At 44.7% G+C, this 72,089-nt stretch overlaps 2 protein-coding genes across 2 annotated transcripts; one reads left to right on the top strand and one right to left on the bottom strand.

Moving 5' to 3' along the window:
* Window positions 1-24,932: 24,932 nt before the first annotated feature.
* SOX21 (SRY-box transcription factor 21) lies at window positions 24,933-28,708 on the bottom strand. Its single transcript, XM_083501361.1, has one exon. It carries the CDS (start codon window positions 27,467-27,469, stop codon window positions 26,612-26,614), a length of 858 nt encoding a protein of 285 aa, XP_083357487.1. The 5' UTR covers window positions 27,470-28,708; the 3' UTR covers window positions 24,933-26,611.
* Window positions 28,709-28,773: 65 nt separating this feature from the next.
* LOC310706030 (uncharacterized protein) lies at window positions 28,774-31,880 on the top strand (the record flags this gene model as incomplete). The annotated part of the gene is made up of 2 exons (XM_083501349.1): window positions 28,774-29,358; window positions 31,492-31,880. 2 exons carry the CDS (start codon window positions 28,774-28,776, stop codon window positions 31,855-31,857), a joined length of 951 nt encoding a protein of 316 aa, XP_083357475.1. The 3' UTR covers window positions 31,858-31,880.
* Window positions 31,881-72,089: the final 40,209 nt, after the last annotated feature.

The following is a 72,089-nucleotide window of genomic DNA, read 5'->3' as shown; positions in this document are numbered from 1 at the left end:
AACCATTTTGTGTGTGGGAGAAAATTAAATTGAATTTCTGGAAGTAACTGTTAAGTTTGTGGGTGTTTCCCCCCCCCCTCCCCTCTTCCCAGCGGTCATTAGCCAACTCCAAGCAAGCGCATCTTAAGAGCTCTCAATCGCAGCTTTTGTAAGCAAACAGCAAACTGTCTTTCACTCTCTCCAGTACAATCTGTCTCTGGCCAAAGTCCTTTCGTCTTTTTAATTGCATTAACGTAACCTTTGAAGTACCTGCTTTTCCTCCAGTACCTGTTCCCCAGAGCTAGCTGAGCTAGCAAGCACCAGAGCAGAGGAAACCAGAAGCATCTTCCTGGTTTTAGTTTGGAGACTGGCAGCACCTTGCTTTTGCATCTCCCATCGCTTTGATATCTGTAAGCAAAGGCCGGAGAGAAGAGTTAGACTCTCACTGTTAGGAGGTGGGGATGTGATTTATTACAAGGAGGGTGAATACGTCATAATGTCATTATTTTCTATTTCACCAGGTGAAAGGATGCCAGATCTGGAAGGCACTGTTCACCTAAACGGAGGCGATTAAAGGAGCATCAGTTTCAAAATAAAAGGGAACTCGTGGGCAACCCTCCCCATCTCTTTTTAAAAAGCATGCTTCTGTTTCAAGAATCTTTTAAATCTGAAGAGCTCTCTTTCCCATAGCTGGGGCCTATGCAACAACAATAGTTTAGTGGGAATAAGAGAAATCCACAGTGGTTTGATCTACTTTTATAAATCTGGAATATTCCCTTTGAATTCGAGAGATACCGTAGCGGTTATTTTCAGGGTCCAAACAAATAAGACAGAAAGGCCCCAAGTGGCATTAGGAAAATAGGTGGGGAGAGGCAAAAGGGGGGGGGGGGAGAAACTTCAAGTGAATCTTTGGGGGGGAACCCCAAGGCATTAGGAAAAAATATGTGTTTTCCTGCCAAAGAAGGTTGTCAAATTCTTTTCTTTCTTTTTGTTGTTGTTTTTTAAATAGAAAGGCACACTAAAAGGAAAATTCTTCACAGAATCTTAAAGAACTTCTTGACACAACAGCTGCAAAATCTATTTTCTAAACAAAGATTTATACATATTTATATGAGCTTAATCCCGATTTTTTTTTTTAATAAATCATTCTCAGAACTGCAGAGGTAAACTATATGTAAATACCTCAAGTAATAGGCTTGTAGTGCAAATCACATCATTTTATCTTCAATTTTGCATTCGTTTTTCTGGCTTAAAGGTGCATCAGAGATATGCATTTTAGCATATTCAGAACACGGGGCGTGAAATTAAATGTTTGACAGAGTGAGAAAAATATACAGACTTTGGAGATGCCTTAAAAATAGTAATTTATGCAGATCTAGAGAAGTGAAATCATTTGCAATGAAGTGACCCTCTCTCCAGGAATTTTTTGCTCACTGTTCTTCTCTAATCTCCTGCTGTATCTTCATTTTTCATTGAACTAGCCAGTTTGCTGCGAAGCAGTCTTGTAGATAAGGGAAGTGCTAAAAGAAGAAGAAAGAAGACGCTCACTGGGTCCGTTTCCATTGCACTTTTACCCAAGGCAATGGGCAGAATTTAACGGATTCCTTCCAACATATGTTTTTGCCAGATAAGTAAACAGTGTGTGTCGGAAATGAAAAAGCATTTGCAATTTAATGACATTACAGCTCTCAGCTTAGGCTGGCGTGCTGCGAGGCGAAAAGCAGAAAGAGAGAGGAGAGTAGAAAGAGAAAAAGAACAAAGTTCATCTTCCCTTTTGTGCATTTTTATCAAGGAAAATATTACTTCTTTTTCCCCCTCTTGTTCTCTTTTCTTTTTCTCTCTGCCTTTTTTCCCTTTTTTTTTTGTCTCACTCATTTCCATTTGCTTCTCCCTACCCCCCCCATAACTTCACCGTCCCCTGTTCATTTTTACCTCATACTGCCCCCCACCCATCACCCCCTAACCCCCACCCACCCACTTCAAATTGTGGGGACTTTGCTCATCTGTTGGGGGCACTTGCTTTTCTTTTCAAAAAATAATAAAATAAACGAAAAACTGAAGGAAAGCTCCTTATCCAATGATGCCTATATACATCTATCTGTCGTATCCCCTTCCCTTGGTCCTGTTGTGGGTACCTCAGAGACCCCACCAACCCTCCAGCAGCAGCAATGGAGGAAGAAGAAAGGCCCCATTTGTGCCCCCCCTTTTTTTCCCCTCAGCTCTGTCTGCTGCTGAGGAGGGAGAGGAAGGTGCGTGCATGGAACAAAATGGCGGGAAAAAGAGAGAGTCCCCTCAGCCCTTTGGGAAACTTGAACCCGCTTGGCCCTTGCAACCCTGGCTGAGGAAAAGGGGAGAAAGGCGGGGTAAACGCGTCCCCTTGCAAAAGACAGGAAACGTCCTGATTTTCCTGATTAGGAAGACCAAAGCTTTAATAAGGAATTGGGAAAAATTATAATTCATCTGAAAAAAACCATTGCAAACAGCTAAAATTGTTAGTAGGGTTGGAATAACACTTGTAGTTTAATGGGTCTCCTTCATGGATCACTGTCTTGCCGTGGTGGAGAGGAAACATCCTGATTTTCCTCATCAGGAAGACCAAAATTTTAATAAAGAATTTGGAAAATTTATAAATTATCTGAAAAAAAACCATTGCAAACAGCTAAAATCGTTAGTAGGGTTGGAATTACACTTGTAGTTTAATGGGTCTCCTTCATGGATCACTGCCTTGCTGTGGCAAAGGGGCTTGAATAACTCAGAGAAGCTATGAGCTATGCCGTGCAGGGCCACCCAAGATGGACAGGTCATAGTGGAGAGTTTTGACCAAACGTGATCCACCTGGAGCAGGAACCGGCAAGCCACTCCAGTATCCCTGCCAAGAAAACTCCATGGAGAAAGACAACAGGCATATAAAAGTTATGACACTGGAAGATGAGCCCCTCAGGTCGGAAGGCGTCCAACATGCTACTGAGGAAGAGCGGAGGACAAGTACAAGTAGATCCAGAGCTGATGAAGCGGCTGGGCCAAAGCCGAAAGGACGCTCAGTTGCGGATATGCCTGGAAGTGAAAGGAAAGTCCAGTGCTGTAAAGAAAAATATTGCATAGGAACCTGGAATGTAAGACGAGATGGTTGGGCAGTGTTCTCAAAGCTACCAGCATGAATCTGACCAAACTGCGGGAGGCAGTGGAAGACAGGAGTGCCTGGTGTGCTCTGGTCTATGGGGTCACGAAGAGTCGGACATGACTAAATGACTAAACAACAACTATAACAACAACAGTTTAATGGTGAATTTTGGATATAATGGAGATGTAAAATCACCCTGAGACCCCGGGTATAGGGCGGTATATAAATTCCAAGAAGAAGAAGAAGAAGAAGAAGAAGAAGAAGAAGAAGAAGAAGAAGAAGAAGAAGCAGCAGCAGCAGCAGCAGCAGCTTTGGGTTATTATAAAAGATGCAGGCGGAAATGACTAATAATGGGACCCACAAAGGGGAGGAGGAAAGTCCAGGAGATTCTTTGGAATCTTGTTTTCATGTTGCATGTTGGACGTGTGATTGTAAAAACTTTCAACTGAAAAACCAAATAAATAAATTTTCCAAAGGGAAAAAAAGAGAGGGAACTTCATAGCAGGGGAGTTTTGGCGGGAAAACTCTTTTCTCCAGAGTAGGCGAGGTGGCTTTTCATGGGAAGATGGCCCCTCGCTTCGCAAAGGAACGCCGCCATATTGACTCCGGAGGGAGAAAAAGAGAACCCTGTCTCAATCGATCGACACTGCTGTGCGGGAAAAGGGTGTCTTGTGAGTGTGTGAGAGAGAAACTTGAAGAAGTGGCCACTTACTATGTGTGGCTTAAGCCTGTTTGCATTTGAGAGGAAGGGCCAAGGGATGCCTCACAAAACTGTAGAGTTGGAAGGGCCCCCAAGGATTTCCCAAATTTGGGTCTCCAGCGGTTTCTGGACTATACTTCCCACCATCCCCGGCAACTGATCCTGCTAGCTAGGGATGATGGGAGTCATAGTCCGGCAATAGCTGGAGACCTGATGTTGGAAAACCCTGACGTATTTTATTTCATTTCATTTCATTTCATTTCATTTTAATACTGCCCTATACGTGGAGGTCGCAGGGCGGTTCACAGAACAAAATCAAAATATAAAACTGCAAGATATATATAATCAAAATAAAAACAGCAACCCAATAACACACACACTCCAAAAAGAACCACATTTTAAAAGGGCATAGTCCATGTAGTCCAATGCCTTGCAATGCAGGAACCTTTTGCCCAAGGTGGGGCTCGAACCCACGGCCCTGAGGTTAAAAGAGTCTCACGCTCTGCCAACCGGGCATTGTCTGGGTACAGGGAGAGATGGGAGAGCATGGGGGCATTGGCGTGAGGCATGATGGGGTGTGAGGGTGCTTCAGTGTAACGTGGGGAGCGTCTTTGAGGAAATGGAAGAAGTGGGTGGGCCACGTATTAGGCCTTGTGGGGATGCGTTTGTATCTACGGACAGAGTGAGTGGTATTTCTAGGCAAATCTCCCCGAGAAGGGTTCGAATCCCCGCTTGGCAGCGCAGCTCGCTGGGTGATGTTTAGCCCTGCATTTGCTCTCCCCCTAGCCTCCCTCACAGGGTGGTTGTATAAGCAGAAGTGAATGTGCCACCTTGAGCTCCTTAGTGGGGAAGGAGTGTAAAAAAGGAAATAAAATGGTAAATAAGTGTGGGGTGGGTGCTGATGGTGGTTGTTCTGGGATGATAAAGTGTGCTCTAATCCGAATGCGGGAAAAGTCTAGAAATGTGCATCTCAAGGGAGCTGCGGTCATATTCTGTGAGGGTGGATACAAAGTGTGAACGCCATGTTGGGAGGATGCTTGGGCAGATGTGGTTCTGAGGACAATGAAAGAAGATGAGAGCATTTGAATAGGGAAATTGCCATTTACTATGTCATTTGTATCCCACCCTTCCTACCAAAGGAGCCCAGGCCATGAACCAAGAGCATCCATGTTTGGTGCGAACTGTGTTGTTCACATTTGTGTTTGGGGCGAAGGGGCATTGATGTGTCTGGAGGAAGCAATAGGGCTTCCGTAGGGTGCATATGCAAGCTCATCTTGACCACATGCATATTTGTACTGCCAAGGAAACAAATACTTATAACTGTGCAACCCCAGGATTGTGTGGATATGAGTTATCTTGAGAAAGAATATGAAGGATAGGGTATTTTTTTATTATTATGAAGATTTACACAAGCACATTCATGCAAGGTCTGACTATGTTTATGTCTGTATTTCCTGAAAGATGAAAGATTAATTATGGTATATATTAGATGCAACAGCAATTTATTCATTTACGTGTACTTATGGGTTAGTAGAGCTACCTAAATGGGAACTATCTATCTATCAGCTATCTATCTATCTATCTATCTATCTATCTATCTATCTCTCTATCTCTCTATCTCTCTATCTCTCTATCTCTCTATCTCTCTATCTCTCATCTATCTATCTCTCTATCTCTCTATCTATCATCTATCTATCATCTATCTATCATCTATCTATCATCTATCATCTATCATCTATCTCTATCTATCTCTATCATCTATCATCTATCTATATCTATCTCTATCATCTATCTATCTACACACACTCCTTCTCTCTTGTGCAAGTTAATATTCCTGAACTGGATTTCTGTTTGTGTAGCTACTTGCATGTGTAAACTTTTTTACGTAGACTAAATGTGTACATACAGGAGAATTTCCTTCATATTTGTGCCTTTGCGTTTCTGTATTTGAACATTCATGTTTTTATTAGAGTATATGGCACATATATGCATGCTGTGGTTGCACAGGCATATTTTAAAACCTTTAGCAGGACAAGAGAACATGGTGTCCTTCAAATACCATGATTCTATGCAGACCAAGTCATTTCTATAACCTTGCTTAACCCGTATAATTCCCCAGGCTCTCTGCTTTCAACTATTATGAGTAAAGCCTGGTCTGTATATTATTTTGATCACACCGTAACAGCCTCCGTAGAGTATTTTATCCAGTCTACTACCATAGCAGGGAGTACCATCTCCAGCTTAATTCTTCCCACTACTTAATTCTTCTACACAGCTCAAGTACCACAAGACTGGGCCAGATTGGCATAGACACTTCCCATGCCATAAGGAAGAACCATGTGAAAAGTTGCACTGTACTTCACAATGGCAGCAGGAGCAAGACATTATATAGATTATATTTGATGAGCCATTGCATGATGGTGGTGATGATGATGATGATGATGGCACAGCTATAGATGCAAAGCAAGGCAATTGCTTGTTCCAAAAACATACTGCCAGTGAAGCAGTGATCTGATAGTAAACACTTTTCTCCCCCCGCCCACCACCACCAAAAAAAGTGTGATAATTAAATTCACATTAAGAGGATTGTTTATTTTGGTGACAAAATCGCACAGAGGTAGGGCACAATAGGTTACAGTATTAGGTGTGGACAGCACACACTACCAATTGTGTATAATGGAATAAATCATGAAATAAGCAGAGCAAGTTAAACTGAGAAAGAGGGAGATAGGCTGTTGGAAATTTGAAGTGTGATGCCAGATATTTTTAACCCTAATCATCTTTCGGTGCCAGTATACAAAAGTCTTCCTTCAGCCTAAGGTCAGCCTGGAGGTTGAGTATAATTGAAAGTCCCTCAAGTCAGTTAGAAGCCCTATCTTATAGACACAGAGTCAAAAAGATGCTTAAAGAAAATGTTCTTGTCTAAATACTTGTGCATGTTTTACCATTAAATTACATCTTCCACATCTTCTAGATCCAGTACCTGGAAAGTAGAAAAGGAAATCAGTTTGGACATAAGGAGGTAAAGTCGCTGGAGGTGGCAATTTAATCAACCGAGGATATATTTCAATGTTGTTGTTTTTTTCTTGCCTCCTAAGCATTAGCACTTTAAATTCATTATGTCTGTTTGACAGATATATGCAGCCTTAAGGATCTAAAAATGAAATCCAAGTAGTATAGCCTGCTAGAGGACATATATTAAAGTTAAGAGATTAAAACCATTGCAAACAGAATGGAACAGCTCATTCCTTATAAGCATGAGTATTTTGCAGATGTTAAATACAGTCTGCTCTAATTGTTTTTTTAAAAAAAGCTCTGCTCAAGAGCCAAAGTTTCCTAACTTCTGATATTGATGAAGTGGATATTAGAAAGACAATATTAGCTGTCATGCAGTCTCGAGAAGAAATCGCATTACACAAGAGTCTTTCTTCTATCCATAATTTAATAAGGAGGGTGTAGCTGCTTCTTGCTACATGCTTTAAAGACTGGGGAGTCATTCCTGAATTCTCTGTATGACCAACAGCAAAAAAGGAAGAAAAGAAAAAAGCCAAATGAAAAAGTGGGTCTCTGTCTAACTGGGACAATTAAAGACTTCTGTGCCATTACAGCCATTTAGCAATGTTAATGATCTGTAATATTAATATATCATCCTCGAAAACGAGGAAGTGTCGTCCTAATTAAAATGTATTAAAGCAACCATTAGGAAGTCATCTAAAGCAGTTGTAAAAGATACCAGGGAGGATAAGGATGCTCATTACATCCCAAATCTCTCTTCCCCTTACAATTTCAGCATAGGAAGTTTTGGTTCCAGGGAACCTGCTCTTTACTTCAGCTTCAGACATGTAAAAAATGGAGCTTCCTAGCAAAGCAGGGGCATATATTTCATGGGCTTTATCAGCCGCTTTTATCAGTAGCTGTAGTTTAACACTTCCTGTACAGAAGAGCTGCATTAGGTAACAGTTTAGCATATCTCTTTAAATTCCTCAGGGTGGGGGGAAGAGGGAGAGAAAAGGTACAATCTAGTGAAATGCACATGTGTCCAGACAGACTCTCAGAAGATTAGGGTCATCTTTTCAAATCACATTTCAAACCACATTGAAATGTACCTTTTGATATATTTCTTAAACCAGCGATACTGTAATGTTTAAACATAAATCCAACTTGCCTATCATCTGATGGCCGATAATCTCTTAATTCTCCACACTGCCAGTTTGAATTCCCTGTTAAAGATGCACAGCCCAGATGAAATAGTGTCAGGCCCAGAAGAGATAACAACATGGAAAAATGTGGTATCAGGCACTGAATGAAGTAGTAAAAGTGACCTAAAAACCACATTAGATAGTGTCTCGTGTTTAATACTTAAGGCTGGCTCCTGCCCAGATCTTACAATTAAAAATAGCCAGCTTCACTGTGCTTCTCTAACTGGGTGATTGTTAGAGGGAAAACTCCTCAAAGTGAAATTACCATTGGCTGGGATGTGGCTGAACTATATAACTGTATTATCTGAAGCCCTTCACATTGTAGTTCATAGCTAATAAAATTAATAGCTTCATCCCCACACTTCTTTTTCGTAAAGTATTTACAGAAGATTTCCACCACAAAACCTCAATCATCTGACCCTTTTTTGTGCAGAACATTTTCGGGTGAGTGTGTGATTATTTCTCTGCTTGTGTGTATCCCCCAAGTTGACTCTCATCATTCTGGCCTTTTGTGAATATCTCTCCCATTTATACTGTTATTTTATTTATGAATTATTTGATGGCGGGAGGGATGATACTTCATGGCAATCTTAATGGAAAGTATGTGTTTATTTGCACTGAAATTTTTTTAAAAAACTGTGGATTCATCTTAATTTCAGGGCTAGCACCATTGTACTGCTTACTCAAGGCCTATTCACACCAATAGTGCTTGTATTACTGTCACAAGGTTTGGGTTGGGCATTACTTTATATGCTGAGGAATTAAAACAGAGCAATAATGTATGTTTGCCTGTGGCTGCAATACGAAATACACCAATTAGGAAATAAGCCCTATTGAACACAGTGTAACTTATTTCTGAGCAAACATACATAGGAGTACACTCCATAGCTCACAATTTGTACATACTATTTTAAATTAAGTTTGAAATCTAATGTCAGCTGATTTAGCACAAAGCCTCTTATAGGCACTCAGCTCAGTTAATAATGTTACTACAAAATGGCACCATGTTCCGTAATTGTGAACAACACTGTATATTTTTTGGGAAATAGATTTATTCCTTTCTCTATCCTTCAGCCTTTTTTCTGTCAGCAAATGGTGAATAGGCCCCATCCCTCCTGAAAAGCGTTGTCTGTCTTCTTTCTTTATTATAAATATAACTGCTTAATTGTGACATAATAACTGTGTTGAGTGCAAGCTACGAAGTCCCAGATTCAAATTTCACTTCAGCCATAAACTCAGTATTATGTCATATACAAGCCACTTGCACCCTCATCTTGAAATATGTATATAATATGAACCTACCTAACAGGTATGTGGTACAAAACAGCAACTGTGTGAGAGACTCCCTCTGTTTGCTGGCAGGGCTAAACTGGTTGAGGTGTCTGATATAGTCTGCAAGCTGCCCTTTGGTCACTGCCTATCACTTTAGAGGATAAAAAATGTTTAAATTAGCTCAGAAAAATTGCCCTCCTGGGTGAAAAAATTAAACAGACTGTAACAAAATGTAAATAAGATGCAAATATCATACAAAATAAGGTGCCAGTTTACAATATAAACCAGATGATAATCAAGCACTTCCAAGAAATATGCAGATTCAACAAACTGAACTAGAGTCAACTGTGATGCTGCCATTTACAATTACTTTAAACATTTCAGAAACTCCAGTTGCAATCCTGTTCACACTATCTGGAGGTTAGCTGCACTGATTATGGTAGAACTTAATTGCAGGTAAAAACAGTGTTGTGCTGTTAGATTGCAATCCCAACCATGGTTTTCTGGGATTAAGCCAAGTGCCACTGGACACATTAGGTCTTTACTTTTGAGTAAAGATTGCACTGTTAAAAGAGAAATAGAAGCTATTATAGCCAGTACTGGCTAAGCATCCTCAATATTATGGCATCTTGAAAAGGATTAAGAGGAGAATGTATGAGGATAATAGTGGATCATTGTCATTACCACAAACAAAAACATCCTAGAGGTTAAGAGCAATTTAGCAAAGAAATAAACCACCTCGGAAGACTGATACAAGATTTCAGGAAAATGTTTGCCAGACATCTGCTGTAGAAGCTTTGAGCATTGGATTACATGTTTAAGAACAGGCAGTTAACCTAGTTGGCCCATAGGGTGCATCCTTGATTCTCAACACCACATCTGTTAAATTTCAGCTCATGGCTACAGTCCTTGATATTCTGTGAATAAACTTGTCATATCAGTGAAACAAATGTTATCCTTCTATCGGCTTCTTTTACACGCAGGTCTTCTATATTGCTTAGTGCTAGATGTCAGTTTGTATGTTTGCTTTTGGGGCCTTGCTACGACAACCTGGCAAAACAGCAATTATGCAGGTAAAGTGATTCCCCATCACTTGCATGCCAGGAATAGTCTTGCCTCCTGAATTTTCATAGGAGTGTTGACAATCCTACTTTATTTAAAATTAATGCATCCCTTTTCCATAGGCCGGGGACGCGGGTGGCACTGTGGGTTAAACCACAGAGCCTAGGACTTGCCGATCAGAAGGTTGGCGGTTTGAATCCTTGCCATGGGGTGAGCTCCTGTTGCTCAGTCCCTGCTCCTGCCAACCTAGCAGTTCGAAAGCACGTCAAAGTGCAAGTAGATAAATAGGTACCACTCTGGCGGGAAGGTAAACGGCGTTTCCGTGCGCTGCTCTGGTTCGCCAGAAGTGACTTAGTCATGCTGGCCACATGACCTGGAAGCTGTACGCTGGTTCCCTCAGCCAATAAAACGAGATGAGCGCCACAACCCCAGAGTCGGTCACGACTGGACCTAACGGTCAGGGGTCCCTTTACCCTTTACCTTTCCATAGGCAATCGTGCCTCTGCTTTTAATACCGGAAAACCAAAGTTTTAACTATAGTCATTATATATTGAAGCACTGAGAACATGGTCTCTATTTGGCCCCACTTATATTAAGAGGATTCACAGAGCGCTTATTTTCATAAACAAGCTTTTTCCTCTGCAATTACAAAGGCTTTAAACTCTTTTCTGCTTCCTCTGCTACCTCCACCTCAGTTCTGAAATTATATATACGTTGTCCTAGAGAAGTCACAGCAAAGTGTCCAGTCAACAACTGTCTGAAGAGTCAGTGCTCAGGTGTGGCATCGACTTCTTGTATGTGGTGGTCAAAGAAACTACAGTAGTTGAGAGATTTCCATGAGTCTTGTAACCTGAACATAACCAGATATGGATTCAGGAACTAGATATGGATTCAGGAACTAGAATTCCCCACTTGAATTGCCAATTGAAATTCCTCTCTCCAGTCTGCTAATGAAGTGATCTGTTTGCAATCTTCAGACCCTGTGCTTGAATCCCATCTTGCTTGCCTTCGGTACGTAGTTCCATACTGAAATCTAGCTGCAATCCATAGTACAGTTCATGCTGAAAATTGCTTGGACCAATACCCTGCTACCAGAACCTAAATACATTTATGTAGATTCATTGCAAAATTGAATGTGTTATTTGATGGGGGGTGAGGGGATATAGACCTCTTGAGATATCTAGTGTTGGTTAGAGACTTGTATTGTCCAAATTGTATTGGATGCGGATAGCTTATTGTTATTTCTGGTTAATATTATGGGTACTATTACAATATATTTTGTGATGAGCTCAAGAGTTGGTGCAATTTTGGTGTGACCAAGCACAAGAAGACACACACTGCTTCAAAGTAATCCTGGAAATGTGAATATAATATTTTATCTTTGCATTTTAAAGGAGTTTTAAGAAAGGGGAATTTCTGAAAAAGAATAGAGAGTAAAGGAAGGAAAATTGACTCCACTCCTGTGTGGATTTTAAAATTCCCCCCTTTCTCTTTTCAAAATACTCAAATATAGGGATAAGTTTTATTTCAAAACTCTCAAGATTACATGAATTCTGTAGGACAAAATAAATTCATAAAGAAGGCAGTAAAATTAATTGATCCAGGTACTGCACTCAGTTTTTTAATTACCTGTTGCCTTGAAAAGCAGAAATACAGGAGATATCACTAGATATGAGGCATCTTGGAGATTGTACTCTGTGATGCTTCATCATTGGAAAAGAATATGTATGCACTTAGCTTTACAACATGCCCTCAATATTTGCTTGTTTCCAGCTATCTATTTTATGGGAATCTTGGTCTAGAAATCCACATTTAGGAACAACCTGCAGTATGTTTCTCTTGAATACATCAATTTATGTTGACAACGCTAACTGTGAGGGCTTAAATATTTGGCAAAGGGTACAGCACTTCTGCAGATCGAGGTTCCAAAGTTTGTAACTGCTCGGTTCAAAATACAAACTGGTCCCACTCTGAATTAAGTGTGATTTCCTTGAGAAGTTCTTATCTGGCTTGGAACAGTTAAAGAAGATTCTGACCACGCTTAGTCATGTTTCGGCAGATTTGCCACTCACAACTAGGTGCCTTGTAAGTACATGTACATAAGGTAATTAACATTAAACCCTTATTCTTGCTGACTGCTGTGAAACACACAGCCTGACCAAGCATCCTGTTGTTTTCCGTGGAACATATTTGAGTCGATTCTCAAAAACTGTTTCTTGAAGTGTTTTTTTTTTAAAAAAAAATAATTTTTTTACTTTTTATTTTTTTGTTATCACTGCCCCACCCCAACCGCACTTCAGAGTTAAAACCTTGCTACCGGATGTTTTTGTTTTGAGAGTGGAAGTTGAATTTATCCATGTCTATCTGCCATAACTGTAGGAAGTGTGTCTGAAGAAGTGTGCATGCACACGAAAGCTCATACCAATAACAAACTTAGTTGGTCTCTAAGGTGCTACTGGAAGGATTTTTTTTATTTTGTTTCGACTACGGCAGACCAACACGGCTACCTACCTGTAGGAATTTCTGTCTCACCCCCTAAATTCCCAAGCAACATTCTTCTCCCCACCTTTTCCCTTTTTTATAATTTTTTTTTGCACATGCATGGTTGCTTTCTGGAATACATGCAGATTCTTAGAGTGTTCCAGAGAGCAATCGTGCATGTGTAAAAAAATTTAAATGACCCGATTAAAAACCCTTACAGAATATTGTGTTTGTATCTGTGTGCATAGAGATATACATAACATTCTCCAGGTACACTTGTAAGTGCCGATCCAATTCCAAGTCAGGCTGTGGGAAGTCCACCTCTTCCTTTCTCTTGTTTTCACCCCTCCCCTCCTAAGCTGGGGTGGTTTGGGGTTGTTTTGCTACAAAGGCATACATTTGGGTTGTGAATTCTCAACCACAGGATTGCTCAGCCCATGTATTTAGATACTGCCCATCATAATATTTATCCCTGTGCAGTTCACAATGTGATTTAAAACAAAGCAATGGAATGTGCAAGCAACCATTGAGAAATATTTGTTAAAAATAACACGAACAGCACAATTCACAAACTAAAACAGCAAAACAAAAAACCCAATTCCATTGTTTTGAAGTACAAATGTCTGGAAGAATAAAAATGTTGTACCCTGGTGCCTAAAAGGTAATAAAATGAGTAGCCTCATTACAAGGGAGTTTGACAACCAGGTTGCCACAGACATTGCAGCTGGCAGGACTCAGACAAGGGTCTAATTGGCTCGAGGCTGTGAAAATCCCTACAAACTTTGGACACCCAAGCCTATATCCTTGGCATAATTTATTATTTAAGATATTTTGATCATAATAAAATAGCAATTAAAACATCGTATATTAAAAACGGCCAATTATAGACAGCATAAGAAATAACCCAGCACAGATCAAAAAGTAATTTAAAAGCTTGAGAAGATAAAATGGTCTTTTCCTGATGCCTAAATGATAACAGGTAGACCTTCCTGAGGATCATGTTCTAGGAGTAAGTTCGAACCAAGCGGTTTATCACTGTCTCAATGTGTGTAAATGTATTGTAGCATTCATAAGACCAGTTGCCACATCAAAAAAAATGTCATATTGTCGTGGTTTCATTACCACCATCACTATTTTTATTTTAAAAAAACCTAGTCCACCAACACTACTATAAAAAAAAAAATTGACAAAGGCATCTGACAAAGTTTGTATACATCCAAATGCTAACCGGAGTTCCTAATCTTTGAATTTACGTGTTGACTTTCTGCCCTTAAAAGGGACGTGATGACTGGTCATAGTTCAACTCTCATCCACTAGACTTGGGGAAAGTATGGAAGAAGAAACTAGTTGTGCACCTTGGACATGTGTGTCCCAGTTCTCTGCATGTTACTCAGAAGTAAGTCATAGTGTGTACAATGATCCCAAAGTAGACATTCATGTGATTGTATGAAGTCGTTCTCCCTGAACATTCATTTTTATTTTTATTTTTTTCTGAGAAGTAGGTTAGAAATGATAAAATAAATATGACTTTTTCAGTCCTCCGAGGAGCACTTAAACCTTAAGTCTTAACGTATAGACCAGTCATTTTAATCAGTTATGGTGACTATGAGGGGTATTCGTGGAATAAATAAGCTCAGCAGGGGATTAAGAGAATAGTTCCACAAATATGCACTGGAAAAGTTCAGGAAATACCCAACCTTTCGCAATTCTTTAGCTACTCTGAACAAAATGGTAATTAACGCTGTTTTAAGCTGTAGCTAATCTGTAGTGAGTTATGTGCAAAAAAACCAGCACAGTCCACATTGCAGGGTGGTTTGTTAATGTTCTCTATATTTTTTATTCTCCTGACAACCTAGCAGTTCGAAAGCACACAGTGCAAGTAGATAAATAGGTACCACTGTGGTGGGAAGGTAAACGGAGTTTCCGTGTGCTCTGGTTTCCATCATGGTGTTCCGTTGCGCCAGAAGCGGTTTAGTCATGTTGGCCACATGACCCAGAAAAACTGTCTGCGGAAGCAGACAAACGTCGGCTCCCTCGGCCTGTAAAGCGAGATGAACGCCACAACCCCAGAGTCGTTGACGACTGGACTTAACTGTCAGGGGTCCCTTTACCTATATTTCTTATTAATTGTATTAGTTGTCAAGACCAAACCAGAGAATGGAGTTTAACATTTGTTCTAGACAAATTAACATAGAATCTAAACATCTGATCTTGCATATACCTGGTTCAGTGAGAAAACTGCCACAATTTTCATGGGTTTACTTTGTGAGAAGCATGAAGGAATACTGGATTATGTAACCTGACAGTTACTTGGCTCTGCCCCGTCTTCTTTTCCTCCCCTCCCAAAGTTTCCCTTGCATTCCCCTTGCCTAGTAATTGATCGTCATTTCTCACATTTCATTACTGGCAGCCGAAGGAAATTTCAGTTCAAGAGAGCATGTAGGAACATTTCCAAGGGAATAGCTTGATCAAAAATCACTGGCACTCCTGAAAATTCCTTTAAGCGCTAGCACTTCTGTCTGTGGCCTCCTCTTCCCTACAATCTTCTACTGACCCTGTGTTGTTGTTGCTGAAAGATATAGAGAGCTGGGCTTTCCTGGTTGATTCTGATGTTGCAAATGTGCAAAACTGATAGGAGGGTTCAAATGCTGCCTCTGCTGTTGTTTCATTTTTTCCAAAAGCTGTTTGGTCATACCGAACAAACAGGATGGCCTGTCGTCCAATCAGCAGCCAGGTGCTAGCTCTGTCCCTTTTATCTTGTTATCGCTGGAGCCCAAAGCTCTCCCAGCAGGTGGAAACCTCTGCTGAAGGGGGTGGGAAAGAGTCAAGCCCAGTATAAAGCTTACTTTACCTATTATGCATTTGATAAACATGAGAGAAAATAGCAATGAGGGGGCTTGCTTACAGGGACTCTATACAGTCCTGGTACCAACCAAAAGCATGTGGGAACTGGAGAAAGGTGAACAAATTTTCCCGCTTCATTTCCTTTTCTTCTCACTCCTTCTCAGTTGTCTTCCCTGGCTTACAGGGGATTGCTTCCTGGGGTGAATGTACATGGGCAGGAAGGGACAAAACATTTCAGCCACATTTATCATGCATAACAAGAGACTTCTTGGAAGGAGGTGCAGAATATGCAGGCCACAATCCAATACAGAATTGCATCCACTTAGAATCCTTTGATTTCAATAGGCTTAAGGGCACCCCAGCTCTACGCTGTGTTGAGGCTATAATCTCCTTTTCAGTTGTTTACTGCATTTGGAGAGGAGAATGCAATTGTTGGTTAGTATATAGAGAATCCTATTAACATAGAAACTTCATCCAACCTTTCTAACACACAAAGCTGTCTTGCGCCACTGGTCCAATGTGCTGCCTGCTCTGTGTAGCACCTGCCCACCAGGGTCTCCTTTTAAACTGGCAATATCATGAATGGACCTCCCCATTTGGACCTCCTGCCGCCAAGCCGTGCAGCATATACCACAGAGGTGGGCAGGCTTGCCAGATCTACTTGGTGTTTTGCTAGAACCCCAAGATCTTCTACCAAACAGAGTCACATCTAAAATCAGAGTTATAGAATAGTGTGCCTCTGAGCAGATGCTAAGCCTAGGACATTCTTTTCAGTACCAGAACTGAATGGAGCTCACAGTCCTTTCAAACACACCCCACTCCTCATTACCTTTTTCATATCAGTAGTGGAATGTAGATAGAAAAAGTCGTGGTGTGATTGGCATTGTAAAATAGTTGAGAATCAGAACAGAAGCACTTGCTGATGTGCTGCAAATTACCCCGAAATCTACCAGAGATTTTCTTTTCATAATTCCTTCTATCAGCAGATTCTAACCTACCTTCTGTTCAACCACTAAGCCATCACTCCTGCAGAGTCAGATGCACTGTGATAAAAAGGTAAAGGTGACTGTTTGCTTCTAACGCTGTGTGTTTCAGAATTGGGATGGGACAGTCTTGATTAGGGGGAGTATTCCCACCCCACCCCTCATTAAACCTGATGGGTCTTAAGAGAACCTCAACATACAAGACCTGGATATGAAGATTCCACCACAGTCCAGGGAGACCAAGAAGCAGAACTAGGGATGGAGCTATGCAAAGCTGGGAACAGGCTCGATTTTTGCAAACAGGCTCCCATTAAATTCCATGGAACAGCATAAATGGACTGGAAAATGGGGCGCAGTGTTGGAAAAAAGTAAACCATGGCTTTCTGGTCACACACTGAAGAACACACACTCTTGCATTATTGTTATTTGATTATTATCATCTTTATTTCCAAGGCACCATACACATTATACCTTTAAAGCACATCCCAAACACATTCGCCCACCCCACCCCTCCAAAAGCTCTGGGCACTACAGTTTGTCAAGGGTTGCTGAGAATTGTAGCTCCCATAATTTTTGAGGGGGATATGTGCTTTGAATTTGCTTTAATTGTATAGTGTGTGCGTGCGCATCTTAAGTTTGGTCTCCTCTGGAGGATTACTGTAATGATTTTTCTACTATATAGACACCATAATGATGTACTATAATCGTTTTGAGATGTTTCTCCCTTCATGATAAGTATTAAAAGGAGAGAAAGAGATGGTAATGCAGTATGTGGAAAGCTGATGATACCAAATTCCTACATGGAGATATTGTAATAAGTTTATGATTATGGCATGGTGGCTATAGCATGTAGGAAACCTTGTGCAACCGAGAGGCCAGAACCCATTGCAGCTTCCCAACATTTGCAGAAGCAATTAGCATCCATTTTATGGGAAACAATATGCATGCAGTTTACAGGGCTCCTTGATACATACCTGCCAGTCACTTAGCATCATGATAACTTGCAGGTGTGAATGAGCCATTCCAGATACAGAGATGGAACTTTAGTTTCCCATTGCCTATAAAACAAGACAGAAATGCCAGTGTTTCTGTCAGCATCAAGGACTGCCTCATCCATGACAGGCAGCTAAACATGTGACCTGGCTCCTTTGGAAAGTCGGCTTTTGCATTTGAGGTGGTGTGAGGTGCTATCTGTACCATTATATCTGTGGTGGCCCAATTACACACTGACAGGCTGTAAATTTCACATTCATCAAATTACGAATAACGTGGGTGTGACCCAGCCCAAATTATACAGTAATCAACTGCAGAGTAATCAAGTAATATGCATGCATGTGTGAACCAGGACGTAATCTATGATCTACACATGTAAGTCTCTCTGATGCCCATACAGGGGGGTGGGAATCCATGAAGGAATTTAGGAAGTGCTTAGAGGACAGAGATCTCCTCCTGCTCCTTTGATCACACCTTTTCAAAAGGCCAGCGTTATTCCTATCACTTTCCTGACATGGCAATATTTTTTTAAAAAAAATTCCTGTATGTTATGCCATCCATAGCAATATGCACAGCATGACCCTTTGTGTGTTTACACCAGAGCAAGTTCCACTGAGTTCTACAGGACTTCTTCTCCATTCAGTGTGGCCAGGATCCCAATCACAGCCCGCCACTCCTCGCCCCTCTCCTCTGGAGTGCTCCAAGTGATTTCCATCTCTCTCTCCCACTTCTCTTTGCTGAATTCCAAGTCTTGAGCTGTAAATAGCTAATTACTTTTTTTGCTTGTAGCTGATGGGGGGGGGGGGAGAGAGGAGAAAGGGGACTGGCAATCTCTTTCCGGGAGAAGCGTTTAAAGCTGCCTTCTGTAATTTCCCATAAGAAATCTGGTTATACTGGTTGATCTCAATAGGAGAATTCTTTGCCTAGAGGCGCTGGATGAGTAATGCGCCATGTGTCTCTTACTCCTCTGCTAATATGATAATAAGCACATTCAGAAAAAGCAACGAGGTGTTTACAATGACTGCTTCATTCCTTTCACTCACCTAAGAAGTCTCAGGACTGGCGAGGTGAGCTGGGGGGTGCGGCTGGAAGGAAAGCAAATCGAGATCAGGAAGCACACTTTTTTATTTCTGAAACCAGCGAAAGCCAACTTGCATCCTCCGGGCTTCCGAGGGGTGGGGGCGGAAAGAAATTATGTACATTGCTGTGCCCACAGCTAACTCAGGCTGTTGTTAGGGATTCTTCAAAGGCTCCCTGACAACCCTGGGCTCTCCTCTTTTCCAAATGGAAAGAACGAAAGAGCCAGGCGCAAGGAGGAAACTCCGAGGAGCGAGGCGACTGTGTTTGTACGTGGCACCCTCGACGTCAATTTTCTCAAACAAGTGTCACTTTCGGTGTGCGCGCGCGTGGTAGAGGATAACCTTGTATTCAGAGGCAACCGGCAAATTCCCTGGGTCTGTGGATGCGAAAGTTTCAATGAATGGGGGGGGGGTGTTATTTCAAAGGACGAAATGAGAAGAAAAATAAAAAAGAATCCCTATGGAATTACACGTGTGTGCGTCTATGATATGACATTATACTTCACGGAGGTTTAAAGCATACAGCCGGGGGGTGGATTTAAGTGCAGAAAACGTACTCCGACCTGTGATCGTCTTTCACCGAATTAACTTACTGGGGGTGGGCTTGGGAATGGATGCCTGCTGCAATCCGATTCCACTTCGGTTTGTTTGGGATTCAGTGCGACTGAATCGGGCTAGGTTTCTACTTCACTTTCCTCCCCTCGCCCACCCTTTTTAGAGGCCACAAAGAGGGTCCCCCCCCCCGAAACGCGGCTTATACTTGGAGGAGGTTTCCTTATGTTTAGGTTCAAGGCAGGAGCGGCCCTCGCCTGCAACAGCGGTGCAAAATCGAAACAGGCTCTCGCCCGTTGAAAACGGGTCGTCCCCGCTCGCTCCAGGTAACGCGCGCATCACGCACCTGTTCGCATTAGAAAAGGTGCGCTCTTATATGCTGGAAACTAGGCGGGTTTTCAAAACGTCGGAAAGCGGCTGCGAACAGCAGGCTCTCAAGGAGACATGTCGAGAAACATTTAGCTAAACTTTACGGGGGTTATAAAGAAGGAAACTGCTCTTTTTATTTTTAACAAGAAACAAATAGTATCTGGTTCCTCAGGAGGGAGCAGAACTGGGAGGTATCACAGCATCGGAGGGAGCGGAAAGGCCCTATTCTCCAGTTCCCGACCCTCTTCCAGCAAAGACGCACCAACTCCAGAAAGCACGCCCTCCACACGCATCATCCTGACGCGGGTCAGCCATATATTGCTCAGACCACAAAGAGAGCCAAGCGAAGAACGATGCCCGAAGGACGTTTTCTCGTCATTTCTATGGACCACAGAAGGCGGCGGAAAGGCTTTTCCGCTCCTGTATGTGTGCCTACAGTTTCTAGCCGAGAGCAAGATAGATCATAGGCTGCAGTGCTTTGTCCCTCAGCACCCCACAAAAAAACTGCAGAAACTCTCTGCAAACTTTTCGGGGTTCTGCTCTAATTCTCCTTAGCTACATTTCCCGAAAAGTTCCTCACCACTTCGCATTCCCAAGCGGGGGCTTGCCATCCTTCCCACAAGACCATCCTTCCCACAAACGCGACACTTCGAAAAAACGAAATAAATAACTAGAGAACCCGAGAGCTAAGATGTGATTTGCGCGCAGGCGGCAGCAGGAACCTCCAGGGTTCGCTCGCTGAATTTCAGGACCGGGCGGAATTTGAGGTCAGTTTGCGGGAACTTAACCTGTCTGGGAAATATTAGTGATGGGTGCGTGGAGATCCGCTCCTTCGTCAAAGAGTTAGGCCTCGGGAAATGGCCACGATCAATCCAGTTATTTGATTCCCATCCCAAGACTATGCGAAGAAGCGCGGATATTGCTGCAATACCTTATAAATCCTAAATTGCAAGCGTCTCTCTCTCCCTCTCCCTCTCTCTCTCTCTCACACACACACAAAGCTGGGGGGGAAACCCATTGAATTAAAAATAAAGTGCGTGTGATATATAAATAAATATGCATAGATGTGTGTACATATTCCCAGCTAGGATGTATGTTTGTATTATGCCCCGCATATGGCCATCTATATTCAGTAATTCGCCTTGCTGTAAGCATCTGCCAGTGCAGCGTGCGCGCGTGCAAGGATATGCGTATGCATGCGTAGATGCGCATCTCTCAAACATATACGCGCGCACAGGAATATGTACCGTACTTATATGCGTGTGCATGTCTATATGCATAACCGCGTATACACACGCACGCCCATCTTCTCCCCCAATTTGCATAGCTTCATTTTTACCTTTTCTCATTCAGTCTTGCAAGAAGCATATTCTATTCAGTGCCCTCGACACACACACACACACACACACACGCAAAAAAAAAAAAAATCTATTCAAAGGGCATTTAGTTTCTTTCTTTCTTCGCCGGTAACCCTATTCATCAATTGTTCAGTCTTGTCGATGGCATTCTAATGCTAATCTAGCGTGTTAAATATCTTTTTGTTCCCCTTTCACCGTTTTGTCATTCAGTTTATCCAGTTTTGGTCACCCATTTTATTTATTTATGCGCCTGTTCCCATTCAGGGGCTCATGTATTTTTTATTATGTTGTTTCTCTGTCATGCAGTGTCAACTTAGTCTATTCAAAGGGGGCTACTTGAAGGGCCGGAGGGACAAAGCGTGTACACAATTGCACCGCTATTCAGTCTGGCCAGCTGGATCGGCTAAAAAAGAGAGAGAGAGAGAGAAGAAAAAAAGCCCGAGAAGAAGAAAAAGAAAGAAAAGAAGAGGAGAAGAAGAAGAAGCCTTGTGAAAAGAACTGCTTTACAATGGGCACAGAAGAAATGCACAATGCTAACAGTTTTCCAAATACCACTGATTGGTTTCTTCACAAAGAGGAGAAAGCCGCCGCTTTCTCTTAGCTCCACTTCAACAAACAACACCCTCACAGAACCTCCCAACCCCTGGTTTTGTTCTGGCACAAAAAAACCCCTCGACAGTCTAAACGCTCCCACTGCAGAACAAAAAAAAGAGGAGAAAGGGAAAGGGGGGGGAGAGAAAGAGAGCGTTTCTCGATTTGGTCCCTTCTCTCCCTGCCCCCATTTCCCTTGTGTGTGTGTGAGAGAGGGGGGTGGGGGGAATAAGAGGGGGGGAAAGAGGAAAAGGAGCTTGCGGAGGAGAGGGAAATTGTCCGCGAATTAATAATATCAGTCTTTGAAAAGGGAAGTGGTGACCTTTGAGGGATACCGGGAGGGAGGAGAGAAAGGGAAGGGCCGGGTGGGGGGGGTGGATAGGGGCGAGGGGGAGATTAGGAAAGTTTCTAAAGCAGTGAGTGGCCCGGGGGGGGGGAGCGACTGGTGCTCGGGGGGACAGGCGGTGTCGTCCTCATTCCGGGCAAAAGTGCTGCGCGCCGTCCCGGGTCCCCCTCCAAGAGGCCGTCGCCTCCTCCGTCCCATCTGGGGGGCTCCAGATCTCCAGGTCTGAAGTGTTGACTTCCCCAACGGTCGCGCCGGCCGCCGCTCCGTCTCTAAGCCCTGTCGTCGAAGGGACCCTGGTGGAATCTTGAGCTCTCCGGTGTTCTCTGGTGGAATGTTGGCGCTCTTGCCGTTCTCTGGTGGAATCTTCGCCTCCTCTGCATTCTTTCCAGGAATCTTCGGCCTCCGTCGGAAGTGACCTGCACGGGAGAAATCTGGGTTCCCTTCCACGGCGCGGGGCGGGAGGTACGGGAGTAAGGAAAGGGACGGGGCCATTAGGAAACAAGTTGCCCATTTTTAAAAACACATACACACCCCCATTCCATACTTTCATCAGTCTCTGTTTAACCCAGACTGCAATTAAGAGATGGTTGCTTCAAGTACTTATTCAAATACTTGGAGACCGTGGACAACGTCGTTGCAAATTAATTGCTAGGCGGTGGTGGCTGGGATCACCCCCGCCCTTGGGTGAAGAACAGGACCAGAGCTTGATCTCTGCGCCAGCCCTGGGCCAGTTCGCTTCCTCTTTTGAAAGGTTTTGCACGTTTGAACTTTGCAAGGGGAAATTCTGATCTTGCAAAAGCCACCGATCCTTGGGCAAAAAACGGTTGACTGCCAGGGTCCCTGTCCCGAGCGGAATGCGAAGAAATTAAAACTAAAACCATTTACTTAGCAGTAAGGCTGCCTTACTAATTGTTGGTGGGACCCATTTCCACGCACAATCCCGCTTATTGGGGAAAACAAACGATCCACCCTTCTGTTTATTCCTTTCTAAGACGCTTCAGGCGGCAAAGTTGGTCGAAAGTTTACCACGGTTGCATACACAAGATCACAACGTGCATTATTGCTATTCCTAGAGGATGGAGGATCCTTTAGGGCTTCGGTCAGTCCTGCCAATCGATTTACATCTCAGTAAAAGTGGACAAGATTGATTAATCTTGGGGCAGGTTGATTAATCTGGAGCAATTTCTGCCCCCTAGTTCTGCGTTCTTGTCCAAGGCGGACGAGAAACGCCATTTCCACGTGCATTGCAAAGGGGTTTCTGGGGTGGAGAGGAGGGGAAGCCACTCTTTATAAGCTCTCCGTTGGTGAACAGCCCCTCGACGGGCCTTAGGAGTTAACAAATAAGGCCCTACGGCGCCTAAGAAGAAGCCAGCGGTGCCTCCCGGGTCCTCGAGTCCAAGGAGAGTCCACAGAACAGAGAGGGGGTCAGGGAAGATTTAGGGCTGGGATTTCTAGAGAGCAGCAGGAAGTTCCATGTGAAGCAATGATGGGCTGCCACAAAAGGAGGGGGGTGGAGGATGGCGAGCCCTGAAAGGGATTTAATTAACCGTGTCAAGGCTAATTACCCCTGGACAGTCCGAGTTAGTTTTGCATAATCGCTCCTAACCATATGAATTCACTTAGGATATTGGGGGGTGGGGGGACAGCTGGAGTGGCGACAAAGGAAGATCGCTTTAATGAGCAGTGCCAGGTCAGGAAAGACATCCTTGCTCGGACGTGTTTCCCACCTTCCACGCGGAATCCCACCGACCCACACCCCGCAAAATGCACACACACATTTCATTTCGAAAAACTAAGGCTCCAGTCCTCTGCATACTCGGTTGAGATCGTTCCACTGAAGCTCTTTCCGAGTCAAAGACGCGCTTGGAAAGCAATCGCACGTGTGCACGCCGGTGCCCATTTGCTTGGGAGCAAGAGACCCGCTTGCTTTTTCCGCGGGACTTGCCTCCAAGCAACCGTGCCAAGAATGGCGCTGGAGATTTCGTCCAGCGAGGAGGGGAGTTGCAAGAAGAAATTCCTTCCTAAGCAAACGTTGGGCCCAGCCTTGGAACAGGGAGCTAACTCCTCCAAGCTAATAAAATAGATTTGGAAGCTGAAATTGATTGAAGGGGGCTTTATTCCCCCCTCCCTTTTAGGCTTGCTCAATGAGCCTTTCTCCATCCTCCTTTCTCTCCTCAACAAATTAAGAAACCGGCTCAATGGAAACCGAGTGCCACCCCAGCCCTGAGGATGGATTCTCGAAAGTAACCGGAGCAAGAAACACTTCCAAGTCCAGGTTGCCAAGAATTGCAGCTGGGCACACCGATCTGATAATGTGCTTACCTGGATGAAATTTTAAAGGGTTTTTTTTAAGGGGTGCAGCGTCAAAGTAAGTGCCCGCTGATTTTTAACAGGGCGGCATGCAAACGTTGGCCACTGAAATCAATGGTCCTTAAAAGAGGTTATTTAACCGGGGTGGCTCCCCATTCGCTCTGCTTTTAATTATTTGCTCCAGACTGAAAACAAACAGGCCCGGACGACATGTCCTGAGTGCCAGGTGACGACCTCAAGGTGCGCAATATAAGAAATATCCCAAGGATACTTTTAGCAAATTGCACAGATTTGAAGCAGAGAAACCCTTTGTAGTGGGAAGACAGAGCAGGCAAACAACTTTCTGCTCTGAAAACACTACACGGAAACCGGTTCAGGATTCCCTGTGTGTCTTATCCAACCAACAAATGAATGCTGTTTCTTTTTCTTCACCCACCCATCCCCCACATAATAGAGCTACTTGGATTTTTTTTTAAGGGGGGGGGGGAACCCTACTTTCCTATTCACGATTTCAAATGTGATAAATCAGGGTTTAGTTCTACCTTACAATGGTCTGATTTAGATTTCCTAGTCAATCTATTCAAAAGCGAAACAAAGAAAGTCTTTGGAGGATACCTTACACTTCACCTGGCCTAGGCAGGTAAGGGCAATTGAGATTAAAATCTTGTAAGTAACTCAACAAGAAATAGAGTATTTTTCTCTTTCCCCTGCTTCAGGCTTTTATTTAAACTCATTGTTCCAAAATGAACAGAGTGGTAAGTCGGATTCTAAATGTACAGATATAGCTTAGACGTCTAATTTTAAATTAGAACACACCAGCAAACTCATTTATACACGTCAAATGTTAAAACCAATACTTAAAAACTTACCCCCCCCTCCAAAAACCTTATATTACAGAAAGCGAAAAACAAAAGAAAAGGAAACTAAATACAGGTTAGCCAACTTGATTCACAAACATTAATCCAAATATACACATTACAAAAGTAAACGAAAATGGTCATGATGGAAGAGATTGCTCAGAATGACTTCCCCCGCCCTCCAAAATCATTTCCTGCAACTGAATCCTGTATGCTTTTATTTAAAAGAAGAATAAGAAGAATATTTTCTCCCTTCCCCCACCTCCCCAGTCGGGCTAAATGGCATGGAAGCACTCCAGGTTTTGCCGTGAGAAGGTGTCCGAAAGGGAGCGGATTTCAAACGCCTTCGCTGAAAACACAGCAGTTTTAGATACGCCAACATCACAGAAAGTATAGAATTATCTCTCAGACAAGAAGTCAGATTTTTATTTTTAGTTTAAACTCCGAAACCCCCCCAAAAGGGATTTCGCAGTCTGTTGCAATTCGCCTCGGTGGTGTTTTGCTGTGGTTGGCGCTGTCTATTTATGGCACACGAGCTGCTGCACAGTTTTGCTTGGAAACAAGTCCCATGGATTGCAACGAGACCCATTACCAAGGTACTGTGTGCTTAGGATCGCAGCCAATATATATATATCTATATCTCATTTTTCAAAAAAGTGACTCAGATAATACAGCGAAGCAGTCTTACACCTAAAGCTCCCACGCGCATGTAGACATTTACAGGTCCCTTCTCCAGAATTACAAAAGTTGTCATGGGGAACTTTGGGGTATACATGAAAAGGGGGAAGGGCGAAGGGAGGGGAGCTAGGAGGAAATCAACAGCGAGAGTGCATACTGATTCTCCTTTGAGTGACCCGATCTCCTCCTCATAAAGCGAGGTATCAAACTCTGCTTATTTCGGGGGGTGGTTAGCTGTGCGCGCCTCGTCCACTTGGTTCAGCGTGGAGTCAAGGCTGATGGCATTGGGTCCGTTTTTCTGGACCTACTGTGGACAGGACAGGATTTAGAGGGGGTGTGGAGAGAGAGGGAGAGGGAGAGGAGGATTTGGGGTGGAGGAGAGGTTAAGGAGAGAGAAAAGAAAAGAAAAAGGCAATCCCAAGAGACGTCGAGCAGAAAAGGCAACGGGCTACCCGAAGCGTCTCCACCGGGAGACGCGCGACCTCTCTCCTCTCTCTCCACCCATCACCCTCCAACAAATCCGTCGAGGAAACCCGAGGAGAGGAGCAGCGCGAGCAGATTCTGGAGTGGGGAAGGGAAGGCAACAGGTTGAAGAAATGGACGGGCGGCGAGGGAGGCGACAAGACGGATGGAGAGGCGAAATGTTCTCGTCCGGACACCCCAGTCGGCGGCCCCGTAGAGCAGATGGCTGGAGGGCACCGCGGCGGCGGCGGCGGCAACAGCAGCATCAGGCTGGGAAGAAGAGGGTCCCGTCGGCTAGAGTCCGGCGTCGGAGTCCAGCCCCCAGGCGCCCCACAGGCTTCCTCTGTACAGGGGTCCAACGTGGGGGGCAGGATGTCATAGGGCCGCCGCATAGGCCGCGGGGTAGGGGTCCAGCTGGGGCTTGCCCATGCCCGGCAGGAGGATGTAGGCCAGCGGGGGCTGGAGCCCCGGGCTGGGCCAGGCGCTGCAGTTGCAGGGGATCATGTAGCCCGGGTTACCCGGGGACGGGTGCGAGTGAGTGTGGCCGCCGCTGGCCGCAGCCGCCGCAGCAGCCGCCGCCGCCGCGTGGAAAGCGCCGCCAGCCGTCGGGTAAGCCAGCGATGAGGCGTAGGGCAGCCCCGACGCCGCGCCTCCTCCGCCCGAGCCTCCAGACGCCGACGAGGAGATTTCCGCTGCCATCTTGGAGCCCAGGTCGAGCAGAGAGTAAGGGCTGCCGGCAGCGGCCGCTGCAGCAGCAGCCGCGGCTGCGGCCGCCGTCGGGGGAAAGAAGACGCGCGCGGCCGCAGCTGCGGCGGCTGCGGCCGCCTTCTCCGGGTTTGCCAGCAGCGCTTCGTGGCCGTGGAGGGCGCCCGCCTTGAGGGCCGGGTGGTGGTGGCCAAGATGGTGCGCGTGATGCTCCGCGGCGTCGGGCAAGCCGTAGGGCACGACGGGGAAAGCGAACTTGTCCTTCTTGAGCAGCGTCTTGGGCTTCCGCCGCGGCCGGTACTTGTAATCGGGGTGCTCCTTCATGTGCATGGCCCGCAGGCGCTTGGCCTCGTCGATGAAGGGCCGCTTCTCCGCCTCGCTCAGCAGCTTCCATTCGGCGCCCAGGCGCTTGGAGATCTCCGAGTTGTGCATCTTGGGGTTCTCCTGAGCCATCTTGCGCCGCTGCGCCCGCGACCACACCATGAAGGCGTTCATGGGCCGCTTGACGTGGTCCACCGGCTTGGCCATGCCCGCGGCGGCAGCGGCAGCGGCGGCAGCGGCGGCGGCAGCGCCCAGCCCGTCGCTGCGAGCCACCCGCAAGAAATCAATGGTGGCTCCTGCGCTCCGGACGCCCAAATTCAGGGGTGCCTGCCCCCTCTCTCCGAACCCCGAAACGTGCTCCGGCAAAACCCCGCCGCAGTCTCCCTGCCACGGCCTATAACTGGCGGTAGTTAGGCGCGCCGTCGGTTCTCCTCCTGCTCCTCGGGTCCCGTTCCCCGACGCCCCCCGCCCTCCAATGGCCCGCTCCTTAGCTCGAGCAAAGCGCTCCCTGCAACACCCAAGTCCGACTGGCGTTTACTCTTGGCGGGAATCGGGGCATTTGACAGCCGACTGGAGGACAGCAAAGGAGCCCCGGATTGTTGTCACCGGCAGCATGACTGGCCGCCGAGAAAAGTTTAAACCCGACGGTGCGCGCAGGCCAAAAAACTTAGTTACGAGTGTTATTCTTTGAAGTCCAATGCACCAATCTAAAGTCGATCTGGATTGCCAGAGAGAGGGAGACGGGAGCTGTCCGCTTCCCACAGAGATCCTCAGCCAGGCTGTCCGGTGCCCGCCCGTCTCTCTCCGTCAACTTTCCTATGTGGACGGGGAGCGAGGCGCTTCCTTTCCGGCCGTCATCCTCGCTCGCTGGTCTCTTCCTGAAACAGGTTGACGACCTTCCCCTCGAGATCCTGGGCTCGATTTTCCCCTCCGGGCTGCTCAGCCGCTAGCACCCCTCCTGCGCTCGCCACGACCAGCTCCTTGCAGCCGTCGAAGGCGCAGTAGGAAGACGACGGGCGCCGTCAAGGCGGCCGGCCAGCGATCGCGCTTCTTGCGGCGGCCAAGCGCTCTCCGGAGCGGCTCCTTTCTCCCGATCTCGCTGCAAACTTGCCGCAAGTTCCCGTCGGCTCCACCTCTGCCCGCTCGCTCCTCCCGCCCGCCCCGCTCCGCTGAAGTTTAGAGGGAGCCTGTGGGGGCCGGAAGGCGGCTGAGGGAGGAGGGAGGAGGGGGAAAACAAAACAAAACAAAACAAAAGCTGAAAACGCGGCCGGTGTCGACGACGGACGATCCAGGCGCAAAGCCCTTAGATTGGAAGCGCCTTCTCCGTATCTGCATTTATATCCGTATCTCGCCCTAGCGCGGGGTGCCAGCTGCCTCCGAGACGCAGCCTCTGCTCCCTGTGCGCTGGCGAAGGCATTAGGCTCGCCTATATGGTGCATGGGCAGCGTGTGTATCTGGGGGCAGGAGGCGGGGGAGGAGGAGGAGGAGGGGGCGGGGTGTCAGGCGAGTGAATGGGCGGCCCCCCTCGGCTCCTCCCCTCCTCCCTCCCCCGCGTCCCATTGATTAAAGAGAGCGCGTTTCCGTCTCCCATTCACGCCGCCGCAGGCCTTCGAGGGGCGGGGACTGGGCCAGGGGGGTGTTTCCCTCTCTCCCTTCCCTCTCCGCCCGCCCTCCCCGAAAAACGGGGCGCGTGCGCACTCAGAGCCATCTCTCCGGGACCTTTCCTTTTGGAAACCCTGCGCCCTCCTCTTCCGAAAAAGCCGGCCACCCGGCTTCGCCTGTCGAAGAAGCAGAGGAGAGGGGGCGGACGGGGCCGCCACGGCTCCCCCTTTCTCGACGGGGGGGGTCCCCTCCGCTTCAATCGCACTCCGTCCGCGATCGCTCACGAGGATCCCCAAACTGAACGCGCGCTTCGTTGGCTCTCGCTCCTCTTCCTCTCCAAAGAGCGACTTGCCCGTCGAAGGGGAGAGAGAGAGAGTTGGTCCGCGCGGATCTCTCTCTCTCTCGCGCGCGGAAAAAAAGTGCTCTCTCGACAGTTTGCTGGCGAAGTTTTCTCGGAAACGCTCTTCCACTTGGAGGCGGCGCTTCCCTCCGAGGTGCACACCTGGGCGCACCGGGAAAAAACGACCCGGGACAGATCCTGAAGGCAGGGGACGGGATAACGAGCGCATCCAAACGCACCCCGTTCCCTATGGCAATTCAGACTTAACTGGCGGGGAGGGGGGCTCCTGAATTAAGGAGGAGGGCCCGAAATCCTTAGGGAGCTAACGGCGGAGAGGAAGGAGACCCCGCCCCAATATTTGTCTGCTGGACGGCGGGAAGTGGAGAGGGAACCTATTCAACCGGCCCCTTGCTTCTGTGCTACCAGATCACCTGCTAGGTCGGCTGCCGTCGCGTTGACTTGCCCGTCTGTCTGTCAAGGGAAAACCCGCTCGCCTGGTTTGAACGTAGGCGGCGCGCGGGCTTGGTTGTGACTTACCTTCGTGGTGTGTGGAAGCAAGCGGCCCGGCAAGGGACCATTAACTCTTTCCCCGGCGAAGGCGAGGCTGATCGACGGGACGGGAGCGGGGGGAGAGCTTATTTTGCCTCGATCCGAGAACTCTGATCAATACCACAAGGCGGGTGATGGTTGGGGGAGGGAATTAGCGGGGGTGGGAGGAGGGGGAGAGGGCCGGCGGTAAGGAGTCGGGGGGAGCACCGAGCCCACGTCGCCCCCTCCCCCCCGCGGGCTCGCTCAGGCAGGACAAGCGGCATGGGCATAGCCAGGATTTTCTTTGTTAAAGAACTTCAGTTTGCTATGTATTTTTATTGATTATTATTGATTGGGGGGGGCAGCTGCCCCGCCCTTCCCCCTCTTGGCTACGCCCATGGAGGGGACGGGGACGTTCAGCAAGCGCATTTCTTCCGTTGCAGTTTGCAAGGGGGAGGCAAGAGACCCCCCTCACCACGCCTCGCACTTTCCCTTTCGCTCTCTTAAACGATTTATTCCGAAATTCGGTCACTTCAGAGCATCAACTTCGGTACGGAGTTCCTCCTGCGGCTGCTCCTCCAATCTCCCCTCCGATGTCTTTGGAAACGTTATCACTGTGTGTGGAATGATGCTCTGTAGAGGATGCGACCCTAAGCAGCGGTACTTTGATTTTTGATTTTATTGATGGAGAGGCGCAATTCATTTTTAATCAACGGGACTTTTTTTTTTTTACTTGCATGAAAGGATGCCTCGGATCAAAGAGTGAAGAAGTGGGTGGGGAGTAAGGCTTCCCCCATCCCACGTCGGATAGCTCTGAAATCAGATCGCTTTTGCCGGGCGCCTTCCCACCAGACCCGCGACTTACCCCTCCTTAAATTTGTCCCGCTACCTGCTTCGACCCTGCCATCAGTCTAGCAGCTAACCCTCAAACCTTTTGCTTCTGAACTCATCCACCTTTCCTTTAAGTGACCCTCCCCGTCCCCAAATAGGCAGGTGAAGAATTGCTGCAGCCACCTGTCAGCCCGATCCAGGTTTAAAGTACATCTAAAGCACGCATCTCTCTCCTCCTCCCTCCGGCCCAAAAATCTTGGGAAATGTGGTTCTTATGGGTGCTGAGCACTATAGCTCTGTGAGAGTTAAAGGAGAGTTCCCAGAGAGGGACAATGCGCTTTGAATGCACTGCGTGGGCGCAGTGTCTGGATTTAAACCGATTAAAGTCTCCTTGGTGCTAGCACGACTTAAATCGGTTTCACTCCGGACTGAAATTCAAAGCGTTTTGTCCAGCCGGTGTCGTTCAGCGACACCAAAGTCGGCTTGAATTCAAGCGCTGCGACTTAGCTGGGACTTCGGTTGGGCATCGCGGTATTGTTCCCTTCTTCAAGGTCTCTTCTTCCAGAGATCAATCTTGAGCCCCAGAACTTCATTCATTCTGCTTCTGCCAGGTATAGCGGGGCTGCTGGCTCATTCCACGACGCCCCCTGTTTAAATGCATGCCGCCAACTTGAGACCGAAGGAGAGAGAAAACTAACAGGTGCCTGGATAAAAGTGAAGCTACTTCAACAACGCCAGCCAGGCCAGAGTGGAAGGAGGCGCTTTTGCATGTTCACACCCAGATAATCTTGCATGTTCACACCGATATAATCAAAACTGGGATTAGAGGGGAATCTGGAAAAGGAGGAAGAGAGTAAGGGAGGGAGAAAAACGCAGGCAGACGATGTCTTCATCTAACCTCAGTTACTCTCTACTCTGGCTTCTTCAGATTCTTGGGTTCAGTTGGAGAAGTCAAGGGACCCTATTTCTGAGAATGGAAAAAAGCAATCAGCACTTTTATGGTGGACCTTCTTCCCTTCTTCCTGTTTCTCTTCCAGCAGAAGTCGGGAGGGTGGAGGAGACTTTTTTGCGGTGGCTCCCCATTTGTGGAATGCTATCCCCAGCGAGGGTATTTGGGCACCTTCATTATACATCTTTAGGCACCAGGCAAAAATGTTCCTCTTTAAACTGTGTTTGTGGGAGGGGGGGTTATTGGTTCGTTTCTGTGTCACTATGTATTCTGCATTCTCATTTTGTATTTTTCTGTTGCGAACCGCCTCAGGCTTTTCCGATGAAGGGCGGCGTACAAATGTAATAAATAATAATAATAATAAATAATTATTTGAAGTCCCAGCCACTCACACACTGGCCGGGGAACATGTCCCGCTGAACACAGCGAGCTTAGTTCTAAGCATGGAAAGCGAAATCAAAGGGACTTAAAAGTGCTTCCGTGACTCGTGCCTTACAGTATTTCTACAATCTGCTTCGGTTTTTGCAAGAAGAAGCAGAAAGTCCCCTTGTACTCAGCGGGGGCTGAATTTCAAGGAAGCATATCAGTAACCCATTCGAACTAACGTCTGAGTAGACATGCACCAGATTGCAAGGTCTTACGAGGCCTCCACACACAAAAAATAAAGAAAAATCCACCTCTTTGCCAATTGTGGCATCTGAACCATTCAGGATGGCTAGGAAATTCTCTTTGAGAAATTTACTTACCAGGCAGGAAAGCGGCTGACATGGGATTCCCCCCCTCCCCGTATCTTTTCTGAGAACTTCTTATAACTCGTTTTGTTACAATAAACAGAATGGGAACAGCTTCCCGCCCCCCCGCCCCCGCTGTCTCCCTTCCCGAAACGGGTAGACAGGCCAGCCATATATACCCAGAAGACTAAGGGTCGACTAATTCCCTCGCCCCAAGAGAGCCAGCTCTGGAAAATACCAGCATATGGCAGAATGCTACACCCTTCAAGAGTCAAAAAGAACCAACGATTAACACTCCCTTCCCGTGGCCACGGCATGAATGGACGTGTCAGATTGATTAATGCGGACACCAAAGGAGCGACTCCGCTTGTGTGTCATTCGCTTCAGTTGGGTTTAGAAGAGTTAAACCGGGAAGCAAAAAAAAAGAGGATATGTGGAGGCTGGGGGGAGCGAGAAGGGAAGGGGTGCGACTTGCCACCCTTTCTATAACCCCACAGTCCTGAAATAGCCTCCTCCATTTGTACTTTGGACCTTCAAACCGTGGGCATGGATTTAAGAAAAGGGGGCGGATTTTAGTAAGATTACGTTTTATCACACAGATTAGAATTTCGGATAGGCAAATGTGTTTGCTGCTGTTGTTTTAAGGTCAAATGCCTTAAACAAATCCTACACATGTTTAATGTATATTTGAGTTCTCCTGCTTTCAGTGGGGCTTATCATGGTGCGTTTAGGACGGCAGCCGAAGTTGTTGTTGTGTGTTTTTAACACAAAAAATTCCTTTTGGCATAATTGAACACAACACCGTTACAACGACTACAACACTTACCATGCTTTGAATAATAAATATTAAGCACCCTGCAAATTCTGGGTAAGAATCACAAACACAGACTGACATGCCTAGATTTACTCTCAGTCACTGACAATGCCTTTTATGACATTTATTACATCATACAGTGGTACCTCGGGTTACATTCGCTTCAGGTTACAGACTCCACTAACCCAGAAATAGTGCTTCAGGTTAAGAACTTTGCTTCAGGATGAGAACAGAAATTGTGCTTCGGCAGCACAGCGGCAGCAGGAGGCCCCATTAGCTAAAGTGGTGCTTCAGGTTAAGAACAGTTTCAGGTTAAGAACGGACCTCCAGAACGAATTAAGTACTTAACCCAAGGTACCACTGTACTCTGCTTTTCTTCCAAGGACCTCAAAACCACACACGTTTTTCTCTTCTATAGAGCCTCACAATAACCCTGTGAAGTAGACCGAGAGTTGGTGATTGGCCCAATATCAACTGGTGAGCTTAATGAGAAAGTGAGGACTTGATTCCAGGCCTAGCCCTATGCTTTTTTCCATCACCTGCTTGGAATCTGACCAGTCCAGTTAAGCAATGTATAAGTTTCCTCTTTTTATGCATTGAAAAAGCCAATAATGTAAGAGATATTATTATCACCACCATTGTTATTTCTTGAAATATGCTTTGCAGAGACAGAAGATGGTTGATTGTTCTTGTAAGTGAAATGCTATTCTAATTACTCTTCTATATTCAACTTAAAGCTATGAAAAACTGCTTCAGATGTGGAAGACTTTATCCTAATACTTTCATAAAGAATGGCTATGTAATTTAGTAGGCGGCGGTGGGAGTGGGGAGTCCTCTGCATATACTCAGAGGCAGCCTTTATTATTGTTATTTTTCACATTTTCAATATTACCAATGCAAGTTCCTGAGTCATTAACCATGGAAGTCATCAATCACTGAGATCTTCTACAGCTCAAAACAATTTAATCCTTTCAGGCTGCTACTGAATCATTCTCTCCAAACTTTTTGATATTTCAGGAGTGCACTAAGTTGTGGGATCATATAGCACACTTCTCTATATGTTCTCTATATAGAAGTAAGTCCCATAGTTTTCCAGTCAAGTAAATATAGGACTGCATATTAAATGACCAAATGATTGTGAATGCAGAGGACTCAGCCAATGAATTCATCCACTCCCTGTAAAAAAAGTGGTTTTTTTTTAACCTATACATCGTTCCAATTAACATGAAAGACTTGATGGTACATTCACTTATTTCTTATGACACTGGCTTCTTTCTTCACTTCTTCCTTTCCTTTTTTGGCTTCTCCAAACTTGAAATTCATATTGAAATTATATAGAGGGAGGAACCCTACATCAGTGGCTCCCAAACATTTTATCCCACAGACCAATTTAAAATGGTTGAGGGTCTTGGGAACAGACTTAATGATTTCCAGGCTTGTTGTAGTAATTGTAATGTGCTTTGCTAAACGCTGTGTGATTTTAAACTGTATTATTATTGCATTTTATTTCTCATATTGCATTTTATTGTATTACAGTTTGCATTCCTTAGATTTCAAATTGTAATACAATAGAGTACTGTAGAGTATAAGAAATAAAAGAAGCAACAATTAAAAATCTATATGGCTATTTAATGCAGAAGTGTGATGGACTTCTGGTGGTCCGCAGACTTCAATCTGGGAAGCCCTGCTCTACATATTGCAGAGATTATAGAGATTTACTCTGTAATGTGTACTTGAAATAAAAAGTGCACATAATGTGAAATACAGGTAACTTGCAACTTACCCGCATTTAAGTTGTGTGCATTCAGCTTTACACGCCTGGCAATTTTTTTAACTTAAAAAGGGGGTGGAAAAGGGGCAGACATCCAGGAAAAAAGACTTTGCCAACCCCCTCACCATTTTACCATTGTATGCAATTTTGACTTTAAGTGTGATCCCTGGAACGTAAGTTGAGAGTTTGCCTGTATACAACAATTCTATAATGTGCAATATAAATACATTTTGCCTAAACATTATAATTGCTTAAATTCAGCTTCCTCTTTCCTTGTTCCACCTCACACCAGGTTGAAAGCAAGGGGCCTCTCTCTGTTGCCCAGAATTACAGTAAGTTAGAGAAACACACCAGGAACATTCTCCCATTGCCTGATCTCCAAGTTCATCAGCTGAGGGAGGGAAGCAAACCAGACATGCCCCATCCCAAACTGAACACTTCTTGCATTTGATGAAGGTGGGACTCTAATCCATAAAGTTTTATGTCGCAAGAAATATGTTAGTGTCTTAGGACTCTCTGCTCTTTTTACCTCAAACAAAATTGACCTGCAGTAGAGAAAAGGCCGTGTTCAGGGACACCATTTGGAGAGGGAAGGGGAAAGCTTTGCGCTTCCTTCTGACCCCCATCCATGTCATGCGACTAGTTCTCAGGAGGAGGACCTCTACCTCTGGCTAGCTATTGCATTAACTACATCTGGCCTGACTCTTATTTGAAACAATTAAATGCAGAACCTCAAAGGCACAAACCCCTGCTCCCAGTAATGGCTCTGTGATATAATATATTGCCATGGTTCTTAAACTGTGGGGCAGGCCCCCATGGAGGAATTTGTTAGAGAAAATCATTACCGTTAAACTGAAGCAAAACCAATATAAATCCCTAGTGTACACAATAAGCTCTTTTAAAAGTTTAAATCAGGGATAGGGATAGGGAACATGTGACTCTCCTGGTGTTTTGGTCTCCAATGCCCATCAATCCCAGACAACAAGCCAATAGTCACTGGTGATGGGAATTGCAGTCTCGAAACATCTAGGAGGTCACAAGCTTCTCTCCCCAATACAAGCTTCAAAAAGGAAGCGAGTCCAAAAAGTTTAAGAAACAGACTTGTGTTGGCAACTTGTTGGCATCTGTTGGCATATGTCTTGAGAGGAGTGCACCTTTGGGGGTGAAGTCAAATCATTGGGGAGTTACAGCGCCTGCTGTGGCTGTAGGGACTGATATGGGAGCATAGCTGTCAAGTGTCCTTTATTTGAAGGGACAGTCCCTTATTCCAGCGCCATGTCCCGCTGCTGTCCCTTATTGATGGATGTCCCTTAAATGATGTCCCTTAAATTTCAAAGGAAGCAGCTCCTCTCCCTCCCTCCCTGCCGGCCAGGGAGGAGGGAGGCTCCAACTGTGTTGCTTGGCTGTGTTCCTCACCCAATAAGAAGTCTAAGAACGACTGGGGGTTGAGCTTGCATGCCTTGTGTGTGGCTAGTTAATGCAAGCTGAGGAGGTTTTTGAATGCTGGACGCCATTTTGTTGCACGTGCTGCTGCAAACTTTGCAGTGCAAAGCCAGGCTGGGGAGCCATCTTACGCTGAGGCTGCATAGGCCTTGTGGTGCATGTGATTCAGATTCTATTCAGTTGAACCTCTGGTTACAAAGCTGGTTAGACAGTGTTCTCGAAGCTACCAGCATGAGTTTGACCAGACTGCAGGAGGACAGGAAGACTGGAGTGCCTGGAACAGATGAGGCCGCAGGTCCCTTATTTTGGCTGCTGGTCCCTTATTTTCAAATCTGTAAGTTGACAGCTATGTATGGGAGAGACATGTTTTGTTGCAGCTGGAGCAGATGAAGGTGTCTGGTTGTGCTGCTGCAGATGCACCATAGCGTTTCTCCTCTCTCTGTGCTCATCCCAGTGGTCCACTACTGTGGACGCACGACCCGACTGTCTCCTTGCACCGCACAACAATTAACTCTTAAAATGCAATGGGTGGTTTGGGGCTTTATGTTTACTTTGCAATTCAGCCCCCATCATTTCTCAAAGTAGGCCGAGAATCTTATCCTCCTAATGGACTCTCTGCCCCTTCCATCTCCCCTCCCGATATCAGTAATGGTATCCCTTCCTCGCTGGTTTCCCTTTTCTACAAAGCTGTCGCTGCTATCAAAGGGCTGACAGTTTTGCTATCAAGGAAAGTGTTCCCGAGACATCTGCCCCTTTTCATACTTCCTACCACCAAGACACCACAATTATACTAATCTCGTTTCTCTAGCCTTTGCGAGATTTCCCACTGACTTCAGCAGAAGCAGAATCCTGTTGTCATCCATCACGCTCTTACTTTAGACCCTTGAAAATTATTAATTAGGAGTGGATGGTTGGAATGCATTCAGTTGCTTTGATGCTTGGTTAACATGGCCTTTATTATGTGTTAATTCTTGCGGTGATGCAATGGTATCGATATAATTACGGGGAATAATGAGAAAGTCATCTTGTGCAAGGGAGTCAATTTGCATCTGAGGCACATGATGCAACCTAAGCCCAGGCCCTTCATTTTGCTTGGGGTTTTTGTTTTTTTTTATCGTCTCTTAATGAATAAGATCCATTACCATGTCAAAGATTGATTTTCTTTTCTTTTTAATAAACTCTCTCTGGAAATTGCAACAGTTTGTTTCAGCCTCATCAAACCTGGTACCCTCAGGGGAATTTGGACTACAATTCCCATGCCGGCTAAGGCTGAGGGGAATTTTAGTCCACCATATCAGGGAAGCGCAATGCTGGCAATGGTTGCCTTATTTGAATAAATCATTTCACAAAACTGAGGAGCAGAAGGGAGAGTTTTTGAAACGGCAATGAGAAGCAGTTTCAGTTGGCTCAGGGACTCAAAACATTTCCCCACAAACAGCGTGGCTACTCTACTTCTGAGCTTTGAGAAAGGGTGGTATTTAATTGATGCCCCCCCTCCTCTCTGTGTGTGGATGTGTCTCTGACATACTTGGGCCTAGTTTAAAAAGTCTGGTTGCATTATTTTTTATTACTGCCAACAACACTCCTGAGCAAGCAAAAAGCCGCAATCCCATCTAATTTTGGCAATTTGAATGTAATAATAAATTGGCAAGCATGAGAGATTAAAAAAAAAAAAGGATTAGAAGAGAATAGTGGTTTTCCTGATAGCGATCTGCACCTAATCATTCTCACTAACTGAAAAGATGACTCACACGCTCAATAGACTTATCACTGCGCTATTTGAAGAGGCACTTTGTGTATTTGCTGCTTTGTTTGTGCACGAAAGCCTTTCCATACCCTCCCTTCAAAGTTGACATTTTTCTTTGTGCAGGTCTCCGCCACCAATTCCACATCACTTTCAGTTGTCAAAAGTTGCCAGGCCCTTAAACACACTTGCAAGACTACATTCCTCATTTGTATAGTTTTCTTTCTTTAGCTCCCACCATCACACACACACACACACACACACACACACACAGAGAGAGAGAGAGAGAGAGAGAGAGAGAGAGAGAGAACACACTAAGGTTTATAAGGGCTTCAGTTGCCCTAGAGCTGATTTAGCAGAATCCCAGAACTGGAAGGGAACTTATTCAGTGGAGAACTCAAGCAACACCCATGAAAGCCTTCCTTCTCAAGATGTTGTTGGACTCCAACTCCATCAGGCCATGCCAGTACAGACCTTCCAACATTTCTCCAATGAAAATAGGGACATCCTTTTCCATTATTATTATTATTATTATTATTATTATTATTATACCCCACCCATGTGCCTGGGTTACTCCAGCCACTCTAGATGGCTTCCAACATATATAAAAACATAAGAAAACATTAAACATTTTAAAATTTTCCTATACAGGGCTACCTTCAGATGTTTTCTAAAGGTTGTATATTTACTTATCTCCTTGGCTTGGTGGTTGCATAACTCTGTACTGTCCAACATTTGTCCGATGAAAATAGGGACATCCTATGGGTGTTGTAGTTTTGCTTGTGGGCTTCCCATAGGACACTGTCAGAAGTGGAGGCCTGACAGGATGGGGCTTGGGCCGGATTCAGCAGGGGCTTCTCATACATCCTAACAACATCTGAAAGGCTCTGCTACACCAAAGTCTGCTTCAGATGTGTGTGTTCCTCACAGACCCCCCCAAGTGTCCCTATTTCCCAGGGACAGTCCTGGCTTTACAGAAGCAGTCCCAGTTTCTCATTTGATACCAGAATATCCCACTTTTCCTTGGGACATGCACACTCACCCAACTGTGGTGCTGGGGGCTAGATCAGTCCTCCGTTGTTTTACCAGCTACCCACCCCTCTGTCCTAAGCCGTACAGTCATACCTTGGAAGTTGAACGGAATCCGTTCCAGAAGTCCGCTTGACTTCCAAAACGTTCGGAAACCAAAGCACGGCTTCTGATTGGCTGCAGGAAGTTCCTGTAGCCAATCGTAAGCCCCGTCAGACGTTCGACTTCCAAAAATAGTTCGCAAACCAAAACAGTCACTTCTGGGTTTGCGGCGTTTGGGAGCCAAAACGTTCGAGAACTAAGCTGTTTGAAAACCAAGGTACGACTGCATTTCTCTCTCTCTCCCATCTTGCAGGAGTGACTTTTCTACCAGGGGTGCAATCACACGACAAGGTACACCCACAACATTTTTCCAGGAGCTGCACAAATTAGTCTACAATGACAACACAGACCCTGGCCATAGGCTAAGCATCTAATGAACATGCTTTTCTTAAAAAGGCAAAAGAGCGTAGAGTGGAAAGAAGAAAAACAAAGTAATTCCAATATCTCCCAACCCCCCCCCCCCCCCCGCTGCTGAGAAAATTACTCTAAATGCTATAATGACCAGGTGGACTGAATATTGGGGGTGGGGGTATACTGCAAGGGGTGTTGGAGCCAACTGTATAGCCATGGGCATGCATGCATTTTAGTTAGACATTTATGTTGCAATCCTAAACCTCGACAAGAATTAATTCTGAGCAGGTATGTATAGGATTGTGCTTTGACCCACCTGGGTCAAGATCCCTTAAGAGTGGAATATTCCCAATGGTCTTCCCTCCCTGTTTGTCCTTCATCATCAAACCCTGAACATCCAAGATGCTGCGTTACTCACAAGGAGACCAGAGGCATGTTTGTAAGCAGCTGCATTAGGATAGATAGACCTGAAATGTTTGTTTTCTTCCAGGAACCACTCTGTCTCACCTTCCTCGCTGGGTTGTTGTGAGGATAAACTCAGGGAAGAGGAGATGTCACCTTCATCTTCTTGGAAGAAAGGTAGTATAGAATTGTAATAAACGATAAGCACAATGCTTTCACCCTTTAACAGCTTTTGCTTGCCTTCACTTCTTTTTTTTAAAAAAAAAGAGAGACAGAACATTCACATTATATTTTTGAGTTCCAAGAGTTGGTTTATTTTGGCTCTTAGCACACAGAGTTTTACGACAAAACAATAAATTAAAAACAGCCAGATTTCCTCTAGGCGTTTAAGCTGATTTATTTTTAATTTGGGGGAGGGAGAAAAGTTGTAACATTTGCAGAATATTAAATTGCCCCTGAAAAAGAAGGAGGAGGAGAGGGGGGGAAGTGGAAGCGGCGGCTTTAATGTGCTTGTATGCAATTCCTTATGTAAGTGTTTAGAGTTGTCTACACCTGAACACAAATGTCGCTCTTAAAAATCATAGGAGGTAATCTAGCCAAATGAGAAAAACAATCATTATGGAAAGCATGTACGCAGGACTGAACATGATGGAGAATCTGGAATAGAGCTCTAAAAAACTCCAAGTGCAGCAAATCTCTGCCTCACATTCCCCAACCCTCTCTAAGAGAACCAGTGTGGTGTAGTGGTTAAGAGCGGTAGACTCGTAATCTGGTGAACCGGGCTCGCGTCTCCGCTCCTCCACATGCAGCTGCTGGGTGACGTTGGACTAGTCACACTTCTCTGAAGTCTCTCAGCCCCATTCACCTCACAGAGTGTTTGTTGTGGGGGAGGAAGGGAAAGGAGAATGTTAGCTGCTTTGAGACTCCTTCGGGTAGTGATAAAGCGGGATATCAAATCCAAACTCTTCTCTTCTTCTTCTCGCCACCCCTGACCTACAACCACCTTCTATCATCTTGGCATGATGTAACATAGAAGTGAGCAACTCTGCAAAATGAATCCTTCCTCAACATCATAAATGTAGCCTCAATTTTATTCCAACAGTGGTGGAATATCCCGACCTTTTAAATGTTGTGCATCCTTGGTGAGGTCCCTGTGAATGCACCTTCTAAAAGCAGTGGCGTAGCGTGGGTTGTCAGCACCCGGGGCAAGGCAAGTAATTTGCGCCCTCTAACCCGTGGATTTGCGCCCCCTAACCCTAACCCCCAGATGTTGCACCCGGTGCGGCCGGGCCCCCCAGCAACCCCCACGCTACGCCACTGTCTAAAAGGGACTTTGGCAAAATGGCGAGACTCGTGCTTGATTGTGATGTGATGCAATTGCGAGAAGTTTTACACGTGTTTGGTGGACCAGCTAGTTCTCCTCTTGGGCATTTTTTGGTCTGCAAACCCTACTGCAATTTCCTCTTTGTCCTCTCCAACAAGATGGACAACAGTGGCATGGCTAGGATCATGACAATTTGTTTTCATAAAATTCATTTATGACCAAAGAACATACTAGGTTTCGCTGGACCAGCTCAATGAACAGGTTGTTGCATAGGGCTGGGCTTCCTTGGAAGCTTATTGTGGAGTGTGCAGTGAGATGACCAGAAATGATGAACAAGCTTCTCCAGCTTGTGTACTTCAGCTGATCTTCACTGCAACATGCAAAAGTATGCTCAATCCACAGGGGCAAGTAAGTTCACAGGGGTCAGCATCAATTCCCCATGGGGCTGGTGGGTGCAAATGGAGTGTGTGTCCTTACAAAAAGCCTAGTGTTATCTGCAATGCATGAGGATTCCACAGCACAAGCTCGGACGATTCTGAAGGAGCGTCTCCACCACCATCGTTCAGCCTGGACACTGGAGGTCCAGCTCCGAGGGCCTTCTGGCGGTTCCCTCACTGCGAGAAGTGAGGTTACAGGGAACCAGGCAGAGGGCCTTCTTGGTAGTGGCGCCCACCCTGTGGAATGCCCTCCCATCAGATGTAAAGGAAATAAACAACTATCTGACTTTTAGAAGACATCTGAAGGCAGCCCTGTTTAGGGAAGCTTTTAATGTTTTGTGTTTGATCGTGTTTTTAATGTTCTGTTGGGAGCTGCCCAGAGTGGCTGGGGAAACCCAGCCAGATGGATGGGGTATAAATAATAAATTCTTCTTCTTCTTCTTCTTCTTCTTCTTCTTCTTCTTCTTCTTCTTCTTCTTCTTCTTTTTCTTCTTCTTCTTGACAGGAGAGTGATTGAAGAACATGGGAAGCTGCCTCACACCAAGTCACAGCATTGGTCCAGCCAGCTATGTATTGTTGGTGCTCACTGGCAGCAAATATTTCAGAGACGGAACATTCCCAGGTCTACCGGCGGATGTTGGAGATTTAACTTGGGGTCTTCTGCATGCACAGCTCTACCACTGAGCGATGATGACCTTTCCCTAGGTAGAAAGCATGAATCCACCAAATAAACTGTCTGAGATGTATTTCATATGTTTGCATGTTTATATACGCTCAACATCAAAAAAAACTAAGATCATGGCCACTGGTCCCATCACCTCCTGGCAAATAGAATGGGAAGAATTGGAGGCAGTGAGAGATTTTACTTTCTTAGGCTCCATGATCACTGCAGATGGTGACAGCAGCCACGGAATTAAAAGACACCTGCTTCTTGGGAGAAAAGCAATGACAAACCTAGACAGCATCTTAAAAAGCAGAGACATCACCTTGCCGACAAAGGTCAGTATAGTTAAAGGTATGGTTTTCCCAGTAGTGATGTATGGAAGTGAGAGCTGGACCATAAAGAAGGCTGATGGCTGAAGAATTGATGCTTTTGAATTATGGTGCTGGAGGAGACTCTTGAGAGTCCCATGGACTGCAAGAAGATCAAACCTATCCATTCTGAAGGAAATCAGCCCTGAGTGCTCACTGGAAGGACAGATCGTGAAGCTGAGGCTCCAATACTTTGGCCACCTCATGAGAAGAGAAGACTCCCTGGAAAAGACCCTGATGCTGGGAAAGATGGAGGGCACAAGGAGAAGGGGACAACAGAGGACGAGATGGTGGGGCAGTGTTCTCAAAGCTACCAGCATGAGTTTGACCAAACTGCGGGAGGAAGTGGAAGACAGGAGTGCCTGGCATGCTCTGGTCCATGGGGTCACGAAGAGTCGGACATGACTAAACGACTAAACAACAACAACAGCAATACATATACACACATGCATAATGACTGGTGCACCTGGGCACCAGCGACATTCATCACAGTATTGCTGATTAAATTTTATCCTCCCTTACAGTCTGTTGATCTGATATCAAGAGAGCTGTGCGGAATAAAGGCCAGGGCAGCCTTTCCCTGAACTGCAGTTCCATAATTGCGGTCTCCCTCCCTCCCCCACCCGTTGTATCCGTTGTATGGGCTACATTCAAAAAGAGAGAGAGAGAGATAAAAAGAGCTGGGTGTGCATGTGTAAGAAAAGATGGTGGGATTGACAGGAGAGCGGAAGGGGGTGTGGGACCTGCTCTTTTGTCATACGTTTAATCCAAAATTAGTATTTACTAATATTTCCTGTTTCTGACACAGTCATTAGCTTTCTTTATTTCTTTCCTCTAAAATGCTCAACAATAATTCAAGGTTTTAGACCCAGCCAAGGTTATACAGCCCCATCTATGGATTGTAGTGCTTATTCATAAGCCAGTTTAGCTCTGCACTTGTGTTGCAAAAGGATTGAATTATAGCTTTGGTAGTAGATTAGGTTTCTTTGTATTATTCTATTTATATATCTGGTTGCTCCATTATGCATTTTCTTCATACTATCTTATAAACTGATTGGGGCATATCTCCTCGGCTATTGTGTGCCTAAGTGCCCACCACAGTATGGATTTGAAAGCAAAATTAAATACCTACTATCGGCGGCTTAGAAAATCATTGGTTCTCAATTGCTCCATTGTAATTCTGCCTACAATTCTGCCTACCTACATTCAGCTTATAAAGAAAATGCAATTAAAGACATGGATTGCTGAGAAATGGGAATTACTTTTCATCTAAGTAATGAGTAAACTTTTGCTATTTAGCCGTTTCTGAGCCCGGAGACCATTTTTGAGCTTTGCAGAGGAAAGCTTTGGATGACATTGTTGTGTACTTTAATACAATGCAGTTTATCCAAGTATGTCCCTGGTTCGTTCAGCTATCTTGGTTGCTTCTGCATTTTGTTCTGAAGTTATATGCTTAATCTTCATTTTGCTATGTGCCTTGGAACATAGTAGCAACCTTCTCTCTCTCTCTCTCTCTCTCTCTCTCTCTCTCTCTCCACACACACTTATCTCAAAGTCCAAACGCTAAGGCAGAAATCAGGAATTTAGCACCTTCCTATGTAAGAAAAGTTATTCCGTCTATTTATACTCTGGATCTAGTTCGCAGCTTCAAGATGTCACTGCCCCCAGGGCAGATAATAGAATCACAGAATTGTAGAGTTGGAAGGGACCCCAAGGGACATCTAGTCCATCCCCTGCAATGCAGAAACACGCAGCTGCTTCACAGGGGACTCGAACCCACAACTTTGGCATCATCAGCACCACGCTGTAACCAGCTGAGCTATCCACACAGTTAATACATTTCTTATTATCTTTTATATGTATAGGATGCCCTGTAGCAACAGGTTTCAGGGCATCTTTAAAGAACTTTTTAATGAGGGTGAAAGAGGAGAGCGCAAAATATGGTCTGAAGCTCAACATCAAAAGAACGAAGATCGTGGCCACTGGTCCCATCACCTCCTGGCAAATAGAAGGGGAAGAAATGGAGGCAGTGAGAGATTTTACTTTCTTGGGCTCCATGATCACTGCAGATGGTGACAGCAGTCACGAAATTAAAAGACGCCTGCTTCTTGGGAGAAAAGCAATGACAAACCTAGACAGCATCTTAAAAAGCAGAGACATCACCTTGCCAACAAAGGTCCGTATAGTTAAAGCTATGGTTTTCCCAGTAGTGATGTATGGAAGTGAGAGCTGGACCATAAAGAAGGCTGATCGCCAAAGAATTGATGCTTTTGAATTATGGTGCTGGAGGAGACTCTTGAGAGTCCCATGGACTGCAAGAAGATCAAACCTGTCCATTCTGAAGGAAATCAGCCCTGAGTGCTCACTGGAAGGACAGATCCTGAAGCTGAGGCTCCAGTACTTTGGCCACCTCACGAGAAGAGAAGACTCCTTGGAAAAGACCCTGATGTTGGGAAAGATGGAGGGCACAAGGAGAAGGGGACAACCGAGGACGAGATGGTTGGACAGTGTTCTCGAAACTACGAACATGAGTTTGACCAAACTGCGGGAGGCAGTGGAGGACAGGAGTGCCTGGCGTGCTCTGGTCCATGGGCTCACGAAGAGTCGGATACGACTAAACGACTAAACAACAACAACAAGACAATAAAACAATCGGGGTCTGGATAAGAATGTTTCAACCTGCAGAGCTCTTGTCTCAGATGGACCATTTCATTTCTCACCCCGTCAAATGCATTCTGTTCCTATTGAGCACCCTCTGTGTTCATTGGGCTGTGTTCATCTCCCTAAAGCCCCCCCCCCCCCCGGTATATATATATATAATTTCCCGCAAACTTTGGCACTTACCCAAGGTTGCCAATGCCTATGTTTTATATGCAGGTGGTGCTGTTTTGGCTATATATAAGCAATGGCACTCCCAGTGGTGGAGCTTCATGTTTTGGCACTGGGGGGCAGAGAGCAGGCGGGAACAGGGCTGGTGCGCGTCCCGGGGGCATGTTGCGCCACCTGCGGGGGCATGGCACCCAGCACGGGCGGGGGGGCAGCCATGATGGCACCCCACTGGGATCGCGCTGCCGGGGGCGGTGCGCTCCCCCCCCGCACTCCTCTTCCTCCCCCAGTCTCAATATCAGAAAACGATTTCCAAAACTAGATTAAAAAAAAAAGCCCCGTGAAGAGCAGTGAGTAATAAAACATAACAACTCACACTTATTTAAAAGCTATTTTACAAGTTTTAAAAGGAGGGGGGCACCAGAAAAACATTATTTTTTTTAAAAAAAATTGATCCAGCAAGGGGGGGAAAAGAGAAAACACAGATACAGAATTACACACAGGAATAACAATAAACAGAAAATTTCCTTAACAAACAATAAAACATAAGTTGGTCTTAACACTATAGACCCGACCTCCCATCTATTCCTTATTTCAATTTCATATTACTTATTGCCAATACACTTTTATCATCATTTAACTTTTTCTTAATATATCTTAACTCTTATGTCTAACTTGGAGTTCCTCTGAAGTTCCTCGAATGCTGCAACAGAGTTTAAACTACTATATTTATATTTCAAATATTCTTTGAAAACCTCCCATTTTGAGACAAATTCCTGTTTTGATTTATTCTTTATATTTTTCTGATAGACCGTCTAATTCAGCATATTCTGTCAGCTTTTGGATCCATTCATGTATAGAGGGAATTTCAGCACTCTTCCATTTTGCTGCGATAAGAACTCTTGCCGCCGCCGTGTTGTATAAAAAGATACCCTTCATTTTTTGTGGAGTATGCAAATCTGTAACTCCCCAGAGTTACAGAAAAAACATTCAAGCATGTGTCAGGAGAAGGTGTTCCACAACCAGGGTGCCACCACTAAAGGAGGTCCTTTCAGCCATAGCAACCCATCATATTTCAATTTGCCATGCGCTGATATTCCTCTGTATTTTAAGGTACATCTCACCATATTACAAGGGGGGGCATGGTAACTGGTACCAGACACGTTTCTTACATTTTGCATATTTAGATGAACTATGGAGGAGTCCCATATGACCAGAGATTATGCCACTGTGCATTGGGTGAGGTAGAATCCACAGAGCACATTTTACTGAGCTGTCCCATCTACAACGATTTAAGACAGTATCTTATAACTCCATACTTACCCCAGCTCAGTTCCCGACAAAGAGGAAAGCAGACAGCATATCTACTAAATAAGTCTTCTGGGAAAACAACTTTGTCAGTGGCTAAATTTCTTTTCCTGGCACTCAAGTGTCAGAAACATATAACTGAACGCCTTGATGTGGGTTATCTGTGAGAGGTCTAGTACTGTGGCCCTACCTTATTTACGTACCCCTATGATGTTATAGTTTATAATTATTGTGTAATGTTTTATTTCTGACTATCGGTCAAATAAAGGAAATTGATTGATATTTAGATGAACCCAGTGCACTCAGTAGGGTTTACGACATCATGTGCATAGGACTGAAGGTTTGCTCAGGAGTAAGTCCCCTTGGGGTCTATGGATCTTACTCCTATACACCAGGGTGGCCAACTCCCAAGAGACTGTGATCTACTCACAGAATTAAAAACTGGCAGTGATCGACCCCCTTTTTTGGGTTCAGGTCAAAGTTGCTAAGCTTTTTTTAGGAAGGGGGAAGGCCTGTTGCCTGTTTTTTTGGGGGGGCAGGGTGAAAATGTTGAGCTTTTTTAGGGGAGCCAAACTTGTTGAGCTTCTTTGGGGGGGGAGGAGAGAGTGATCTACCAGTGATCTACCACAGACATCCAGTGATCTACCGGTAGATCACGACCTACCTGTTGGACGTGCCTGCTATACACTGTATAGTGTATATGCAGCCTAAATCTTGTAAGGTCCTGTTGTTCCAGCACTGTCCAAAAGGTGTTTTGTTTTGTTTTCCTGCAGAGGGGAGCATTTGCAAAGGACAGCAGAGGTGGCTCAAAGTTCATTTCACTTAAAGTAATTGTGAGGGGAAACTCAAGTTCCTAAAGAAAAGGCCACGTTAATGTACTTTAATACCTTTTCCTTTTGTTCAGGACACACCTGATATTGTACTCTCACAAAACTTCCGATTTATTTTCTAGAGTCAGTTTCAGTGGCACCAGTGGTCTGGCCTGGCGCTCCTGCCATGAACTCGGTCTTGTCCCTTTGCTCTTCCTTCCCATCCTATCCTCCAGATTAGGCTCTTGTTTCCCCCTCTGTTTGAACAACCACAAGTGCGCTCAGATCATAACCCCTGGGACCATGCTGTATAAATTATTGGTTGGTTTTTATAAAGAAATACCCTGCAAACCCGAAATGGGTGGCATTTGTTTGCTTAACTTCAGGCGAGGCCATAAAGGGGGCCTGGCCCTCACATTTCAGACCCCACTAATCCTCACGAGTGTCTCAGGATAGCTGACAGGTGCCACGCACTCAGTGACGATTCCAATAAACAATACCTATGTAGCAGGTTAGCATGCCAAAGGCGCAGGCTCCTTTGTTGTTTTAAAAGAAGCCCAGCGACAACAGATGCTAGTTGGCCCTGGGTTGATAACGGCCCCCGTTCTCTATTGTACTGTAGAGGGAAATTGCATTGCTTTTTTTCTTGCACTTTGACCTTGAACGCATCCAAGAACAGGCCCTCGGTCCTTGGGGAACCTTGGGGTCTCTTTGCAGCTGTCCTGCTGCCATCTGAAATGGTGCCTCATATTAATTCAATATATATATGTATGTGTGCACAAGCATGTTTTCCAAAGTATATCAGAAGCGTAGAGTGTTTAATACCCAGATTTTGGTTGAGTTGAATCATTCCCCCACCCTCCCACCCTGCTGCTCCTCCCTCTCTTTTTCCTCGTCTCCTGTCTTGTCAAAGGTGCCTGTCAGAGATCTCCCGGCCAATTTTGTCTGCTGTTGCTTAGGAAGGATCCGATGTATGAGCGCTCAGTGTGCTGTGAACAGAGGGCCTGCCCTGGTCTATTTTCTGGGCAAACCATTTATGGGTCCAAGAGACAATTAACTTATCTATTTCCTGCTAGTCCTAAAGCTTTATGGGCCACGCAGATGTAAATTTCTCTCCGCCTCAAAACCGATGTATAATTTTTTTGTAGGGCTGAAAAGTGGAGAGTCACTGTGATTAGAAGATACATTTCAATTAATTCTCCCCTTCAACACTTTATCTCCCTGGCATCAGAACCTTTTATAGTGTTAAAATTAACAATTATTCAGCTGATGGCTGGCTGAACCCACAAGGGGATCTGGAGAGGGCTTCAGATAACACAACATGTATAAATCATTCAAGAGGACAATTCATGAAAGAAAAGTTATCTGTGTTTTGGATGACATTGGAAGAACTAAATAGGGAGGCAATGTGAAGAAGGGGCATTGGACTCCATTGTCCACCTCCCAGTCTCCATTCATTCTTTATTATGACTGTGTTGTGAAATACACATTTTCAAAATTAATTAACCATTAAGGTAGAGATGAATATCTCTGCTCCTGCGAAGAAAAGAAGAAGAAGAAGAAACAAGAAGATGCCAGCTTCGGTGGTGAAAGATGATTTCACAGGCACAGCACTCTTAAAGAAAGCTGTTGCCAGATAAGGTGGCAACTGTACTTTGAAGAGGAACAATGCGAGGTGACAGACAAGCCCATGTTTACCAAACTGAATAGAGGACTTGCAGGTTTCCACTTGACGGATCAGTTACATAAATAGCAAATCAAGTCCGGGGTGATGTTTCACCAGCCCATATCAGTAACAAAGTGGCAACTACAGCAGATTATCATAGCAGCGTGCCATGAAATTTTACTCCAGGCTCGGTGATCCTGGAAGAACATTGTCTTATGGTTTGCTTTCGTGAAAGGGGATGGGGGAGATGAAAACACCCGTCTCAAAAGACATTTTGAAGTTGTCCTCTATTGAAATACTGATAAACTGCCTTCATCAGTATATATTATTGCCACCCTCAATGTTTTGACATTTGGATGTGACAAGATAGTGGTGAGAAACCTCTTGGGTAAAGTTCCAGCAGTTTCTCTCCCCTCACTCCTTTTTCTTATATATAGATAGCTTTAAAAATATATATTCTGGGGTTGGAGAGAATACACACATTAAGGACTATTAGTCCACATAGTTACACGGAAGCAAGCATTCAGACGGCTGATTTGTGGTGTCATGAAACAATCACATGACCTTATGAAGGCAGCCCTGTTTCGGGAAGGTTTTAATTTTTGATGTTTTGCTTTGTCCCTTTATATTTTGTTGGAATCCATCCAGAGTGGCTGGGACAATCCAGTCAGATGGGTGTGGTACAATAAATTGTTGTTGTTGTTGTTTAGTTCATTTTATTATCACCAGGTTGGGCGGTGCTTTCATTTTAAGTGAAGACCAAGGCAAAGTAGCTGTTGAGTAGTTCTGCCTTCTCTCTGTCTCCCAATAGCATCTCTCCATCTTTCTCCATACCAAGCACCTACTCCTTGCTTGTATGTTGCCTCCTGCTTCAAACATTCCTGAAGAAACCCAATCCTAGCCTGATGCTCCATGTTTCTGTTCCTGTGTTGATTTGGATTTGCTGTTCCACTTCAGGCATGTTCTGGAGATAAAGAGGAAATGGTTGTCATCGTCATACAGATGGCTTCTGTATCTCCAGAGGCATCTGACTGACCACTGTTACAAGCAGAACTCGGGACTATACGGACAGTTGGTGCTGACCTTTAAAGTCCTCAACAACTGCGGCCCAGTATACCTGAAGAAGCATTCTCCACCCCCATCGTTCTGCCCGGACACTGAGGTCCCACTCTGAGAGCCTTCTGGTGGTTCCATCACTACAAGAAATGAGGCTACAGGGAACTAGGAAGAGGGCTTTCTCGGTAGTGGTGCCTGCCCTGTGGAACACCCTCCCATCAGATGTCAAGGAAATAAATAACCATCTGACTTTTAGAAGGCATCTGAAGGCAGCCGTGTTTAGGGAAGTCTTTAATGTTTGATCTTCTATTATGTTTTTAATATTCTGTTGGGACCCACCAATATTATGTTATTGTTATTATTATTACTCCCGCAAGGTCACTCTTACCATCTTGCACCCACCCACCAACCCAACTTGCCACAAAAATCCAGCTACAAAGTGCATTCAAAGATTATCAATCATTCTCAGAAAGAGGTCCGATGAAAAGGATCTAAGTGTGAGGCATTGCTGCAAGTGCCTGACATATTCCTTTACCTGTCATGGCTTCCCTCAAAGCATCTTGGGTAGTGATGTTGGTGAGGTGTTGAGAATTCTCTGTCAGATATCATTAGTGCCTCTTTCCTGACAACATGACTGTACAAACCCATGTGATTAATACCCCAACTCATCACAGCAGACGCTGCCTTTCCATATGCAGTTACGGGAAAATTGCTTATTTCGCCCTCGCAGTTTCCTCATCTTTTTTATCTGGATGTCATAAGCACTTCATTATTTGATGTCTGTAAAGCACTTTGAAACTGCAGAGTCCTGTGTACTGCTATTAGAGATAATTATAGCTTGTAGATGTTTATGATGTGTGGGCTTCGTCATTTTCTCTTTCTCTTTTGGATGAGGCGCTAATAGCAAGAACACCTGTCTGTTCTGCATGGATATTAAAAAAAGATTTACTGCACTTTTCGCAAGAAGATGGGTTATGGCTTTGTGTCTCCGGACAGCTCCTCTTCTCCTCCGTATGCAAGTGGGACCCACCATAAAATGTTGCAATGCACTCTCACCTCCTAATACAAGGGCTCCTTTTACAGGCTCCAACCAGACGTCCCCTCCAAGCATTGCAACCATCACCACTTGCTTTCTGCATTTCTTTTCCAGCTAGCACTCAGGGGAATGGCCAGTGTTCAGAGGTAAAGAATCTGTTTAGCATCCACAAGGTCCCAGTTTCAATCCTGGCATTTCCAGGCTAGGGCTGGGGGAAGATCCCCAGCTGAAATCCTAGAAAGTCACTCTGATTCAGCAAAAGACAGTTTCCTGTGTTCCTGTGTTCCCTTGCTGCTAGGCTGGTTTTTGGTGGTGGTGGTAGGTAAAAGGTAAAAAAGTAAAGGACCCCTGGATGGTTAAGTCCAGTCAAAGGTGACTATGGGGTTGCGGCGCTCATCTCGCTTTAAGGCCGAGGGAGCCGGCGTTTGTCCACAGACAGCTTTCCAGGTCATGTGGCCAGCATGACTAAACCGCTTCTGGCGCAACGGAACTCTGTGATAGAAGCACAGAAATGCCGTTTACCTTCCCGCCGCAGCCGTACCTATTTATCTACTTGCACTGGTGTGCTTTTGAACTGCTAGGTTGGCAGGAGCTGGGACGGAGCAATGGGAGCTCACCCCATCACAGGGATTCGAACCACCGACCTTTTGATCAGCAAGCCCAAGAGGCTCAGTGATTTAGACCACAGCGCCACCTGCGCCCCTTATGGTCGCATCCACCTTCTTAAGTTCTTTTTCATTTCATTTCATTTCTAATTTGCATACCGCCTTTCTATATTACTACACACAAGGTGGTTTACAAGCTGAAGAAACGGCAATATAGACAGCAAAGATCACACACCCAGTAACAATCTGATCCTATAAAAAAGTTGTACTAGAAGCATAACTTTAAAAGAATCAACTTATATCAAAGAAAGCAACGTTCAACCATTCATTAGAATAATAAAATTAAATATTGGCAAATAATAATTAAACAGTTTACACTTAGCAATTACAATAAGGAATTACTAAACTGTAATCAATAAAAATAATGGCAAGTCACAACGCATAAATTACCATGAAATATGCTAAACCACGTAAAAGGATCAAATTGAGAAACAAGGACACACAACATATAAACTTAAAAAAATATATATCCCTGAGCTCCTCTTCTTTCTTCCCAGCTGCTCCTGCTGTTTCTCAAAGTCATGGTCTTTAAAGGCTCCTAGGGCTGGAGGGAGTAGGCAGGGCAGGCGGAAAAAGCCATTGCCTGATGGCCGGCACAAAGTCTCTCTCTCCTCACAGTTCTTCCTCTTAAATGTACTTCTGCAAACCTTGGGCTTCCCTCCTGCTGGTATCTCCCTCTTGTTTTGGGGCAATCCCATTCGGGGTCCATTTCTGTCAGCAGCCGTCACACGTGTTCGCTATTAGATGGCATAATATTCATTACTAAGCTGCCACCTTCCTTCTAGAACAGAGATGTATTTTCGCTCTGGCTGAACTGATTTCCGTTTTTCCTTTTCTTTGGAAATCATTTTTATTTGATTTTACACATGCATATAGAGAGATTACTCTGAATCTCGAGACTTCCCCCCATCCCCTCCATGGGTCCTAATGTCAATATTTACAACTGCATATTATTCCATAATCTATGTTTTATATTGATCCATATTTTCCGTAGTATTTGGTACGTTACAAGTGAGATTAAAATCCTGCTAGTGTTTTCATCTGCTTGCATTGGTCTCTTAAACAAAGTATTTTTAAAAAGTTTTTGTCCTCTTGATTCCTGAGCTTTCCAGTCAGCTTTGCCATTTCGGCGTAGTCCATCAGCTTAGCTTGCCATTCCTCTCTGGTCGAGACTCCTTCTTCTTTCCTGCTGAACCGATTTCCCTTCCCGCCTCCTAAGTAGTTTTTATTAAGAATTTCAACATAACAAATTATCAAAAACATACCATCTTCATTCCCCCCCTCATTTTCCCCCTCCTCCCTCCCCAAGAAAAACCCTCCCTCCCTCCCACCCACCACCCACCCTCACCCCAGACTTCCCTCAGCTCCTCTCTCCGGTTTTTCAACACATATTATTCTCTGCATATTATAAAATTGTAAAAATCCTTCAATGATCTATCTATTATGTTAACAATAATAAATTTGTGTATGTTTATTCAAAACCTGCCAAGGAGTCCAATTCATTTTGTTTTGTTTTTAAGTATCGTAATTTGTAAAAAGTTCCCATTCTTCTTTAAAGCCACATTTGTCCTAGTCTCGCAGTTTGTATGTCGGTTTCACCAGTTCCGCATAATCCATCAATTTCCCTTGCCGCTGTTCTTTTGTCGGGATTTCCTCATTCTTCCATCCTTGTGCTATCAAGACTCTTGCGGCCATTGTCACATACATAAATAAGTTCTTTAATTTCCTTGACAGGTCTTTTCCTACAATCCCTTAACAAGAATGCTTATGGTTTTTTTTTTTTACAAATGTTAGTTTAAACATTTTCTTCAACTCATTATATATCATTTCCCCCCAAAATTTAATTTCTCTACATTCCCACCACATATGGTAAAAAGTCCCTTCTTTTTCTTTGCATTTCCAACAAGCATTTGACCCAGTTTTATACATTCTTGCAATCTGTACTGGTGTGACCCGATTTCCAAACCTTTGAAGGAATCCCACTTCTTACACAATTCTTCTGGATTTTCTTTCACACACCCTTAATCAAACACCTGTTAATAGATCAAAAAGCTCGCAGGTTTTATTAACCATTCAAATTGTGAGTTATTTTGTTATGTTGCTTAATACTTCAATGCAAATTATTTGATATTGCACCTTCAAAATGCCAATTCATCTAAGGCATGTGAAGTTGAATGAACAAAATGACCTGCAACGGTTACAATGGCTGGGAATCAACATGGCTCCCCAATTGTCACGCACAATGAGAAGGGTGGAAAAGAGCTACCAGCAACAGCTTCCACAAGTTAAACCACATTCACCTAGGCCACAATTTGCTACACCACACAAGATAATAAGAACAATCATAATTAGCATTTTTATATAGTCTTTAAAGTGTTCAGTGCATGTCGGACATACTTTATGACTGTAAGGTGAGTCAGTATTATTGCAGATGAGAGAAAGGAGGGGAAGACCTGTCTACAGTCACTATGGAGCCTATCATACATTAGATTTGCAATAGGGGAACCACTGCGGCATAACTTCATGCTTAGAAAACTCTTATACCAGGTTATACTATTTGTCTGTTTAGCTCAGTACTGTAAGAGTAGATCTGCATAGTCTCAGGAAGAAGGTCTGCCATATCACTTACTACTTTTAACTGGATCCCTTAAACTAGACATTGGATCTAAGGTCAGGGACTGGCAAGGTGGTGGTGGTGAGGCAACGGACCAGAGATTTATGGGGTGGGATGCCACCTGCTAAGCAGCAGCCAGGGGAGGACGGGGAGTCAGGGCAGCAGCTGCAGCAGCCCCTACCACAAATATAACGTTACCACCAGCCCCTGGCAAGTTAATGGTAGAAGTCAGTTTCAAACCTGAGACTCCATGACTTGCAGCTCAATCCCCGTGGTGAATTAATGGACGATACGAGATTTGAAACGAGGACTCATGAACTGGGTGGTTCTTCCTCCCTGCAATGGGCTGTTCCCAACATTCCAAGTGACCTTGGAGCAGTGGTGTAGCGTGGGTTGCCAGAGCCCCACAGGGCGGGTGCCTCTGTGTCCAGGCAGAACGATGGGGTTGGAGACGCTCCTTCAGGTATACTGGACCGAGGCCATTTAGAGCTTTAAAGGTCAGCACCAATACTTTTAATTGTGCTCGGAAATGTACAGTGCTACCTCAGGTTACATACGCTTCAGGTTACAGACTCCGCTAACCCAGAAATAGTGCTTCAGGTTAAGAACTTTGCTTCAGGATGACAACAGAAATCATGCTCCGGCGGCGCAGTGGCAGCAGGAGGCCCCATTAGCTAAAGTGGTGCTTCAGGTTAAGAACATTTTTAGGGTTAAGTACGGACCTCTGGAACGAATTAAGTACTTAACCTGAGGTACCATTGTACGGGGAGCCAATGTTGGTCTTTCAAGACTGGTGCTATATATTGAATAAAAGACTTGGTAAGATCTCTTCTTATTTATCTGATTCTTGACTGTCCACTGTGGGAGGGATCAGATTCCCTGGAGCCTGACAATGACTGTGGAAGTGTTATTCAGCAGCAGTCACGCTGACTTTTCACCAGCGCACAGTATAGTGCAATGGGAATTGGTGGTGGCTGGTCCCCTATGGGAATGATGTGGCAGGAAGTTGGGGAGGCCATCAGTAGGTGGAGCCAGAGACAGCGACAGGCAGAGCAATCTCAGTCTAGTTTTGCTTTCCATTTTCCTGCTCGCTGAGTTGCGCAAGCGCCACGCTGAGGCGAAGGAAGAACAAAGCAACCAGAGCCACACCCTGGACTAGGTGCCAGTAAGAAAACAGGCAGGTGGAAGATGGCTGAGGCTGGTGGGGCAGTGCCCCCCTTTACCCCTAACCTAATGGGGCAGCTGCCACTGATGAGAAGCTACTAAAAAAACATGGCTGTCATAAAAGAACAAACAAAAGAATGGATTAGTAATCGGGCTCCAGGCCACTAAACAGTTCTCAAGACTGAAGAAACTCTGACTTCTGTATGTACAAACAGTACGTTGTGGCTTCCGAAACCAAGGACAGTGAGTTCATATATGGAACATCATAAATCAATGACTTCAACAAGCAATTATATGTATGTGTGCATGAGCCACCGTTTGTTTCCTGACTATGGCAGTGTGAACCTAAGCTCACTTCTCCTGTAGCTACCAGACTGATAAATATATCCAGTTCTGGGGTGATTTGTAGCATTTGTTTTCTACATCTCGTGGAACTGAATGTCTGGGAAGGAATCTGCACAGCCATGGCTCAAGACACTGGATCGCTCTAGGTCAGTGTTTCCCAAACTTGGGGCTCCAGTTGTTTGTGGACTACAACTCCCATCATCCCTAGCTAGCAAGACCAGCAGTCAAGGATGATGGGAATTGTAGTCCAAAAACAGGTGGGGACCCACGTTTGGGAAGCACTGCTCTAGGCAGTTGATCCAAGTGGTGCTGCCTCCATGCTGGGGGAAACAGAATAATAAGCCAGATAACTGGCAATTTGATGGCTTTAATGGTCCCCCAAAACTGCTGCCTGAAGCAGGCCACGTTGCCTTGTGTAATGGCAAACTTCCCATCAGAACCACACCATATGTTGAGAGTTTCCTTGTATCCCCTGCTGCAAGTAAACCCACTGTCTGAAACAGGTGGCAACACAGATGGAGAACTCCTATCCTAGGGAAGTTTGCCTCACCCTTTTACTGGCTTGTAGATACTAAGCCGAAGAGGCCCTGGTTATCTAGAGACGCTGGTAAGTTGGAGGCAGACTTTAGTCATCTTTGATAATATGGTGCCCTTGTTGTTGTTTAGTCGTTTAGTCATGTCCGACTCTTTGTGACCCCATGGACCAGAGCACGCCAGGCACTTCTGTCTTCCACTGCCTCCCGCAGTTTGGTCAAACTCATGCTGGTAGCTTCGAAGACACTGTCCAACCATCTCGTCCTCTGTCATCCCCTTCTCCTTGTGCCCTCAATCTTTCCCAACATCAGGGTTTCTTTCCAGGGAGTCTTCTCTTCTCATGAGGTGGCCAAAGTATTGGAGCCTCAGCTTCAGGATCTGTCCTTCCAGTGAGCACTCAGGGCTGATTTCCTTCAGAATGGAGAGGTTTGATCTTCTTGCAGTCCATGGGACTCTCAAGAGTCTCCTCCAGCACCATAATTCAAAAGCATCAATTCTTCAGCGATCAGCCTTCTTAATAGTCCAGCTCTCACTTCCATACATCACTACTGGGAAAACCATAGCTTTAACTATACGGACCTTTGTTGGGAAGGTGATGTCTCTATATGTTGCCCTGACTGAGGCCAAAACTTGGCACTCCCAAATGGATCTTCTCAGTTATGGGTCTTCTCAATTTTGTGCCCCCTTGGCTCAGCGCCCTGTGAGGGAAAACCGCCTGCACCGCCCAAAATCCAGTGATGTCAGAGGCACTGAAGGACACTTTAAGTTCTTGAACAGCCCCCACCATGTTAATATAAGAGTATGCTAGTCACTGGGTGTTATTTGTCAAATACTTCACGGTCCAGGGAGGGTCTCTGAAGGAAAAGGCAGACCACTGCTTATTTCAAGGCAGGCAGCATCACCCTCTCTCACAACTAGGACCTGCCCAGCTAATCCACTTCAATGAGAACTTATTCACCACAATGGGGTCAGAGACATGTCGTCAGCCAGACCCCTTAAAGTATATTGTCCATGTCTTCAGGTCACTATAACCGAAACGGATCCCACACAACCAGACCAGAATGGTGCTCTAGGACATAGTCATGACTCAACCACGGCATCAAGGTCCAAGCAACTTAGCCCTCAAATTATGCTGTAGATTTTACATGGTGGATTTTTCAAAGGGCTCTGGGGCTCCCAACTGGGTGGCACATTGAGGATGCAGTGACAGCAGAGAAATAGGGTGGATCTACACACAGGGGAAGAAACCCGTAATAAATAAGTATTAAATTTAATTGTTTTAACAAAAGGGAAAAAACCTCTATGTAAAATCACATAGAAAAGTTCTCTGCTCTTCAGCGCCATCTGGTGTTGCAAGTTTATAACACATTTTAAATGCTGTTTTTTGACTAATGTAGCTGAGTCCTCTCTTTGCCTGTCATTGCCACATGGGATGGTATATGAAGAACTCTTTTTCTAGAAAAAAGAGATGCTGGAACTCACCATGAATGCCTCCCTTGTTCTCATATAATGGCAATGACACCCATCAGAGAGGTACCAGAATTGACTTCTGGTGAGTCCCGGCTGTAAAAGAGCTCTGGGTATGTTATGATTTTCTATACACCAGTGTTCTAAATGGGAAAACACTTCTAAGAGGACCATCTGCACTGAATACTTAATCTTTCGAGGGAAAAAACCTTAGGGCTGCAATTCTATACATATTTTCCTGGGAGTAAGCCTTGCTGAACTGTAGGACTTACATCTGAGCAGGTGCGCATAAGATTGTATTGTATTTCACACACACACAAAAATGTAGTTTCATGTTGCATGTCGTTCTTTGATGCCTTCAGACGACTTCTATGGAAATCACCAATACATAAAGTGCTGTACTTTACATTATTCCACTCCTGTATTGAGGAGGATAATTTTAAGTAATGTCAGCACAATGAAAGGATTACATACCTCTGTAGTTATTTCTACAGCAAAGGACCCTGTAATTTAAAATAATTTCATTTGGCAATTAATATGTGACCTCACTTAAGGCCTTTGCATCACACACTATACATGGTGGTTGGCAATCCTTTAATAAACAACATGTATCATCTTAATAATCATTTGTTGTACATAATTTAAAAAGGGATTTTGATAACTTGTGCAATGCAGCTAAAGTAATACCCAGGATTAACTTTTTGCAAGAGCCTTAACCCTCCCTAAAAGATGAGTAACTAGCTTAGAGTAACTCCTTTCTTTGCCTTCTCTTCTATTGTCATAATCTTCTTACAGTTAAAAAGTTTTCTCTAATACTCAGCCTAGATCAGCGGTATTCACTCTCAGACCATAGACCACACACTGCACCACAGCTGGCCTAGATTTTTTTGTACTTGAGATTACACTTTCATCACACACTCTCTTGCAGAGGTTTAAATAAAATATACACAACCCAACCTAAACTTGCATAGTTAAACACATACACTCCAATGTGCTCTTTTTAACAGGGGCAATTCTGTTTTTGTGGTACCCATCCTTGATAACTCACTTGCCCCTCCCTTGCCTCTTAGGATACTTGGCAAAAATTTAGAGTACAAATAAATTTGCCATTCTTAAAACAATTTCCCTCTGGCCTCGTCAGCAGATAAATCTATGAAGAGGGGTAGATACCTGTGACAAGAGTCTCCAAGATTGTAATAAACTATAAGATGAACATGAATCAGCAACCGCCCCCCCCGGCCCCCGCTCTGTGAGAAGAATATGGGTTTCCTAACAACTCTCAGCACCCTTAACAAACTACAGTTCCCAGGATGCTTTGCGGGAATCGATGACTGTCCCGTCCCCCGTTATTAGAGCTGCTGCTTTTTGCATATACATTTCAAAGGCAAAACATTTCACCATTGCTTTTTGTGTATCTACAGTGGTACCTCGGGTTACAAACACCTCGAGTTACAAACACTTCGGGTTACAGACTCCACTAACCCGGAAGTAGTACCTCGGGTTAAGAACTTTACCGTAGAATGAGAACAGAAATTGAGGCATCTGATCATAGCCACCTAAGTGGCGTGGGCCTTACACCGTCTTGCTCTCTACTCCAACAGCGGTGAAGGTAGCTGAGGTGACCCCCTGGATTCATCACTCCCGTTTGAAGAAGTCCGAAGACAGTTGGACATGCAAAGGTGACCCCTCTAATTCTTTTAAACTGACTCTCTCCAAAAACCCCTGTATCTAGCCCTACCGGGAACGGGCTAGGTCACGGGCAACATTAGACGACCGGCCTGCTGCAGCCACAACCTGGAAGCTGGCTGACCTGCGCACGCCTGAAGCTTGAGGAGCATCTGAACCAGCGATTGTGACCGGGAAGATTCTCCTATACAATTAATTGACTGCCCCCTCTTGTGGAACAATTATCAGAGATATTACTCATTGGGGATCATCGGGATATATGTTTTGGCCTTGGTGGTTCCCCATTTCTGTCACTGGGGGAATTATATTGGGGCTAATATTTTTATGCTATCACAATAAGGTAATCTTTTGTGGAAGGAATGCGTATACTAGACATCAACATGATTTTATTAGTAATCCTGATCCCTTGGGAAGGGGAAGGGTCCTTGAATCTGACCAAATTTGCTAAATATGGATTCCGCCATGACCACAATATGTGGGTAGGCTTAGCTGAGATGGTAGCCAATGTTACAAATAGGACCAATTGCCTTGTTTGCTCTCTTGGACCAGATGATTCAGAGGGAGGTATGCCCTTATTACCAATACCATTAAATGCCATTGGTATGGTAAGCGAAATGCCACACCAAACAGAAGTACAGAATTTCCCCGGTTGGAACTCAACTAAACCAATACGAGTTATACCTGTGCAAGGGGAATTCTGTGTACGTAAATTATCAGAGGCAGCTGATCCTACCATGGTAGGCTCTTCTCATTGTCACTATACTTGGGATTATATTAAGAATAGTCAAACCTGGGCAAATGGTACTACCTATCGAACTCGGAATACCTTGCCCTGTGCACCTCCTTTTATTCATGCATGGAAAATGGTGTGGAACATAACTGTGACAGCAGAAGGCAATCTAACATACTGCACTGTGAACTCTTTACCCCTTTTGATATTTCGCCTTATGCACTCCACGTACCAAAAACCTCAGGCCCGATGGTTGTGGTAGATATGTGGAGAATGGGCATACAAGCAACTCCCTTCCAAATGGAGTGGGACTTGTTTCCTGGGATGGGTATTACCACCAATGTGGATTATGCCCACTAGTTCGGCCAAGCGTACACGAAGAAACGCTGATATTTCTCATATAGCAGGAGGAAGTACCCAAAGTTGGAGCGATACTGATGATTGGCCACCAGAGCGCATTATAGCCTATTATGATCCTGCCTCTTGGAATCCTGAAGAGCTCATACAAGTGGCACGGGATCCTATTTATAATCTAAACAGAATAATTCGATTGCAAGCAGTAGTGGAACTTGTAACCAATGCAACGGCCCAGAGTTTGAGACTTATTGCACAACAGTTGGATGAAAGTAGAGCCGCCATTTTGCAGCTGAAAATGGGAATGGATTATGTACTTACCAGGCAGGGAGGTCTATGTGGAGTCTTGAACTTGACAGGGAATGCCTGTTGCTTTAACATTTCTGATAATGGTGAGGCAATCCGTGTGTTGGCCACAAAGATTGAGAGTATAGCACATGTCCCAGTACAAACATGGGAAGGATGGGATATGGGATGGCTCACCAACTGGTTACCTAATGTTGCGGGACTTAAAGGGATACTATTGTCTTGCTTGTTTTTCTTGACGGTAGTAGTAATGGTTTTACGTATGGTGCCATGTATCATTTCATGTTTTAGAAGTACAATTAGCAAGATGATTTCAAATGAAACTTTACCTCATATCATGGCCCTATACAGAGCTTTACCTCAGGAATATGATGAAGGTCAAGCTATCAAGGACACTTGGGATGAAGGTCCTTGAGCTTGAAAGGGGGGAATGAGGCATCTGATCACAGCCTGCATTGAATCAAGGCTTATATTTTGATCAAATTCCTGATTTTGAATTGATTTTCCTGAATTCTAAAAATTAGCTTAAATTCACAAATGTTTCTTTCGAGGCAGGAGACCAGCAGGAAACCAGCAGGCAGTTTTTATTGCGGTCATAAAAAGCCTGAGAGCAAAAGGTCACTGACCCTACATATTACAGAATATAATTAAGCTGTAATAAAAGCGGCTAAATTAAGAGTTGGTAAATAGTAAGGTTTTGCCATTTGGCCTCTCATCATACAAAGAGTCATTCGCCTAAAGGTCAAAAGGCTAAGCATCTGGCTGGCAGAAAGGGAGGGAGTATTTGGGGAAGCCTTTTTAAAAGTTGTTTCTTTTTAAACAGATCCTTTTACTCTGCAAAGATTTCTTTTCCTTTTAAAAGGTTATTTATGTTATGTATAATATGATATTCTGTTGTAAGTATCTAGAAAGTAAGAAATGTTAGATACTTATTTCATAGAATCATAGAATCCTAGAGTTGGAATAGACCACAAGGGCCATTAAGTCCAACCCCCTGCCAAGCAGGAAATACCATCAGAGCACTCCTGACATGTGGTTGTCGGGCCTCTGTTTAAAGACCTCCAAAGAAGGAGCTCTTTCATAGATGGTGTGTGAAAAGGTGAACAAAAGATCTGTTCAGATAAAATTAGCCACCATCTGTTTTAGCCATCTGCTCTATTTTAGAATTAAGGGGGCAAAGGTGATCTGGTAGTTAAGGTGCCTTGTCGAGGTTAATGGCTACTTGTTTGCCATTTATAAATAGAAGAAAATATAGCTCTCTGTCTCCCATAAAAGGTAATAGGAAATGGGTGTATCTTTTATGATTGGTTCTAGCAAACAGCCAATAGGAATTTCAACCAGGCTGATTGGACAGAGGCAGCCAAAGGAGGAGCAAGGGGGCTGGGCTGAGGGAATATAAGTGCTGGCCATAATGGCAGGAGGGCAGGCCAGAGCTTGGTAACCATATACCACTGTGCCTCTCATTTATTTGTCTGACAAATAAATAATTATTTTAATTTCTCTATTGCTGCGTTGAATATTTCATTCCAGCTAAACGTTAACCACAAGCAGGGTGCTACAAAATTGCATGCCGGCTGTGTGTTGCAGCAGTGGGACGCTCCATTAGCTAAAGTGATACCTCAGGTTAAGAACAGCTTCAGGTTAAGAATGGACCTCTGGAACAAATTAAGTTCGTAACCAGAGATACCACTGTATATCTATGCAGTATATTTTCACAGAGACACTTCTGCCCTATTAGTATTATTATTATTTCCCATTTCCACCTTCTTCCCCTCTCAGATGCAAAAATCCAAAGAGAGAAGGAAAAGAAAACAAATAAGCAACTAACTAAATAAAGAATAGCTTTATAAGTAACAAGTGGAGAACGAAATTCAAATTAGATTAATGGGAAAGAGTTATATGGTTATAACCATATGACGTTATGGTGCTATGTTTTTAACCTTTCTATCTAACCTTTTCCAAACAAAGACCATTTCCCGATAAATTTCTCTTGCCAATAATGGGAAACAAGTCCAGTGATGAAGTGTTGGGGGGGGGGAATTGGGTATATTTAGGCAGCAAAAGAGAAGACTGAGATTTTGCTTGAACATTTTGAGAAAACCGTTGATGATACAGAGTAGTTTCACAATGGAACCAATTACCTACAGGGCATGCGTGGCCTTAAATTTAGGCAGAATTATAACGGCGCTGTGGTCTAAACCACTGGGCCTTTGACTGGACTTAACCATCCAGGGGTCCTTTACCTTTACCTTTTAAGCGGATAGTAAAAGCCAAGCTAGTGTTCTGTAGAGAAATAGCTGGACAAGTAAGCTTGCAACTTACACACCTTTAATTTGACCTCATTCAGCTTTACACACTTGGCAAAAAGGGGGGGGGGAGAGAAAAAGAATAGGGGCAGGTGTCCAAGAAAAATGGCCTTGGCAATCCCACGCAGCACTGAACCCAGTGTGTTTTGACGTTGTGCGATTTTGGCTTTAGGTGCAATCCCCAGAACATAACCCCCTTCCAGGGATTACTAGATACAATAATGTAAAAGCCAATATCACCCATTCTTGTATGCAGGTTCGCAAATCCTAGATACAGGTACCCAGCTGTGGAACTTACTGGGCCAATTTATCCCTTTCAGTAGATGGTACTTTCTCCTACTCCTGGTTTGTGTAGCTAGAATTTTTTCAGTCTCGTATTCCTTGTCTTGCTGGACGTTAACTTTCTGTAATTCTTCAGAACAAAAAGTTACAACAACAATATCCCCAGTATCATCATTTAACTACTTGATCCACTATAAACAACTCTGTGGTGAAATTTTGTTCACATCCCTTAACCAATACCATTTTGCTATTAAAATACCTCACACGGTCCCCATCACTGAACAGTGTTGGTTATATATCATCACTGGGAAATGATATATATTGAATTGAAAAGGGTGTTTAAAATAACATTAGTTTAAAAAAAACAAACCCAGAAGCTTTTCTTTTGGGAATTAGAGGGACAGAACTACCTAAACTGTATAGAAACTTATTTATATATGCTACTACCGCCGCAAGAATGTTACTTGCCCCAAAGTGGAAAGAAGAAGAAGTCCCAGCAAAGGAAGAATGGATACAAAAACTTTTGGAGTATACAGAAATGGCAAATCTTGCCAGAAGAATAAGAAATCAAGATAACAAGTCATGAGAGGCAATCCTATACAGTGGCGTAGCGTGGGGGGTGCCAGGGGTGCCGGCCGCACCGGGCGCAACATCTGGGGGGGCGCGCTCGCTGCCTCCGGAGTCGCCGAAGAGCCTCGGGCGCAGGCTGTAGCGGAGCCGCATGTCTCGCGGAACCGACGAGCTGTGCGCGCGTCCGGGCTGAAGGCGCCCGGCAGGCAGCGGCTCTCAGCCCTCGCCACGGAGGACGCGCCAGGCAGCCCCTCCTCACAGCCCCGCCTCCGCCGGTGCTGCTGCAGCTGCTGGGCCATGTTGCATTTTCCTCGCCTCTCTGCCCCCCTCCTCCTCCGGGCAAGCGGCGTCGTTTGGGCGGCAGCGGGGGGCACAAATTACTTGCCTTGCCCCGGGTTAGGGGGCGCAAATTACTTCCGTTGCCCCGGGTGCTTACAACTCACGCTACGCCGCTGATCCTATATATATTTGCTCAGAATTAAATGCCTTTGAATTCAATGTGTCTTACTCCCAGAAAAGTGGGTTTGGGATTGCAACCTAAATAAGCGCAAAGCAAAGAAGAAGTATGACTTTTATATAGGTTAGAGTGAATCTGAATGATCTCATATATCTGAGTGTTGAAACTATTATAATTTAATGTTTGTGAGGATAAGGCACTTCTTTATATGCATGACAAGTTGGCTTTGAAATGGATTTGCCCTTTGTATATAATCCAAGTATGCTCTGTTTTCTTCTTCTTTAAGTACCATTCAGAAAAGCCTGAATAGAACGTACCACTTTGTCTATAAAGTCAGGAACTTTAATGACACTCTCATTCAGGCATTTCTTCCACTGGTGAATGAAAAAGTAACTCTTTTCAGTCTTGAGTTTGATCCACCTTTGCTCTCAGTTTTAGTCTGAAAGAGAAGCATGACGGGGAAACAGAGAAGAATGAATGAATAAGAATGAAAATGGAGCAACTGGAACATTCTGAAAAAGGCAATGTCTGAAAACAATCCATATATCTCTATCTCTATCTCTATCTATCTCTATCTCTATCTCTATCTCTATCTCTATCTCTATCTCTATCTCTATCTCTATCTCTATCTCTATCTCTATCTCTATCTCTATCTCTATCTCTATCTCTATCTCTATCTCTATCTCTATCTCTATCTATCTCTTTGTGCAGTAGCACCTTAGAGACCAAATAAGTTTGTTCTTGGTATGCACACGAAAGCTCATACCAAGAACAAACTTAGTTGGTCTCTAAGGTGCTACTGGACAATACACACACACACACACACACACACACACACAGTGGTACCTCGGGTTAAGAACTTAATTCGTTCTGGAGGTCTGTTCTTAACCTGAAACCATTCTTAACCTGAAGCACCACTTTAGCTAATGGGGCCTGCAGCTGCTGCTGCGCCGTTGCTGCACAATTTCTGCTCTCATCCTGAAGCAAAGTTCTTAACCAGAGATACTATTTCTCGGTTAGCGGAGTCTGTAACCTGAAGCGTATGTAACCTGAAGCATATGTTACCTGAGGTACCACTGTATATCTACTGTGTCAGACCAACACAGCTACCTACCTGAATCTAGAACAATTCAAATGTTGTTCTACTCCTGGGGAAAGCGATGCCATAATACACTGATATGGATGCACCTGAAGACATTTAAAGAATCATAGAATTGTGGCGTTGGAAGAGACTCCAAGGGCCACTTAGTCCAAGCCCCTGCAATGCAGGAATCTCAACTAAAGCTTCCATGACAGGTGGTCATCTAACCCCCTTCAAAGAAGGAGAGTCTTCGATAGAAACAGGCAAATTGCAAGAAACAGTGGTTTGTTTTATAATCCATACACACAAGAGCCAAGGAAGAAGCCAAAAGAATAAAACCAAGAATACTAATATTTTATGGATGCAAATATTTTAAAGAGAAGAAGAAAATGCTTCATTTATACAGTGGTACCTCTGGTTAAGAACTTAATTTGTTCTGGAGGTTCATTCTTAACCTGAAACTGTTCTTAACCTGAAGCACCACTTTAGCTAATGGGGCCTCCCACTGCCACTACGCTGCCACTGCACGATTTCTGTTCTCATCCTAAAGCAAAGTTCTTAACCTGAGGTACTATTTCTGGGTTAGCAGAGTCTGTAACCTGAAGTGTCTGTAACACGAGGTACCACTGTATTTAAGGAAGCAGCAGCAAAATAAGAAGGGAAGAATATGACCTTGTTTACCATGAGAAAAGGACCAATATCAAAGACATGGACTAAATGTGGCTTTCTTCTTCCTTCTCCAATGGACTAAAGAAAACAGGAAGCAAAGTCAATGGGGAGTGAGAATGGGTGGGGAAATGAGGTACATTATATGCAAGTTGTCAGATCAACCCAACTCAAGGGTGTTCGCTGTGTAAAATGGAGAGCATTCACAAAAACAAACAGGAGAACAGCCTTTGACTACCTACCCCTGTTGCTCAACGAAAGCAACAAACTGGTAATATGTCTGGGCATGATATGGATCGGTATTTCTCATGTTCTTATTGTTTAAGCATTTTGGCAGTTCATTTTGCAACCCCGAGCAGTGCTAATAAGATGGGGTGAAGGCAGGTTGTAGTCTCACGCATCTCTGTTCTGATGCAAGATGGGGCGGATGGAGAGGCAGCAATATTCCTTCGGCATTTGACACTGCTTTCTGTTCTTTTAAAGAACAGAATTGCTATGCACTTGAAATGTTGGCACTGTGCTTACATTAGGGTAGGTTGTTCCATGTCTCGTTCTCGCTGTTAGATGCCATCTTGGGGCCTGCTGGGTAGAAAGGTACAACAAATGGGTAAGTGTTGTTGTTTAGTCGTTTAGTTGTGTCCGACTCTTCGTGACCCCATGGACCAGAGCACGCCAGGCACTCCTGTCTTCCACTGCCTCCCGCAGTTTAGTCAAACTCATGCTGGTAGCTTTGAGAACACTGTCCAACCATCTTGTCCTCTGTCATCCCCTTCTCCTTGTGCCCTCCACCTTTCCCAACATCAGGGTCTTTTCCAGGGAGTCGAGTCTTCTCATGAGTTGGCCAAAGTATTGGAGTCTCAGCTTCAGGATCTGTCCTTCCAGTGAGCATTCAGGGCTAATTTCCTTAAGAATGGATCGGTTTGATCTTCTTGCAGTCTGAGAGTTTTGACCAAACGTGATCCACCTGGAGCAGGAACCGGCAAGCCACTCCAGTATCCCTGCCAAGAAAACTCCATGGACAAAGACAACAGGCATGGGTAAGTGTAAAAAGCAATAATTCCCTATTGCTCTGGAAAGATTCTCAGATCAGTGCAAGGATTTTAGAACGGAAATAGTTCATAGTGTATGCTATCTCCTGACCCACAAACCTTTTTACCCCCTTACCTGTTTCACTTTCTTTCTTTGGTCTCCTCTTAAGACAGTATTACAGGCCACCCCGATCTCCAAGCGGTGCAAGATTCCAGAGGTACCAAGTGTGCTTGCCAAGGTCTGTGCTTCCTTTTGGACCGTGAGGCACAGCAGAGACTGTGGTGTCTTTATGATATGTGGTTTATTCACTCATCCACGCAACCCGAGCCTAGATGGAGAGAGCGCAGAGCCTTTACATCTCAAGAGGGTTCTGTTCCTGGCGCTGTGGCAGTCTCGGATTCCAAGAGACCCCAAACATTGTGCCTGACAGCCTGCCCCCAGATTTAGAAATAAGTGCAATTTCACTTTGTGTCTCTTTCATTCTACAGGGGGGGACCAGAAAAAAGACCATTTGAAAACCATATGAAAGCACAAAGTTCTTTGACCTCCGCCTTCCTTTCCTGGCTGTTGTAAGGCTTCTCAGGCTTGGGGGGAGGGGGGAATTCAGATACCTTCAAAGAACCAAGCCCAGTCCTTTCGGCAGCTGATTTGATTGCAGCCCATTATCATATGTCAGACCAGGAGTGCCTCTTGATTAAACACCAATATTCCGATTAAGGAGGAACCAATCACAAATCATGCTGGAGACGGAGGATCGTCCATGGGAGGGACATACTCCCAGGTTGCACCTGTTCTGCCTTTCAAGTTGGCAGACACGGACTTGAGAGGCGCAGCGGGATGCAGCGAGCTCCCCAGACCCCACTGGGGAACATTGCCAGGATTTTTGCCTCATAAATCCTGGCTTTCCCCTGCCTGAACCTCCCCGCTGCCTGAGGAGGGCAGTGGGGAGCTACCGCCATTGATTCGTGACGTAGCCAGAAACCGCATTCTCTCTCTCTCTCTCTCTCTCTGTGTGTGTGTGTGTTTGTGTGTGTGTCTATAACATAATTTCCAATTGACTCCATGGTCTATCTATTTTATATGTACATTAAAAATAACTCTAATATATGAATCACTTCAGAAACGATACATTTATTCAAAATAGAAAATGAAAGTAAAATATTCTCAGAAATTTTTAAGATTAAAAAAAAAATCTGTAGAAAACTTTGCCCCTCAAAGGTTAGTACTGTACCCCTCTGAGGTCTGTGCCCAGGGCAGCTGCCCAGTTGTCCTGATGATAGCACCAGCCCTGGTTACATATTGCTAGGGCACTCCCCTGACTACTATTTTCATTTACTTTTCATTATCCTGCCCTATATAGCTCTAAGGTAGATCAGAGATGGTGGTTTATTGCTCTTGGTTAAAGATTCACCATGCATAATTCCTCCACAGGATGTTATCAACATTTCCAATCAAACCTTACGAAAAGGACGACTACGAGCTGGATGCTCTTTGTGTTTTCATGCACGTGCATGAAGATGCATCACCGAAAGGACCTATAATAGTCCAAGCACCTGCTCAGTGCAGGAAATTCCACTGAGAGCATCCCCAACAGCTGTCCAGCCTCCACTTGAGGTCTTCCACTGAGGGAGATGCCACCAGCTTCTTCTTCTTCTTTGGCGATCACTCATAGTCAAGTAAGATTGTCTTCCATTAACACAGTTTTATCAGTGAGTCCATAAGTGACTGTGGAGGCCAATTCTGGATCCACACATTCTTCCATAGTGGGGACATAGGTTTCTGGGTGGGGGTTGGTCATGGTGAGGGTTTGCCAAGCGTGCCTTCCTCTTAGCGCGTTTCTCCCTGTGTTATTGTTATAAAAGTAAAGGGACCCCTGACAGTTAAGTCCAGTCACAAACGATTCTGGGGTTGCAGCGCTCATCTCATTTTACAGGCTGAGGGAGCTGGCGTTTGTCCACTTCGCAGACAGTTTTTCTGGGTCATGTGGCCAGCATGAGTAAGCCGCTCCTGTCGAAGCCAGAGCAGCGCAAGGAAATGCCGTTTACCTTCCCACCGGAGCGGTACCTATTAATCTACTTGCACTTTTTGGCATGCTTTCGAACTGCTAGGTTGGCAGGAACTGAGATTGAGCAATGGGAGCTCACTCCGTCACAGGGACTGGATCCACCGACCTTTTGATTGGCAAGCCCAAGGCTCAGTGGTTTAGACCACAGCCCCACCCACTTCCATAGACCACTGGATCTACCAGGAGCATGAGAAGTGGGGCATGTTGAGATATAATCCCCACCCACCCGGTTGCAACAATATAAAAGCTGATGCACCATTTAAATTTGCTAATGTAGAAAAACCAGTCTTATCAACTGGCACATGGCCATTTTAATTTACACATATGTTAGAAACACACAGAGACATTAGAAACAAGGGGGTGGGGCTTAAACATTTGATAGGCGGTAGTACACTAAAACTATTCAGAGTAATGGGGGAAGTGCCAACCTATGGCTCTTTCCTTCCAGGTCCAGATTGCTAGAAAACATGGAGGAGGATCTCAGGGAATGAAATCCCACCATGCCTCACTTGCAGTGCCTGAAGGGATAGTCTGAGGGTGAAAAAGCTATCTTACAGTGAGAGGAGGCTTTTGTAAGTGTCCAATAATAACTATTGTAAGTGTCCAATAATAACCCAGGGTCTCTAGGGCTCAGGAGGCCTATGCCAGACCAATCCACAAGCCTATCATCATAAAAAGAAAAAGGATGCAGATTTGCATATGCTGATTTATATTTCCAGCAGCAAGTCGTAATGATGACAGTTTAAATAGAAATACAGAACATCCCACCAAGCAAGCAAGAAGCAACATCACGGTTCAAGGACACATTCTAGCCAGATAACAATATTAAAAGGTGGCTTGGTCTGTTGGAGGAGGTGAGGCCTGGGGGAGCCCTAAGACCCAAAGGGTTGCCATATAAGAAGAGTTTAGATTTGATATCCCACTTTATCACTACCCGAAGGAGTCTCAAAGCGGCTAACAATCTCCTTTCCCTTCTTCCCCCACAACAAACACTCTGTGAGGTGAGTGAGGCTGAGAGACTTCAGAGAAGTGTGACTAGCCCAAGGTCACCCAGCAGCTGCATGTGGAGGAGCGGGGAATCGAACACAGTTTAACAGATTACAAGTCCACCGCTCTTAACCACTACTCCACATTGGCTCTCTTTTTTCCACTCTCCCCAGGAAATGTCCTCTTTTTCATGATGAGAGTCGTCATAGAGATCCATAGTTGAAAGCAGAAGTCAGCAAGTGTGTCCTCTTTTTCGCTCTTCAAAATATGGCAACCCTACAGAGACTGGGTCCTCAGACCTCAAGTTCCCCAGTCCAGTTCTAGACTGCTCAATGGGGACCAAATTCATTCTTCTTCATTTGTGGTGCTCTGGTCTCACGTGAAAGCACTGCTCTGCTTTTAAGGCACAGCATCGTTATATAATAATGCGTCGAAGCACAATTGATGGAAAGAGACAAGGCGGGCCTATCATTTACATTTCAAAGGCAACCAAAGACAATGTAGAGACTTCTGAAGCAATTGCTTGAACTTGTTTACCTGAAAGATACATGGGAGAAGAAAGTATTTGGATCAAGAAACTTCATTATGCCAAACTAGGTGTGGCATATAAACTCCCCTTTTGCGTAACTTGTAGACACTATCAGACAACGTTATAATTAAAAGACATTGATATGGCAATGCATGCACCAGAGTGCTTTAATGGACAGCATTATTCCCAAGGCAGCCAGGAGATCCCTCAACAACAAGGGTGGCAAGACATTGTTCTTTGCCTTTTGTTCTTTGATCTGGCTGTGTTTGCCAGATGCGAAGAAGAATGGATGTTGAGAGAGGAAAATCCCAGGAAGAGGAAGTGCCTTTGTAGGCCATGTCCTCACACCCACTCTCTCTTTAGAAGACCATGGTTTAAAAGACAAGGTTATGAAAGATAATCTTTCCTGTGTGGTGGACCTGTAAAAGGGTAAAAGTGTATTGGGAAATAATCCATAATGAATTGGGAAAAAAAATTACAAGTACTTTCCCAAAAAAACAGAGTCCTTTTTGTTGGGGATAATTCAGATGGAAATTCCCAGGTGTCAAAAAAGGTTATTTCTGTATACCGCTACTGCGGCCCATGATTTGTTAGCCCCAAAATGGAAAACGAGCAAGGTCCCAACTAAAGAAGAATGGCAACTTAAGGTGACATAATATGTGCAGATTGCCGATTTAACATATAGAATAAGAGAACAAGAAGAACATATGTTTAGAGAAGACTGGAAAATGTTTATTGAATATATGGGGGGGGGAATTGTGTACACTCAAAAATGTTGGCAGCATTGAGATAAATTCAACAGTATAAATAGGTTTTGATGGATGTAATAATGGAATACTGAATGGTTTACTTTATGTAA

Source organism: Podarcis liolepis, assembly GCF_965112155.1.
Source record: "Podarcis liolepis genome assembly, chromosome: 4".
In the NCBI taxonomy this organism is placed as follows: domain Eukaryota; kingdom Metazoa; phylum Chordata; class Lepidosauria; order Squamata; family Lacertidae; genus Podarcis; species Podarcis liolepis.
Note: the sequence above shows the minus strand (reverse complement) of the source record. Positions and strands in the feature narration are given on the sequence as shown.

Coding starts and splice junctions, on each gene's coding strand:
- SOX21 (XM_083501361.1), bottom strand. CDS start 27,469: ATGGCCAAGCCGGTGGACCACGTCAAGCGGCCCATGAACGCCTTCATG.